Source organism: Anguilla anguilla, chromosome 5, assembly GCF_013347855.1.
Source record: "Anguilla anguilla isolate fAngAng1 chromosome 5, fAngAng1.pri, whole genome shotgun sequence".
Lineage (NCBI taxonomy): Eukaryota > Metazoa > Chordata > Actinopteri > Anguilliformes > Anguillidae > Anguilla > Anguilla anguilla.
The window spans coordinates 31,719,400-31,791,488 of NC_049205.1; the positions used below are offsets into that span (position 1 = coordinate 31,719,400).

At 43.1% G+C, this 72,089-nt stretch overlaps 2 protein-coding genes across 3 annotated transcripts; both read left to right on the forward strand.

Moving 5' to 3' along the window:
- Positions 1–25,606: 25,606 nt before the first annotated feature.
- On the forward strand, positions 25,607–29,104 carry LOC118228162. Its single transcript, XM_035419499.1, has 11 exons — positions 25,607–26,339; positions 26,432–26,594; positions 26,778–26,874; positions 26,983–27,113; positions 27,206–27,283; positions 27,762–27,869; positions 28,010–28,188; positions 28,252–28,355; positions 28,442–28,536; positions 28,844–28,963; positions 29,063–29,104. The coding sequence occupies exons 3-11, from the start codon at positions 26,868–26,870 to the stop codon at positions 29,102–29,104; spliced, it is 864 nt and encodes a 287-aa protein (XP_035275390.1). The 5' UTR covers positions 25,607–26,339; positions 26,432–26,594; positions 26,778–26,867.
- A 4-nt stretch (positions 29,105–29,108) lies between these two features.
- LOC118226713 lies at positions 29,109–31,213 on the forward strand. 2 transcript variants are annotated; one of them, XM_035416532.1, is made up of 10 exons: positions 29,109–29,308; positions 29,389–29,466; positions 29,572–29,663; positions 29,992–30,052; positions 30,144–30,194; positions 30,294–30,338; positions 30,430–30,494; positions 30,591–30,780; positions 30,851–31,040; positions 31,125–31,213. In XM_035416532.1, exons 1-9 carry the CDS (start codon positions 29,201–29,203, stop codon positions 30,965–30,967), a joined length of 807 nt encoding a protein of 268 aa, XP_035272423.1. In that variant the 5' UTR covers positions 29,109–29,200; the 3' UTR covers positions 30,968–31,040; positions 31,125–31,213. The 2 variants fall into 2 exon arrangements, with proteins under 2 accessions (XP_035272423.1, XP_035272424.1); XM_035416533.1 differs by lacking the exon at positions 30,294–30,338 and having other exon boundaries at positions 30,643–31,040.
- The last annotated feature ends 40,876 nt before the right edge of the window (positions 31,214–72,089 follow it).

Consider the following 72,089-nt stretch of genomic DNA (forward strand, 5'->3'; position numbering starts at 1 on the left):
TATATTTAGTAGCGTCAGCATTGGATATAAAATAACACAAAGATGCATGGGAACATTTCTCGTTCAGTGAACGCTGAAGGGCGCACAACTGATAAAAAAATGGTTTGTCAAATCTGAGGCAAATAAATAAATAAATAAAATACTGGTGGGAGTGGGCGCAAGGAATTGCATGTTATGCATTCAAATGACAAAGTGCTTCTTGTCACATTAATACCGCTAATTAAATCAACTGGCAGTAAACTGCATTGGAGTAAACCCGTCACTGCACAAAACACTGCACAAAAAATGTATTGCCAGTCATTGTGGTGTCACCCCCCTAGTGACGTTCTCTTCTTCAACATGTCAATGTGTTTAAAAAGTGTTACTTAAGTGCTTAGTTTGTATTCAAAATTGGAGTGTCTATCACAAAGCCCTGAACTAAATCCCATAGAAGATTTGTGGTCTAAACTGAAAAAGCGTGTCCAAGGAAGGAGGCCCACAAACCTGACTGAGTTACACCAGTTCTGTCATGTGTATTCTCTTCCTTTACAGCTGCTGATGTCTCAATACTACTGGCTCTCCGACCGATCACCTGTTCACTGCACCCGATTCATGACACTCAACTGTTTCTCTCCTCGCCCGCTCTGACACACAGGTCTACTCACACATGTCAGCCTGCGTTCTGACATCTCATCCTGGATGAACAACGGATATTTGAAGCTTAATCTAGCTAAGACTGAGCTCTGCATCGCCCTGAACAACACTATATTGGCTAGTCTAGTTGGGTGAAAAGATTAATTGAGAAGAAATAGTGTGTAAATCACTGATACTTCGGTGATATCAGTACACGCAGATATTGACACTTATGACTAGCTGAAAATGTTCCTCAATTTTTCAGTGGAAGAACCAGCACTGTGCATAATCCATAAACTGAAATGGAAGAATAGGTGAGCAGTGTAAGAAAGTTGATCTCTTTATAAGATATGGCTGCTGGGAAGCTGCTCTTAGAGCTCTGTTCTAATGCATGGATGAGCCATTCAGTCTGGTATCAAATCTCTACCAGGGCATTCTAAACTGTGACTTGCAGCCCTCCAATGTGATCCACAATTTGGCTATAGCCCAGGGATGGGAAGGTGCCCACAAATTCACCTGTTGAGCTGCACAGGAAATTTATTCCTCTGAGCCATGTTTGTGTGAGTCTGACTTTGTGAAATGTGGTGTGAAAAACACATTGTCAGTACTCTCCCAAATTGCTAATAGAGGTTGCAATGAATATTACAGTTTGAGCACGATTTGGCATTCCAAATTATGCATTATGGACAGGCTTGGAAATATATTGAAGCAAACCAGATATTTTATCTTAGGATTTTTCAGAAGTATTTCTCTTATCAGCCATAACTATCAGCCACCAATTTCCCTTTTACCATAGTTTCTTCATCATGGGGAGGAACTATTGTCAGATCACATTGTCATGCTGCTGATAATGAAAGGAAGCACAGATGTTTGACAGATTACGTTTCTACAGATAATAGATAGAAGAGGGAGGTGTACTGTTCACTGAGATCACTCATTAAAAGAAATGCCAGCACTAATGACTGAGTCATCAATAAACAAGAGGTCTAGAATTAACCTTTTTCTGTCATAAAATGGCTATTTTTTCTAGTCTATTTTTTTTTTTTAATAACCTTTAATCTTTAAAAACATATTTTAGTGAGGATTCACAATCAATGTTATTGATTTAGTTGCTGACAACAGGCAGGATCTGTTCTTTAATGGTATTATTTCTTATTTGTATGAATGTTAAAACAAACCAATATTCTGTTATCCGATCTGCATCTGATCACAGCATTGTTCATACTACAATGTCCTTGCATATATACTTTAATTAATTAATGTCATTGAACAAGATTTGTTCAGTATGTTCACATTTAATGTTTCAAAACAGATGTCTGTTCTCGGTGTAATACTCCTATTAACCATGCTGACTGCTGCAAAGAAAACCACAGAAATTATGGGTCACTCATTTTTAAAAATATAATTTGTCTTCTATTGTCTTATAAAAAAAATAAACTTCTCTAAATATCAAAAATACCGTCACACACAAAAACTGTCAGGGTCAATTGAAAAAATACACTAGGCCATAAATACTGTACAAAAAATAATAAGAAAGTGAATTATCCCCCTAACCGTGTGTGTGTGTGTGTGTGTGTGCATATGCAAGTGTCAGTTTCCATTTCATTTGTGTTTTCAAAAATTGGTTAGATTGGTTCTGTACTCTGAAGTATTTAATTGCCTTCTAACTGATTGGAATTTTAGGACTTCATAAGGATGAGACGCAGAAGGATGCAAACAGTGACTCCAGCTGTTATTGCAAATGTAAACTTAACCTGGAAAGGTTGAGACTGGTAATTACTATTTCTTGTTTTTCAAGAAAATGATTTTTCTTGCTTGGTAGATCCAACAATCCAGGTATTTCAATATTTCCCAAGTAAAATCTATTTTTTCCTTCATGGAAACTAAAAATGAAATTAAACACTGAATACAGCTATCTTTCTTATCTGTAAAAAAGCAGGGGTTTGTTTTTACATTTTTATTCAGTCTAATGTAAGCATGGTTTGTAATACTGTTTTTAAAAATAGAAATGACCAGTTTTAAATCCTAAAAGTTGTGTAGTAAGGCTTCATCTAAGGCATGGGTGTGTTGCCCAAGGGATAGCCTGCATGTGGGCTTAACCTCGACCTTGCAAAGTTGTCCTCCTCTGCAACATATGTGTTCTTCCATGGCATCAACCTTGACAATGCAAGGAGGTGAGATCTCAATTTGCATTTATGAATGATATTGTTGCATCAGAATATAATAGTCCCAAAAACTTTCTAGGGCATACATGTGTTTGATAGGATTTAATTTCTTCTTTATATTTGTTTTTCAATTTAACCTGGTAATATTGCTCCTTTAGTCACTGCTCCCACTTTCAATACCTCAGTTCAATACCTAAAAAGGTGTGAGGCTGGTATTCTTCCAATTTCACTAATACATCACCACAAAAATGGAAAAAACAACAGTATTCCTACAAACAGGAGTGGTTCCATAATACTGCAGGGTCCATTTTTCTAGCATGGGAAAGTTGTCAGTGTCAATCATTATGCGGTGGTACTGGGTGATCATGATGATAAAAAATGTTTTCTTCCATAGAGGGGATTCATAAAGATGACAATGCCCCTGTGCACAGACATGAGTAGTCACCCCATGGTTTGAGGAGCATGATACTAACCTAATCCATATGCCATGGCATTTCCATCACCAGTTCTGAGTCCACTCAAGCCTTTATGGGACATTCTGGAATGGTGCCAGAGCTTGGGTTTTCCTTTTCCATTAATGAAGCTTTAGTTGATAGACTTTTGCATGGTAAAATTGTGTCACATCCTTCCATCACTGGTTGTCTCTGTGGCATGGCACATATACATTGTACTGACCACAAATGGTAACCCATCACCCAACAATGTACTACACAGGTTTCTATTTTGTATTCAATACCTTATATTTAGTTTATTTATCAATGCATTTACCTATTTCAGGAGCAGTCGGATTCACTATTTAAGATTACTTAACTCAATTGGGAAAAGTTTTATTGCCATGGCATATGTGAGTGACAGAGTCAAACTTTAAATAAGATTGCTGCTGTATCCCACATAAACTGTTGTTCTTCTCCCTCCTCAACCCACCCAGTCCACCAACTCCCTCTTCTTTCACTTCTGAAGACTTTGAAACTTCGGCATGAAAGTAGCAGGCATCCCGATTTCATTCAGACAATGTCCAGCACAGTCTTCTAGTTCCTCCCCATTGACACCAATCCCAGCCTTCCCTCTCAGTGTGTTCTCTCCCTTTACAGATGCTGATGTCTCAGTACTTCTGTTGGCTTACTGACTGAACACCTATTCACTAGACTAGCCGTATTCCAGCTTTACTAATACAATGATTACACTTACAATATATATATATAACAAAAAATAGAATTACTCACTAATGTGTGTAGCATCTATAATTGATAACTGTAGGGCTGATTAGCTCTGCAGGCTTCACATTTCTTACTTGCAAAACCGATTAAAGTGATTGCAAAAGTATTAACAATTTTTTTCCAGATAGATAGAGAGTTTATTTGGTCCTCAATGAGGAAATTCTTTTCCACAGTAGGTGCTTAGATAACACAACAGGTAAGACAAACAGAAAAATACGGAATTATACAAAATACAGGATTTCAGGAACACTTACTTACAGGGGGTCACACAACAGAGAGACTGGGTTTCTTGTCACTTAAGCAGAGGTTGCTTATTCAGAGCTCGTATGGCTGTGGGAACAAAGCTCTTGCTATGATATGACTAGATATGACTTTATGATTGTATATCTAATGGAAGACTGACACAAAGACCTGCAAAGTTTCAACTTAACTGGTCAAGCAGTTGATGAGTTAGAGGCATTTTCATGTATTTTCCTCTAACAGCACAACTCTTGGCAAAAGGCCAACAAAATTACCTTGCTGCATCAAAGGAAACTATTGTCTGTGTATGCCAAGTTTTGTCTTGATCGGACAAAGCATTCACAAGCTATTTTAGTAAAAATGGCAATGCCCAGAACAATTGATTTGCTTGTGGCAGCCATACTGTTTTGTCAAAAAAATCAAATCTACATAGTAGCTATAGCACGCCTCCTGGCCGACTGATCTCAAGTTTTACATGGTAGTAACATCAACATATTCACCAAATTTCATGATAAGTCTTTGCTAAGCTTGTTATATGGCTGTTGATAACTGATTGGCTGATGGTGGCCATGTTCTTTAAGAAATCACCAGGTATGCTCTGTGTCAAACTGGATTGGATCAACTTTGTAGAAGAAGCAAAAAATATGCTTTTTGTAAAATTCTAAATGGTGGAAAATCAAAATGGTTGCCAATGGTGTTTCTTGAGGCAAAAGTTGTTTAGCTCAAGGAGTAGGATCTATTCATGTGAATTATGATTTTCTGTTTACCATAGCCAAAGATGCACTCTTTGTAAAAATGCATATTTGCTATAGTGCCCCTTAATTGCCGACTGATCCAGAATTTTACATGGTAGTACGAGAGGTAGAGAAGTCAACATACTCATCAAATATCATTTGACCAGCCATTTGACAGGCCATTGCTAAGCCTGTCAAATGGCTGCTGATATCTGATTGGCTGATGGCGATCATGTTTTTTAAAGATATTTTTTGAGCTCTGCACTCACTGTTGGAGACCTGCACGGGGATGTAGGACACCAAATTTCAACTTTATTGATCAAACAGTTGAAGAGTTATAGGCATTTAAATTTATTTGCTTGTTACAGTGCCATCTATGTGAGCAACATATAAAAGAAAAGAAATACAAAATTCACTGCAAGTTTTGATATTAGGGTATTTTGCCAACATGTAATGTATATTTGCTTACTTGACTAATTACAGTTAACAAGGAGACTAGCGAGCAAGTGGTGTTTTTCTATCATGTTAAGTTAGCTACAGTGTGAATACCTGACAAATAAGGTTAGCAGGTTAGCTATCAAAGGGGCTTGTAGCAGCCAATAATGTAATAACTACCGTTAATGTAATAACTGCCAATAACGTAATTAAGAACGGAAGAATTATGTAATAAAAGTCGATAACATAATAACTTACCAATAATGTAATAAAAATTCTGAACCAATAACGTAATAACTTTTTGCACATAATGTAATAATGTAATAACCAGTCAATAATCTAATAACTTATTAGCTGGGTTAAAAAAATCATTAAAAATGTAATAATAGGAGCCGATAATGTAATAATATACTTGTATCACTATGTATAAGTTTTATTTATTATCAAGTGTCAGACTTCCATAACACTTAGGCCTACCCTTACTGTTGCTTCTTTCAAATAGCTGCTCAAAAACCAGGCCAATCCTGACCCCTGAATCTTAGTCCTAACTCTGAGAAAACACACACACACACACCTACTCTCTCTCTCTCAGAATTAATTGTTTGTGTAATTTGATGGTTAGACTTATCTCCAGCCCTACCTTATACTCTTTTGCCATTTGAGTACCAAATTAAGTGGGAGCACACATGTTTGCAAACACAGACAATTACTCTTATGTTGTATAATATGAAATCTATACCTCTTTGAAGATGCTGTGTTCTCAAATAAAAAAGACCAACACTTCTTTCCATGAAAAATATAATCTTTAATCAAGTGTAATTAAATAACTTCTTCAACCAAACTGGCACTATTATGCCTTGTGCTCAACTTTCAACCTCTTAATGCAAAATTCTAAACTGTAAAATATAATATATAACATGACCTACAAAGATAACTTTGGTAACACATCTTTCAGTTTTATCATAATAATAAAGGATGGTTTACCGTCCCTTTTTTAAATAAATTAAATTTTGAAATAAACATTCTCTTGATACATATTACATTTACAGTATCTATACCATTGGTCCCAGCATCATGTTTTGTCTCGGAAAACAATATGTTTCATTTTATCAACAGAACTATTTTGTTAAATATTTTTTGCCCAAACTAATATAAAAGTATCGATAAGAGTATTGATTAGTATTGGTATTGATAAGCAGTATCAATATTGGTATTGGTATTGATAAAATCCTAACCATGCCCATCCCTAGTTGTAGAAACTAACTAACTCACTAACAGGTGCAGTTTTCTCATGACATGGCTTGCCATTGTGTCCCTTTCTCTCTTGTTTTAAGCACTTCTTTCATGGTGACTTGACTTGTGACTTGCTTGACCTGAGCAATGACTTGACTTGTCCTGCTTGACGTTTACTAGTGACTCGACTTGACTTGCTTGAGTCTAAACACAGTGACATGGGACTTGCTTGAGACTTGAAGGTTAAGACTTGAGACTTGCTTGTGACTTGCACAAGTGTGACTTACTCCCACCTCTGCCTCACTGTCAGGTGAAAAGAAGCAGTTGGCGACTCTACATGTATCAGAGGCGTGTGGTAGTCTACACCCTCCCCAGACCAACAGAGGATAGCGCATCGACCAGGACCGTGATACACACAGAGAATTGGTATAATGACTAAAATTGGAGAAAATGGCAAAAATAAAAAAGAATGAAATATAGATATCATTTGCTTCGGTTTTAGACTCTTTGTTGAGCTTCTCAAGACTGTATTCAAATAGCCAGGGATGTCAATAGGGCAAGGATTCTGATTTGGTAATACATTTTCATGTAACCTTTCAGGAGTCAAGTTTGGTATATATACATAGAGAGAGAGAGTGCTGAATAGCTATAATAGTGTGGTTGAAACAGTTTGCTTGAAAAAGTTATTTAAATACATTTAATTAAAATGACATTTTTCATGAAAAGAAATGGTGGTCTTTGTATTCGTGGACAACGCATCTTCAAAGAGGTATAGATTTCATATTATATGACATAAGAGTAATTGTCTGTGTTTGCAAACATATGTGCTTGCACTTCATTTGGTACTCAAATGGTTGGAGGGCTGGAGATAAGTCTATCCAAGCACCACAAACAAATAAATAGTCATAATTCCTAGAGAGAGAGTAGGTGTGTGTGTGTGTGCGCGTGTGGTCAGGTTTTTGAGCAGCTATTTGAAAGAGGAAACAAGGGTACGTGTCATGGAAGTATGACACTTTATAGCCAATAAATAAAACTTAAAGGGATATAAGTAGCTATATTATTACATTATCGGCTCCTGTTATTATATTTTTTTATGATTTTTTAAAAACCCCGCTAATAATGTAATAACCAGCCAATAATGGAATACCTTTTTGCATATACTGTAATAAGTTATTACATTATTGGTCAGTTATTACATTATCGACTTTTATTACATTAAGAACGGAAAAATTATTACGTTATTGGCAGTTATTACATTAACGGTAGTTATTACATTATTGGCTGCTACAGGGCTGTTATATGCATTTTATATTATCATCAAGGAATTTCACAGGTAATGTAAGATATAGTGATAGCAAGAGGTTGCTCACTATCTAGCTGTCCTGATTAGCTAAAATTGGCAGTAGCAAGGCCTGGTTAGCTAATTTATGCTTTGCTGAGAGTCACAGTTATTTGAAGAAAAAATATACTCTGTCAAAAGACTGAGTATAAAGTAGCCTGGCCATAACTCATCCATATTGATGAGTTATGTATTAATGAGTTAGCAACTATTCCTCAGGAGAATGTCAGTGTAGGACGTGATCAGACTGTGTCCATGGGCGCCGGAATAGGGGGGACATTGGGATTTTTTGTCCCCCCACTTTCAGGAATGCCATGCTAAAAACTTTCCATTGGAAAATGTTTTTTGGCGGGAACGTCTAAAGGCCTATTCGCACGGGACTAGTATTACCTGGGGACCTCTAGTAACTTGTGATAATTTGCGGAGGTCGTCTGCGATCTTAATCCCGTGCGAATCTGCCATGTCCGTAATTTGTAAAGTAAAAATTCCACCGCAAATTACCTACCATATTTCGCCAAACACAGAGGTCATGTGATAGTATTAGTCCTGTGCGAATCGTGAGCTGAGATGTTGAATTATGTAGCTGAGATGTTGCTCCTATATGTTTCCACTTCACAATAATATCACTTACAGTTGACTGGGGCAGCTCTAGAAGGGCAGATTTGATAAACGTGTTGGAAAAGTGGCATCCTGTGACAGTACCACGTTAAAAGTCACTGGGCTCTTCAGTATGACCCATTCTACTGCCAATGTTTGTCAATGGACATTGCATGGCTGAATGCTTGATTTTATGCACCTGTTAGCAATGGGTGTGGCTGAAATAGCGAAAACCACTAATTAGAAGGGGTGACCATATACATTTGGAAATGTAGTGTACTTCCAAGAATTGTATGACTGTAAAGTCTATCAACTACAGATTGTGTAGGTTACACTGAGAGCACATTTTTTGTCTTCCATTCTTCAGATAATGTCTCACATACATAACCATTCAATCAAGGGAAAACTTAACACTGCCATATTTAGATTTCCTTGTCACACATAATTATGATTCACTTGGATTTGCGTCACTACAAGATCATCCCTGCATCCCATCTATTGGTAATTCCCACCTTCCCACTTGCAGTCACTAAAAAAAACAATGATGCATAGCAGGATTTGGAGGATATGACAGACCAAACAGATTTCCCTGCCTTTAAAAAAATAAATAAATCATACATTTTTCATTTAAAAACAAAACATTTTCTCTTAAATCCCTTTCTTCTGTTGCCCGTCACTGTTATCTCATATCTCTAGGTTCATCTCTTATGTTGTCCTGTCTGATCTGACAGTTTTAGTGTTTAGGGCTTTTTTAAAAGCAACTCTCTGTATTAAATAAGAGAACACATAAAATGACTCTGTTTAAAAATATTGACTCCATTTATTGAAAATTTTCTCTCTCAGTAGTATGCAAAGGGTACTTTATATGTACATCTTGCAGTTTTGCATTTTACAATGCAACAATCTTCTGTAAATTGTAGCTGTTATTTTTTTAAATCCTACAATAACGTCTGTTTCCAAATAGAATATAACATAAGTAAACAAGCATATTTAACTGGCTTTAAGTTGCTTCCACCTCCTCTCTGACTAAATAAAGTCAACAACATCCACCTCCTGGGACAGAAGTAGCAGTGATGCATAGTCAGTCAGCAGGGGTCAGTGGTGGAACGCATGATCCCAGGGATGTTCGGATCTCCCCAGACCTGTAGCTGCATGAGGGCCGCATAGCATGTTGGCGTGGGCTAAGTGTCAGAGGAGCCACAGGCAATGTAGGGAGACATATTGTTTCCTTCCCGGATCAAGAAGCTGCATTGCAGGGTCAGACAAGCAACCAGCAAGAAAAATCTATTGATGGGCCTTGAAAAGGTGAAAAGGTGACATGTTTAATTATGTAAATACTGTCATTTTAATATGGATCTCCAAGCTGGCAACACAGAGCAGACTTCACAGGGGGCAGGGAATGAGTCAGTTATGTCACAGCCACAAGCACAAGTTCTCACAGGCTTTGTAAATACAGACATGTGCCCACTGTTGACATTTCCCTTTTGGGTATGTTTGCTTACATGAACTTGCAGCTCAAAGTCTCCATATCCAAAAATGATCAGTACTATATCCATACATTACATGAGAAGATAAATAAGGTGCAGGGGTTGTTGCCACTATCTATGATTCAGTAACTAACCAATGCACATTTGGCCTACCAATGACACAGAAAGTGAAAATGCAGGAACCTACACTCACAACTCCTAAGCACACTTACACCCTCCAAGAAAAAGAAGATGAATGTCACATTTCCCCCTAACGTGAGGCTTTGTGATTTAAGGTAATTTAATAAAGGTTTAGTGTGAGGCTAGAATGGCTGGTGACTCATAGGTCAGAAGTGGGTGGGAGGTGAGAACATCGGAAAGCCTAAAGCGTTTAGAGCTGTAATGAGGCCTGTGTTGCTTTCCAGTGCCCAACATTACAAGTTATTACTTCCTCTGATATTACAGCTCAAAGCCTTTTTTTGTTAGTTTGCAACACATTGGCTCGCTTCAGGCAGCAATACATAAACAAACAAGATATGAAGTTTGAATTTTCTCCTCTTTAATTTGGGATTTGATTCTATTTGGGCCGGTGCCAAGCTTGTTTCCTTGACCAGTTATACGACCCATTGGAGAGCTTGTTGGAATGAGGCAGAATGTCTCTACACCAGGGTTGGTTAATTAATTATTAAAGGAAATAGTTTGGGTGATATGAGTGCTTGTGTACTTTCCAGCCTTGCACTCAAACACAACTAATTCAGCTACTCAAGGTCTTGAAGAACATTAATTTATTAGTTGAATCAAGTGTCATAGTGCTGGGCTGGGACAAAAGCTTGCACCTTCACTGGGCCTTCTCAGGCTGTGTTCAAAAGCCCTTATGCCATAGGTGAGGGAGTGTCATGCCCAAGGTCCTATGGGTCATTTCAAAAGAACAAGATGTCACAGGTTGCTCAAATCACTGTTTCACAAAAGGAAAACCAATAGTGAATTTGGGCAAAGGAAGTATCCCAGAAATTTCCCACAAACCACCATGATCCAGGAACTCACAACCTCTGCAAAAGCTGGTGACAATATTGCATATTACTGACACGATTGTTTTCTATGTAAACCACTGAAACATAAATAATCTCCAAATCGACACAGAAATAATAAGAGGATGGAAATGATGATGGTGCAGATTCTGGATCCATTTTGTTTTAATTAGGATTCTTATTTCATATTTTTTTGTTTTGTTTTATCCTCAACATTGCCCTCTAGTAAACTTTAGCTGGTGTGGGACAGGCGTACCAAACTAGGTAGGTTTGTTTGAATGCCTGTAATCTTGCCTCAGATAAAATATAATAAAGACTGGCCAACTGGTGGCTCTATAGTGCACCTGGTAATTTGTATCAAGTTGTTACATAGGTCCTTCTGCACACAAGGAACCAACTTGCATCAAGGACCCATCATTTATGAAGTTTTCAAAAAACACTTAAAATGCTTCTCATACAAAAATTGCATGATACAATTTCATATGGTGCACCTATGGGTCTATCTTTATAGTTTTACTTGTATTATGATCATGTCAAAGGATGGCCTTTGATGGAAGATGGGAAAATGGTTTAACTTGCTGAACTATTCATTCTTGCAATACAGATTCTGGTTTGTACTTACCTTGACTGCATATTGTCTGGAGAGTGGCTTGCTGCCTGTCAGGGGTGGGGGTGGAGAAGGATTAGCACAGAGAAACTCAACTGCTCACACACATACCATAGTTGCACCATTCACTGGTAAAACTGAGGGTAGCAGCATCTGACTGATTTTAAGGTGCATCCCAGAGTGTCTTTTTCCACCTTTTAGTCACACAATCCTTGTAATGATTGTTTGGTGACATCGCGACACATGAGCGGCCACCAAGAGACTGCTCACGCTTACATTTTGAATGTCCCATCTATTGAATAGGATGTTAGGTCTGAATTATTTACTAGGTTTTGCAACACTGCTCAGGGGATGTCTGGCAGGGGCATGTCATGAGGGTGTGTTCACTAGGTTATTGGTATGTTACAAGGTGGCCCCACTATCACCCTCTCACTCACCATGTCTATAATTGCCTTTAACTTCCAGGCAACATTTAGGAAAATCCAAATGCTCTGAAACTGACTGCTAGTCACATTTTATTTCAATATTGGTCACAGACCACTATTTCAACTAGTTTCTTACAAGTAATTGTTTAGTTTTTAGTTGTGAAACAGTGTTTGTGCCTGCAGATCAGACTTCATAAGACATTTTTTGAACGAACTTTGCCGCATGTCAGTTCAGCCCAAACTCAAAAATGGGTCTTAGTGTCATTTTCCAATTTTCAAATTAAGTGAAAAGTCAGTTTTGCTTGGCACACACCATTGTGAACCATATTTCTGTGCTTAACAGACCAAACATAGGCATTTTTCTTAAAATGGCACAAAGAAACAAGCGTAGTACGATTCATGAACATTTTTTATTTGTGAGGACGTTGGCTGCATGCCACATCATCACAGACCATTTTAAATTAATGATTTGTATTAAAGTAACATGGTTGAAGGGCAAATGAGATTTGTCTCTGTACAATGTAACAGCGTACTTAAATTATAACAGAAAACAAATTAAACGTGGCAGGTTCAATGTCATCTTTGTTGTGAAGTAATTCTAGTTGAATGACTCAGCCTGTAACGAGAAATAATTTCTGTCTCTGTTAACCAAAGTATCCGCTCTTGCATACCTAACATTTTGGAGGTGTCTTTGTGTTGTAACTAGGACAGCTGCCATGGTCATTGGCAAGCTTACACATTGCATGGCTTTTAAATGAACCATGCCTAATTACCGACAAGTTTCAGTTGCTCGTTAAAAAAAAATCCCTACTAATTGCTAGTGGTAATTTGTGATGATATTTATGAATCGAATGCTCCCTGTATTGAGACCTATTTGCATAAAAAATTAGTCATTTTGGCACTGAAATTTATGTAGACAATACAAATTAAATATTTATGACCCATACTGTGCACTGTGTGTTTTTTTTCCCATGGTAATGCAACTGCATGCACATTCCACCCTATGAGGGTGCTTCATGATTCGCATGTAATTTTTTTCTTGTATGTGTGAATATCCCAGTCCTTTTGTGGATTCCCCCTCAGATTTTTGTCATTATTCACTTTCTACTCGCTGCATCACGTAGTATATCTGGCAAATGTTTAGGTGCAGTGGTGGTCTACTAGAACCCTTTTATTACACAAGGTGCTTTATAGTGTATTGGAAAACTGGTCCTTTTCTGCTGCAGAGCTGAAGAAAAGTCCGAAAACACACTGTGTCATCTTTTGACGCTATCGCAGTGTGAAAATCCCCAGACAGATCACATCCACTCAGAAACAATTAACACAAATTGTGTGTTGTAAAATATGTGCAGCACAAAGCTGTAGCACTGGCGCTGGCAAGTGCAGACTGTAAATTGTATCCATCACTTAATGTTTCACGTGTAGTTACCTGAGTACCGAAGTACTGAACTGGACTCCAGTGAGAAGAACAACAACCGGAGAAGGCAAGCATTTAAGTGCTACATGTCACATCCATGTGCTCTATATGTGAGATTTCAGTTCAGCTCCCAACTTGAGTGATGCAGTGAGCATAGGAATTTACATTTTTATAGCAATTTTAGAACACATTTGGTTTGCCAAATGTAAATACAGGGTACAGATGAAAAATGCACTGCTCATGTATAAATTTTCATTGAAATCATTAAGCATCACAAGATTAAAAGGAATCCAATACAGCAATGTATTCTTACTGGATGATAATTAAAGTATAGGAGGAAAATAGACATAAATGATTTAGACTTTACCTTCATTTAAAACCAACTGATTTGGCATCGAAATATCTGCTTTGTAAAACTAAATCCATTGCTCTGAGTTGTAAAACTGAATTCATACATTTCAAGTTACACTGTTATAAACACTATTGCATCACATTTTTGTGCAGATGCACACAGTTGTATATTATATGCACATCAGTAAGCAATGTACCCATGGGTCTGTCCATCTATCCAATCATGTTTCTCTCAGAAAATGGACCCAACCATATAGTCATTGTTGGTAACCCGTTGTATAAGTGGAATAAACCCCTCCGGGCTGTCCCGTTATTGGAAAATAATGTACTTCGGGGATGGTTAAGCGACCCTCGGGCGCATCACCACCCCCGTCGTACATTATTTTCCAATAACGGGACAGCACGTCACGGTTTATTCCTTAAATGTTGGCTAAACTGCTTAGTAATATAAATAGCTTCTGTGCTAGCCGCAGCACGTATTTTCAATACTTTTAGTATGCATACAAATTCCTGTTGACTTTTTCATGCTTATACACAAGAATGTTGTAAGATAATGTTGGCTAAACTGGTTACTAATATAACTAGCTTCTGTGCTAGCTGGGTAGGAATACACTTATATAATTTATGTGAGGCAAGATAGCCTATAGTGTTTGTAGTACAGTAATTTGGCGTCATTTTGATATCAATAATTTTAATGGCAGGCCTATATTTATCCAGTTTGAATGAATGACATGTAGACAATGCTTTGTAAGTGTGAGTAACTTGGCATTTTTGTACATTGAAAATGTATTTTTAATGAGATTAAGCTACAACACAAAACGAGGAATTGTATAATAGGAAGAACGAGAGTGAGATGGTACAGTGAGAAGGCAACAAATGTTTTCATAATAAAGTTGCATTTTTTCAGGTGTATTAATTGAAAGGCTATAATCTGGAAATATCAGATATTGAAGCATCACATGCTAGAGCTTGTAATTTTCAGTTCAGGTTGCGCCCTTTGTAGCTGGCCCTTAAAAGTTTGTTTGGCCACATGAGCTGGATGGCAGTTGTAGCCAAGCTAGTATAAACTAAACTATGCGAGTGACAGATGGATGCTTCAGAACCAGTGTACCAGCCTTTCCTGCATATGCTGCACTCACTCACTGTAGTTATACATTTCTGGTTCAGGTATCATTGTGAAGTACGACCCCTTCTAGGATACAACACTAAGTAAGTGCAACTATGTGCTTATACACATATAACCTGCGTAGTACATTCTTACCCATTATTAGCCCACTAGATAAAGTACTGCAAGCTAAGTAGTTAGCTAAAGCTAGTGAACTATAGAAAGGCCTGTATGGTAGACCTAGAGCAAAAATGTGCAGCAATGCACCAGGGTTATAAGTAACATTTTCATCGGGATCCGCAATTACTTTATCAATAGCTAACTAGCTTGATAGCTAGGCGAGCAGCTAAATAATATGTGTATAGCTACAGCGAAGTGTGAATCAATAGCCTATCATTTCAATAGCAACTCACCTAGCTATCAAGGTAGTTATTAATAAAATGCATTTAGGTTCCAGGGATGGGCAGGAGGACTGCAGGTGTTCAAAAAATATAATACTGTGATACCCTGCCTAAGTTGAGTAGCCATAAAACGGGAATATCATATTATGATGGTATAATGCACGAGCCTGCAACCATGCACATCCACTGATCTGACCATAGAGATATAAGACCTTGAGAGAGCCTGCTCCTACATTGCCAGTGGATTCCTGTAGATTCAGTTGGCAAGAGGGCACGCCGACAAAAATGTCAAAGTCAACCCCTGAGGTTTACATTTTGGTGGAGAAAATAAATAGGAAATCGATGAAGCTGCCAGTTGTTATAAGCCAGCAATATGTTTGAAAAGCTGCTGTGTGGCTTATTACATAGCAAACATTTAAAAACCTGGATTTGCACTTTTAATTCTGTTGCACTCCTGTTCCCAGGCCCTACAGATACCAAACATCAAACCTATGGTTCTGCGTAGTTTGGTATAAAACGTTTTTTAAAAGACTCACAAGGAAGGAGGCTTTGAATAAACCGAACACTTGGCAGATCTTATTGCACAATCTCTTACAAAATACCCTTTACTGAGTATATTCCATTATAATTAAAAGCCAAATACAATTTCCATTGAAAACATAAATTCAGAGGAAAAGTATCAAATACAACTGCAAATTGTCCTTTTATTTCTCAAAGTACCAAAACAAATTAATTGAAGTATCTTAATTCTTTTGTTGAAAAATCAGTTTCGGAGTATCGTTTCTTTTCTTTCTTTTTTTTCAACTGATCACTGATCTACCTGAGTAGGAAAAACCAAAATTTAAGTGCAAAATTGTGCAGTCGTAATCTTGTAATCTGAAATCCTGTTGCGAATGGGTTCCATTGCTCCGTAGAAAGAAATCTGATGCAGTTGCCCACATTGGTTTCAAATGTTCCTTATCTGGAGTTGCTCACTGGGACAGGCTTGCTATCAAATTCAACCATGGGTTGAACCCAAACTGAATCCAGGATAAAAAATGTAAAATAATAATAATAATAATAATAATAATCATCAGAGCTCTCAGTAGAAAAGTGAAAAAAATTGGATCAATAGTCGGGTCACTAATAAAAGAGTATCTTCGTAGTAAGGAGTGTTATGACTTTCATTAAACCAAAATGTCATGTTTTTTATGATAATTTATTTTTAGGTTTCTCACCAAGTTTTCTTCTCCAGGTATTTTTTGTTGTTGCTGTGCTTAATCAGTGGGCACATGAGCCCTCTACTGGGCATTAACCAGTATGCTGTTCTCAATCTGATTAATCTTTTAGTAACTTGACATTTCATGTGGATTTCAACTGGATCACGGTAAATGCAGAACAGTGACATGACCTACTAAGCATGGCAGGGGCACGCATTGAGAATTGACAGCCAGAGCTTCCGAAGCTGTCTGACAACTGTAGCACCTAGCTAGCTAGCTAGCTACAGGATTTTACATAAGAAAACAAGTGACTATTGAGAAGGACATTAATAATACAGATTATAATGTTTCTGCAAGTTAAAATAATAAATAAGGCAGACAATATTTTTATAGAAATATTCAGGCACATTTGACTGTAACATTACACTAGCTAGGCTAACTACTTACGTAATAGCTACCTGGCAACCTAGATATCAAGACATTGAATTATAGTCTGAATCCAGATAGATAGACATCGACTCCAGGTCGGATTTGCGTTGATTCTGGCCTGAAGTCAGCACTTACCGGGTCAGACTCTGCACAGATCCGGCCTACAGTTATTTGCTATCTAGGAAGTTGTGGTGGCTAGCGACTTATGGCAAAGCTAGCTTACAGTCGAGCGCCACCGAATGCTCAGCAAACTAGTATCTAGTGTGGTTCTACTACCTAGTTAACTGAAATAAAATGGAATGCATGCTAAAGGATTGCAAAAAAATGAACATTCTTATGCTTTGAAAAGTGAGTTAGTACACTTAACAATGGAACATGAGAGCAGTGTCACTAGAGAATCCATCAGAACAACCTGCTTGACCCTCACCAGTCTTTCGATCTGGCCACTCAACAGAGACTGCCCTCCTGGCTGTGACAGAGGCACTTGCCACTGCAAGAGCCTCATGCCTCTCCTCTGTCCTGATCCTCCTAGACCTATCTGCAGCATTGCACACAGTCAGCCACAAACTACTCCATTCCACTTTGGCTGAGATGGGCATTTCTGGGACTGCTCTCTCTTGGTTTGCTTCTTGCAGATAGGTCCTACCAGGTGACCTGGACAGGGTCTGCCTCTGCTCCTCATCCCCTTGTTACGGGAGTCCCACTGGGATCTCTGCTGGGGCCTCTCTTTTTGTTTAGTTATTAATTCACATGGCTTCTCTTATCACTGTTCTCAGCCCAGGCTTGTTGAGGTTGAGCTTCAGGTGATGGCTGGCCATCCAAGTTGAGATGCCAGGCAGGCAGAAAGATAGTCTATCATTAACCTGTAAGGCAGAGGGTGGGAAAGTGAAGAAGAGTTGCGTGTCACCTGCATAACAGTGATAAGAGATTTGTTGCTGTGGCTGCATTGTGTTTCTAAGCTGAACAGGTACAGCCGCAATCACCTGTTTTACTCAAAAAAAGTAAGTGCCTTTATTTAGATCCAACACGCAAGCATTTGCTTGATTGTTTTTTCATAACTAGTATCATTAGCACGTTAACTAGATAACGCTAGCTAGGAAAATCGTTGATTAAGAACATACAGTTTGGTAGCTAGCCAGCTAACAGGGCTAATGCCACTAGCCATCCCACTCACATTTCCTGGCCATCAGGGCTAGACTATTTCCCTTATTACTAGGGATTGTCAGGGTCTGGGGTGGGACTCAGAAGTGGACCAGAGTTAGTAGAAGATGCGATTTATTTAGCGAAGCACAGAATCAGAAGCAGTCTCGTAATCAAATACAGGCTGGGGTCAAAATCCGGGAAATCAGGTAGACAGGGCAGAGGCACAAAAACGGGAACCGGGGGGCAGGTCGATTAAACAGGCAAGGGTCAAAAATACCAAGGCAAGAAATATCACGGGCAGGCTAAACTCGAGGTCGGAAACAAACAAGCAAAAGTCAAAAACCAGGAAGGACAAAAAACACTAAACAAGGCTGGAAAGGCTACTCGAAAAATCAGAGGCACGATCTGGCAAAGAAAAAAGGTGCACACAGAAACTAAATAGCAACGCCAATGAGTGAAGATGGGATGCAGGTGAGGAAGGTAAGTGGAGGCTTGATTGCAGATGCGGAAACCGGTGGAACTGGGGCGGTGCGTGGGCGTGGACAGGAACCAGGAACCTAAGGGGGAAAAACAATAACAAACGCACACCTAAGCACACGAACACAGAAAACACAACCGCAAGCGAAAACAAGTAAACTGAAAATAAAAATAAATACACACTAGAAAATAAAAAAAAATAAACAAAACTAAAACGGAACACAAGGAGAATCAGGCAGGATTCCTGACAGTACCCCCCCCCGACAGACACCTCCTGGTGTCTCCACAAGGGGATGCCGGCGTTGGAAGTCCTGGATGAGGGACGGGTCCAGAATGTCTCGAGTGGGGACCCAGCTCCTCTCCTCCGGACCATACCCCTCCCAGTCTACAAGGTACTGGAAACCACGCCCTCGGCGACGCACCTCGAGCAGACGTCTGACAGTGTAGGTGGGCGTGCCATCGATGAGCCGTGGGGGGGGTGGGGCTGGGGCGGGGGGCACGCGAGGATCCTGGTGAACAGGCTTGATCCGGGAGACGTGGAAGGAGGGATGAACACGGCGCAGAGAACCTGGTAGCTTGAGGCGGACCACCGACGGGTTGATGACCCGGGAGATCAGGTAAGGCCCGATAAACCGAGGTGCTAGCTTCCGGGAGCTCTCCCTCAGTGGAATGTCCCTGGTAGACAGCCATACCTTCTGTCCGCGCCGGTAACGGGGAGCCGTGGTCCTGCGCCGGTCTGCTGCTCTCCTCATCCGATCCCCAGACCGGAGCAAGGCCGCCCGAGCCTGCCTCCAGGTACGCCGACACCGTTGTGTAAAAGCCTGGACAGATGGGACGCTGGCCTCCTCCTCCTGAGAGGGGAACAGAGGGGGTTGGTAACCCAGACAACATTGAAATGGGGATAAACCCGAGGCGGCCACCGGAAGGGAGTTGTGGGCATATTCTGCCCAAGCCAGCCTCTCACTCCAGGAGGACGGGTTGTGGGAGGCGATGCAGCGCAACATGCGCTCCAGGTCTTGATTGGCCCGCTCTGTTTGGCCATTGGTTTGGGGATGGTAACCCGAAGAAAGGCTGGCGGATGCCTCGATGAGGCGGCAAAACTCCCTCCAGAAGCAGGAAATGAACTGGGGGCCTCTGTCCGAGACGATGTCAGTGGGTAGGCCGTGAATCTTAAAAACATAATTAGTCATTAGTTCAGCAGTCTCTTTAGCAGACGGGAGCTTGACCAAAGGGATAAAATGAACGGCCTTAGAAAAACGGTCTACCACTGTGAGGATGGTGGTGTTACCCTGGGAAGGGGGAAGCCCCGTCACAAAATCCAGGGCTAGGTGAGACCATGGGCGTCTCGGCACTGGCAGGGGGCAAAGCAGTCCAGCGGGGGGGGTGTTGGCGGACTTATTGCGAGCACAGACCTGACAGGCTGCGACGAAGCGCTTAATCTCCTCCTCCATGGCTGGCCACCAGAAACGCTGCAGGATGAAGGCCCGGGTTCTCCTGACCCCGGGGTGACAGGTCAGCTGGGAGGAGTGGCCCCACTGGAGAACCTGGGAACGAACAGACTTAGGGACAAACAGCAAGTTAGGAGGTACGTTACTCGGGGGAGACTCCCTCTGCAGGGCGCGGCGCACCGCGCTCTCCACCTCCCACCCCACTGCCGCCACTAGGCAGTTAGCAGGCAAGATGGTCTCCTGCTCGGGGCCCTCCTCAGTGAGGCTGAACTGGCGGGAGAGAGCGTCAGGCTTGGTGTTCTTGGAGCCCGGCCTGTACGAGAGGGTGAAGTTAAAACGGCCAAAGAATAAGGCCCAGCGAGCCTGGCGAGAGTTGAGACGCTTGGCCCCCCCTGATATACTCCAGGTTCTTGTGATCGGTCCACACTAGAAAGGGAATCTGGGTGCCCTCCAGCCAGTGGCGCCACTCCTCCAAGGCCAACTTCACGGCCAACAGTTCACGGTCTCCAATACTGTACTTCTGTTCTGTAGGGTTGAGACGGTGGGAAAAAAAAGCACAGGGGTGAAGCTTGTTATCACGACTAGCACGTTGAGACAAAACCGCCCCCACTCCCACGTCGGAGGCGTCCACTTCGACAATGAACTGGCGGGTAGGGTCAGCAGAAATCAGGATGGGAGCCTTCGTAAATCGTCTCTTGAGCTCGTTGAAGGCCTGATCTGCGGTGTCTGACCAAAGGAACTTAACTGCCGGAGATGTAAGGGCAGTGAGGGGGGCAGCAACCCTGCTGTAGTCACGCACGAATCTGCGATAAAAATTAGCGAATCCCAGAAACCTCTGAAGATCCTTACGCGTCTTAGGATTGGGCCACTCTGCCACGGCCCGGACCTTGACCTCGTCCATCTGGACGCCTCGGGAGGACACGATGAACCCCAGGAAGGACACTGACTCCTGGTGGAAGACACACTTCTCTGCCTTTACGTATAATTGGTTCTCCAGTAGCCGTTGTAGCACCCGCCGGACATGCTGCACGTGCTCCTGGCTGGACTTGGAAAAAATCAAAATGTCATCTATGTACACAAACACAAAACGATTGACCATGTCCCGCAGTAGGTCATTGACCAGGGCTTGAAAAACGGCAGGAGCGTTGGTGAGGCCAAATGGCATGACAAGATATTCGGGGGTGAGTCGAACAGGTATAGGACGATTTCCTCACCATGGTTGCCAGAAATGAGAAGACTCACCGAGGCTGTGACGTGGGTAACGGTGGCTAACCTCTCCCCGTTGAGGGCATTGGCCCTCAATGGGGTACGCAGGGCGACGACGGGCAGCCGCCACTGGGCGGCCAGGGAGGCGTCAATGAAGCTCTCGTCTGCGCCAGAGTCAATCAGAATGGTAATGGGCCGCCGCTGCCCCTCCCAGGAGAGGGTAGCAGGCAACAGGGTGCGTTGGGATGGGGAGCTTGGAACGGAGGTGACGCTCACCAGTACTCCCCGTTCTACTGGTGAGCGTTGCCTTTTAATCCGCAGGTGGAGAGGAAGTGCCCAGCCTGGCCACAGTAGAGACACAGCTTGTTGTTCAACCTCCTCTGCCTCTCTGCCGGGGTTAGATGGGCGCGATCCACCTGCATAGGCTCCGACTCCCGCCGAGGAGGAGACCTGGAAACTGAGGCAACGCGTGGGTGAATTTCTGAAGATGACCACAAGGGGGCACTCACGGTTCTCTCCCGGCGGCGTTGGGTTAGTCGGTTGTCCACTCGGATCGCCAAATCAACTAAATCATCAAAACCGGAGGGGAGCTCGCGAGTAACAATCTCGTCCTTTATGTGCTCGGCAAGCCTGTGTAGGAAGGCATCAAACCGAGCGACCCCGTCCCACTCGCTCGTGGTGGCGAGGGTGCGGAACTCAATGGCATAGTCCGAGACCGACCGTCCTCCCTGGCGTATCCGGAGCATCAGACCGCCAGCCTCTCTTCCATGCACGGAGCGGTCGAACACCTTGCGCATCTCCTCCGCGAAGGTACTGAAATTGTTACAGAAGTTAGCCCCACTCTCCCAAACAGCAGTTCCCCACTCCCTAGCTCGTCCGGATAGCAGGGTGATAACGTAAGCCACCCCCTGCTCCCTCAGCTTTCCCTGGCTGGGGGAGCAGGGGGAACCCGGTCAAACGGATTCACTGGGGGGGACGAGACGCTGGTTAGCGTCTGCTGGAGTCGCTGTAGCTGAGCAGTAACCTCCGTCATGGTATGAGCGAAGGAGTCCAGTGCCTGCTTAACCGCCTCCAGCTGGTGCTGATGTTCGCCTAACATGGCTCCCTGTCTTCCCAGCGCCGTCTGGAGTTGACCCAGGTCCGCTGAGTCCATGGTGGCCAGATCGTACTGTCAGGGTCTGGGGTGGGACTCAGAAGCAGACCAGAGTTAGTAGAAGATGCGATTTATTTAGCGAAGCACAGAATCAGAAGCAGTCTCGTAATCAAATACAGGCTGGGGTCAAAATCCGGGAAATCAGGTAGACAGGGCAGAGGCACAAAAACGGGAACCGGGGGGCAGGTCGATTAAACAGGCAAGGGTCAAAAATACCAAGGCAAGAAATATCACGGGCAGGCTAAACTCGAGGTCAGAAACAAACAAGCAAAAGTCAAAAACCAGGAAGGACAAAAAACACTAAACAAGGCTGGAAAGGCTACTCGAAAAATCAGAGGCACGATCTGGCAAAGAAAAAAGGTGCACACAGAAACTAAATAGCAACGCCAATGAGTGAAGATGGGATGCAGGTGAGGAAGGTAAGTGGAGGCTTGATTGCAGATGCGGAAACCGGTGGAACTGGGGCGGGGCGTGGGCGTGGACAGGAACCAGGAACCTAAGGGGGAAAAACAATAACAAACGCACACCCAAGCACACGAACACAGAAAACACAACCGCAAGCGAAAACAAGTAAACTGAAAATAAAAATAAATACACACTAGAAAATAAAAACTAAAACGGAACACAAGGAGAATCAGGCAGGATTCCTGACAGGGATGAGCGAGTGCACCATAGACATATATACATATGTCTATGGAGTACACCATTATCTGTATCTGTATCTGTTCAACCAACAAAATTATCTGTATCCGTATCCATACTCGGAATGGGCAGGGCTTAAACCGGAAGTGGATTTGGCATAACCGGAAGTTATTATTTTAACCTCTTAGCACAAAGCCCCTAGTGGTCCGCGTACCGAGATTGCTGAACTAAGACATTCAGTGCTACTGCAACCAAAGTATGAGTAAAAAACAGAAACACTTTGTTTCAGTTTCATTAGTAGACGATACACGACGACTATGCCGAATACGGAGTTTTATGTATACAGAGTATACATTGTTAGAAAGCTTATACTCTTACCTGCTGAATAAATGAATTGTCAATCAAGCCAGACTGTACTAAAAAGGGCGACAATGCCGTAAACAACACGTGTGGTATTACGCACAGCTTTTTGGAAGGATAACCAGGCATCACACATGCGCATATATTTCACAAACAGATTGTCCAACACAATATATGACCACTCAGTCTCAAAAGGGACATCTCTACGCATAAAACCAATGGTAAGGTTGTACATTTTGTCTTTAAGCGCCGCCATTTTCTCGCGAGTGACAAGTCTGACAGCCACACGTCACACTAGTAGCCTACTCAGTTCTTGATTGACCAACGGCACGTGCCAATATTCTCCAACACGTGCAGTGAGAGGGGGCTATGCTGTGTGCCACAGAACGAGAACATAATGTATGATACAATGATGATCAAAACAAATGATTGAAACATTTTTTATTTTATTCTTTTTTGACTTTTTTTTTTCCACTTGCCCGATCGGGCAAGTGAGTTGCTAGATTTACTAGCCCAAAGTTGCGTTTTACTTGCCCCGGGCAATCGGGCAAGCCTTATTGTTGAACCTTGGAGAATATATGACAATAGATAATAGATCCCTACGGACAGAGTGGCTGTGACGATGGCAAGATTGTGTTGTGTGGCGCAGCAGCAGTGAACTTTGTATAGGCTCTGTGTAGAGGAGAAGCTCTGTGTGGCTGGCCTATTACGGAACGATGAGGACACTGGACCAGAGACTGTAAAAAAAATGTGGACAAAGCTACTGTGACATCACCCATTGACTCTCCGTGGGTCTTGAAAACACATTTTGAAGCTCAATGGCGGGCGCGGCCATGTTCGATTTGGAGCCAAAACCATAGAGTTCAGTGGTTCTGTGGTTCTTACACAGTGTGATTGACAGTCCAGTGCGGAAAAGCCCATCAACCTCAATGAACGATTGCAGAACAGAACTCGAGGTAAGCTGACTGTCTGCCGTTATGTTTTAAAATATATTATCAAATGTTTATATTATCATGAGTTTAATTTCCATCTGTGACTGTACTGTGTCTTGTCATCACATTATATGTATGACATTAATAATAAAATTATATTCAGTTATCTTCAATTTATGTTTCTCAGCAAAACATCACCGACTATGCTTAGCTAGCATATCAGCTTGCCAGTGAGCTAGGTAGGCTATCCGTGGTTAGCTCACGCATTAGCAATATGAACCACAGGGGAAGAACATCGACTACACTGATGGTCAATCAATCAGAAATGTGTACTGGTGATTTTTGACTAGGCTAATTTTCATAACTGTCTGTGGTAGACCTGCTGTTAACCGAGCAAGTTATCACCGTAGGTTTTCGCCACAGTCAGGTAATGAGCCAATAACTGTTACTCCACCGCCGTTTGTGATGTTCACTCGCTAGGTGACGCTAGCTAACCGATCGTTCGCAAGCTGTTCGCAAGTCACTTTTAAACGAATAAAAATGAACACTGTCAGCAGTGATTAACAAATCTACCAAGTATTTTAATAACCGATCTGCAAACGTGTGAATATGACAATGCACTTTGTAGGGCACGTTTTCCACCTGGTGCATGAAGACAGAAATAATGTACATTGAGTTTCTAATGATTTGTTTTTTCTTGTAGATCATCAAAACCAATGGAGAAAAGCCAACATACGCAAGGAGCCCCCAGGACCGATTCTGAGAACCACTGGCTTAAATGCTCTTAAATGCTAAAAAAAAAAAAAAAACATGTTCCTTTCTAAATGCCAGTCTTACAATGATGGCTAATTTCGTTAAATTCTATGTGTGCGATTTCACCGTGTGTTGTATGTTATCCAGCAAATTAAATCGTAAACCGTAAGACTCTTAATGTGCTTTGTGAAACCTGAAAATTCTGCAGTTTATCCCAAAATCGGGATTATAGCTTTGTCACATCCGTGAAGCATGGCCCAGGTAGACATTTACAGAATGTATACGACTGACAAGCCGTCAAACACGTTTGACAGATTTAATATTTGCTGGATAGGGTTAACTAGCTAGCTTGCTAGTCAAATGGCTTGGTAGTCGAAGTTGCAAACTGTTTTAGCATACTGGACTACCAAATATAGCAAATAAGCGTTAGCTGATTACGCTTTCTGCTAACTAATTATTTGGTCAAGTAGGCTAAAGGAAATAGTAAAAATGACTTGGCTATATAGGATTATACTATGAAATGGGATGCCTGCATTTTCTGACTTCGCACAGGTGGACCGTGGACGATGAGTTGGAGCTGTCAGGCCAAATTTCTTCATCCCTCCAAATTTCTTCCCCCATTCACTTCTGGGGTTACGTTTCCGGTTACGTTCCCGTAATGCGTAAATTAACGTCAATTATTGCGTGGTTGCCAAGCGTTCTCTGCTGGTTGCTAACAATGCAATTTAATACAAGATGCTCGCAACTGCCAAGAATTTACTTCAGACAGCTTGAGAGGCAGAGAAGATACATCAGCTTCAGGAGATCTTAAAAAAACTGTGCGGCTAAGCCTAATCGCTTCTTCACATTTGTTCATATTCTCTTTACTTATTCTGATTAGCGAATAGTGTTTGTAGTTACTTAAATCCAATATAGTCTAACTTATTATTTACATTAGATCTAATCTCTTGTTTTTACTGTTGTAGCTTGTAGCTAGCTAGCTACCTAGATAGATCGATTAATTTACTGATTGATAGATAATCAAACAGTGATAATCCGGACTGACTGATTGATTGATTGATTTTAACAACTGGCTGTTTCGCTGTGGAACATAGTATTACTGAATAAAAATGGTTGTGTCACTAAATGCCATTTTTCGCTCTCTCCCAGGGGACTTATGGTAAGGATGTGCCAAAGAATCTGAGGTGGGGTATACGGTTGGCCTCAGAAAAATTAGGTCTTCAAGGTAACACACTTGATCTCTTCACTCATCTTAAAATAATTGACAGTAATCTTGGCTCAAATGAACAAAATTGTGTTGTGTGTCCTGCGGTTTAGGTGATTCCCTTTACTATGGAGACAGGAGGGTAATTCTGACAGGAGAGGAGAAAGTGGCCGTGCTCACTGAGACCCACGCAGGCCATTTCGGACCGAAGAGGATGCGGGAGAAGATCACTCCTAGGTTTTATTGCGTGGCATCACGCAGGACACCCTGGATTGGGTTAGTGAACTATTGTGAAATACAGGGAGCATCATAAGTGCTGGGACAATTAAGCATTTGTTCTTATTTTGTCTCTGTAACAAACCATTTCGATTAACAAGCACGCAATATGAATATTAATCAGAATGTTTAGGGTATAATATTGTGAAAAAATCCAAATGCATTTTTTTGTCATGTTTTAAGGTGCGCACATGTCCAGAGTGCCAGCGCTTCGAGAAGGTGAAGACAGAAGCACCCGAACTGAGGCCCATCAAGCTAGTTTCCCCATGGCACATGATTGGTGAGTGAAATCATTGATGAATCTCACACACATAAACAGACAAATTCATATATAAACACACACACATACAGACTTTTTCTAAAGTGGATACTTGACTCCATACCTTAGGCGTGGACCTCTTTGGGCCAGTGGTGAAGTCTACCAAGGGGAACAGGTACTGCCTTACCCTACTGGACTACTTCACCAAGTGGGTGGAAACCAGGACCTTCATGAAGAAGATGGCAGCCAAGGTGAAGGAGGTGTGGTATACATTTTGTTATGGCACTGCCACTATGAGCAGTAATAAAAAATTCAAGTATGTTTTATGTTATGTTTATGTTATACCACACAGGCCTTGAGGGACATCTTCTTCACACATGGTTTGTCTGAAGTTATCCTCACCGACCAGGGCAGTGAGTTCAAGAAGGAGGTAACCTTATATTTGTAATACTACACATTTACATGGTTCAAGAAGGAGGTAACAAGAGAGGTGGGAGGACAGCCTCAGAGAGATTGTGTACGCACATAGCACCTGCGTACAGACCTCGACCAAGTACTCCCCCTTCCGCCTAATGTTTGGGCAGGAGGCACGTCTGTTTACGGAGGTATGTCATTTGTTTTTATCAAAGATTAGCTTTGCACCAAGACTAAAAGCAAGGGGAAGCATCTAACCTATCTCTGTATGGCCTATTCAGTAATTAGCACAATTATAGAAGCTGTCTTTGTACTGAACGCACAGAGGTGAAAATGGTATTGATCGTCTAGTCTAACTCTTGGTAAGTCAATCAAAAAGCATGTTTGTCAAAAATGTTGGCATGTTCCTTATATTTCACAGTGAGAAAGTGCTGTAGTTTAATAGTTAAAAAACGTGTTTTGTTTTGTCTGTTTGCCAAATGCTGTAATTTCAGCTAACATCTGACTGTCCAGAGGTAACAGCTTCTGTTGACCCAGACGAAGATTCGGTGGAGGCCTTTGTGCAGCTCAGGGGTGGCCAAGATGAGAAGGCTTTCGGAAAGGTACATAGGATGTTGATGTATGATGTTGTATCCTATTATACATAGATAACTCAGTGGTTACTTCTGGCTGCTTAGTGGTTACTTCTGGCTGCTTAGTGAATTTATCTTTATTATTTTCTGGTAAATCTCCAATCAATCAGGTGATCTGCAATGTGGAGAGGGCCCAGGAGAGACAGAAGCTGGCTTACCAGCGGAAGATGAAGAGGGGAATCAAGTGCTTCATCATCACCCCTGGTATGGAGGTCCTCAAGAAGGATGAGAGGAAGAAGGGTAGGCCGGGGCGTACCATGGACCCAAGTTGGAGCCAAGCCACATTTAGGTATGCATACATACATTCTATTTGATGCAATATTTAATTCTGACCATACATCTCATTTTCTAGGGTTACAGAAGTACTGCCGAACAACTTGGTGCAGCTGGAGACCCTGGATGGAAAGCCGCTGCGCATAAAGACACCTTATGCGTCAGTGAAACCTCTGCGCCAGAGTATGTCAACTAAATCCGGTTTAGGCAACTTTTATTTAGTGTTGATATCTTCTTTCGCTTCATAATATACCTGCTCTCTCATTTAGGGACACAACCTGGCTGGCCCACTGAGTCCACTCCAGAGTCTGCACCTTCAGGAGATGCTGAAATGTGCAGCTTTGAGTCAGAGGAGGCAATGGAGGTACTGTAAATGGATGTACTTGAAATAAATAGGTTGTTTATGTGCATACATGTTTCCTTTGTATGATCAACACAATTTCAGGTTCACTGTCTTGTGGACCATTCCTTCGCCAGCCCCACAGAAGCCTGGGAAAAGGATCTGCACCCTGACCAAGAACAACTGATAAGATCGTTTCAATCAAAAATGAAGTATATGTTTAGATATTTGAGTCATCAAGTGATAAACATAAGTCATTAATTTCTTGATTTAACAAATGACCCTAGACAGATTACAGCGTCAGAGTCATACAAAATTATGTTGTCTTAAGCTTGAGTATGTCCTGGATCCTGAGCGTCCTGCACTGGAACTGATTGCCAAAGAGGAAGGCATGTCTCTGGACAACCCAAGGGACCAGAAGTCTTCTCAAGTCAGAGACATGGACTCCACTGTGAATATTGTAAAAGTTGTTTGTTACGCACAAATTTAAAAAAACACATCAGACTTGTAACAATTTAAGTACCTGTATGGTTTCTGCTATTGTTTTCAGATTGGGAACGCTTGCCTGAGGCTTGCTCAGAGATATGTATGATTTCTTTCTCAATGCAGCACAGCAGAGACAGTTTGCTTTTTTAGTCATTTTGAGTTATTAGTCATTAGTTTATTTGTGTAAACCTTACATTTCCGAATGCCTTTGGATTCAACACCATTACAGGGCAAAGATGTCTTCATTGCTGACATGTATGCCATACCAACATGGAAGCACAAAGACAACAATCCTCTGTCAGGCCTTCCAGTGAGTACAACTAATCTTAAGTATTAGTAGTTACACTAATCCAACGTTTATTATATAAAATTCATGAATTGTCACTACAGAAGGATGCACACCTGAAGGATGCACTAGTCTTCCCAGCATGGACAAACTGCAATGGGCCAGAGCACTTCCTTCTATGTGTAAGTAATAAGCAGAGAAGTTACATTTGAAATCACTGCAGATAGCTATGAAATCTTGGTTAATAATTATATTATTTATGCTTCTTTCTGCATTACCCATTATAGGTGTTGAAGCCAGCCAAGAGAGAGATTCTCTTGCTGGACTCTCAGTTTGCCCTTTGGCCTTCAGGTTTTGGTGATGCGGAGTACAGCTTTAGGTCCCTACGTAATAAATAATTCAGGCCACGGTTCTATTCTGGCCACCTCTTATTCTGACCGTATTTCTGTTCTGGCCATGTTCCTGTTCTGGCCACATTCCTGTTCTGAACGTATTCTTGTTCTGGCCTTGTTCCTGTTCTGGCCACGTTCCTGTTCTGGCCATGTTCCCACTATATCTTTTGAGATTTGCTACTGATGTCGTTCATATGTTTTGCTAAGTTCCCATGGCCTGCTCATTTGATCAGTTACTGACCGTGTTCATAAGTTTGAGTTTATTGTAGGCATTGTGAGTTTTATTTTTGACAGGACTGATTTTATTTATTGCAGTAACATTGCTCAGTGCATTATTCCTGGATGCTGGAGTGAGGTGACTGGAAGGGACATGCAGGTATAATACAATTTCTTCTCCATGTAATAGCAGTGCCTTGTAATAACGTCTAAAAATATGACTTTACATGGCGTAAAATGTGTGTTATCAGGATATCCCACAACAGACATCCGGGAATGACTGTGGCATTTTCATGCTCATGGTAAGTTGAGTTTTAGGTAAATACTGGATATGTGCCCAGAACAAAATTGAAGGAAATATATAAAATCTGGAAAATATATATATATATATTTTTTTTCAATATGCCCTCTGCATGTGTACAGATGCTCCATTCCACTTCAGTATGGTCAGTATTTGAACGTCTACATAATCAAAATGACATAAATATATGTTACCATGTGAAACTAGTGTAATCCTTTTTGCTGTATCTGCTGTAGCTGGACATGCATTCAATCCGGCGGTGGTGGTGTGTCCTTCTTATGGAGCGCTTTTCGATAGACGGGTATGACAACTACAAGAAATACATGATTTATTGCTTTTCTTTAATATTTACAGAGACTGGAAAATGTTCTAACATTTTTCATCATTTTCATTAAAGCCACGGCCAGAGGTTTGCTTTCTGGACAGATGAGGCGAGTTGTCTGTTACAGGGCATTCTTCAGCCGGTGTACCGGGTGGGCAAGGGAACTACCATGGAGGTCCCAGCACATATCGCTGAGCGGACAGCCACCGAGCAGGCACTGGTTGACTTCATTGTCAAGGAGCGCGGGACCGAGGAACGACTACTGGTATGTAGGGAAACAATGGTTCTGTGAGGTATGGGCATGTCACTGTGTTCCTTTTTTTCTGAAAACACAGGAAATCATCAGTGACAAGGAACCCTCCAAGTGGCTGATGAGTTTCCAAGGGAAGTCGCCTAACAAAGTCCCAGTGTACCTTGACAATGACGCCCAGAAGAACAGGTTGTTCAAGTAATATGAACAGTATATCCTCTCCAGTTGTCATCAGGAATCATATACTGTTCATTCTAGAGGTGTTGTTCCCAGAGGTGAGACTCATATCACACACTGATGCAATCAGACTGGATGAAGTGCAAGACATATAAGGACCTTAATTACTTTTCCCATACAAGGCTATCATCGGTGCACTTTCTGCTCTTGGGAAGATGACCCTGCAGAAGGCGGCGGAGGAGTTCTCCACTGGCACACATCTCCAGGAGAGGCAAGGATAGATTTTAATTATTGGTTTGTTGTAATCAGACCCTGATGTTACCTTGATTTGACACCTCTTTTTAAATCCCTGTTTATTTTAGTGAAAGAGACAAGTTCAACAGGAAGGTGGACCATCATACAAAAGAAGTGGACTCTTCTAATTCTGCTGTTTAATTTTCTTTTTTCGCACTGTTTCTGTGTACTTTGTTAATGTTTATAACTGTTCTGTCAATCTTTTCCCTTCCTCTGTTTTGTCTGTCTTTTTCTAAATGACAAAATCACCCCCCCCCCCCCCCATTACACTGAATTTACAAATAAACATTATTAAAACTGTGCGTTATGTATTTTTATTCATTGTTGTTTTCTTAATTAGATTAAGATTAGATGAATACAGTTTGTCATTATAGAGGGATGTCTGATTTCAGTAGGCTACATACTAACGATGGTGTTTGCATTTTGGACGTAAATGGTAAAATGGTAAATGGACTTCATTTATATAGCGCTTTTATCCAAAGTGCTTTACAATTGATGCCTCTCATTCGCCAGAGCAGTTAGGGGTTAGGTGTCTTGCTCAAGGACACTTTGACACGCCCAGAGCGGGCTTTGAACCGGCAACCCTCTGACTGCCAGACAATCGGTCTTACCCCCTGAGCTATGTCGACGTACAATTAATCATTATTATGGCTGGGTATTTTTCATGGAAAATATTGGAATGGAGCAGTCAAACTGAAAAAAGTAAGGAACCATGGTGTTTTACTTAAAAACATATAACGTATCAAATGGACCAATATATCTCATGTGCGGTAGTGGGAAATGATCAAGCGCAACTGCTGCAACAGTTTCAAGTGCTTGAAGTTTTAAAAAATAAGTCAGCACGCTTGCGACAAGGAACAAATAACAAGGAAAAATACACTGATAGGTTGTTACCCTTACCGCTTCAGTCCATTATGGAAAGCATGATTTTTGCCTTTAATAGAACGTTGTTATGAACAGCATGATGAAATTTCATTACTAAAAAAATATATAAAACAGTAACCGTGCATCAGTTTGTTTTCGTACAACGTTGTAGCCTACATTACGTATGCGTCTGATGAAGTGCCTGTTATATTAACGCAGGGGTGCAGTGCTGACACATTTCATGGTTGTGCCCAGCTTCTGCTCTTAATTATTTAATCATTCAGTCTTTATCTGATATGCATAAGCACCAGCTACAGCTGAAGAAACAAGTGTATGCTAAAGATTTCAGCGTACTCAAGTACTAGAGTGCACCAGCATAGTTCAGACCTGTCAGAACACTAAAACTAATAACTGGTTGGAACAAAAACCACGACGCAGACGGTCCTCCAGGACCGGAATCATTCTTGGAAAACACATTACAGTGGCATATTTGATGTCACCTCTGTGATCAAACAAAACTAGTAGTACTGCATGTACTAGGCTGTAATGACGAATAATTTCTGTTTCGATGGCTTGTAGACTATGCTTAACATGTTAGGGGGTGACTTATTACACAAGTTTATACATGCTATGGCTTGTAAATAGACTGTGCTGCATGCGATCTAGCAAGAAACATACATAGATAGCCTGCGAAACACCCCGATATAGTTAACTAGCAAGCTAGCTGGAAGAGCTTCTCTTAGTCTTATATAGAAATAGCTTGCGCATTAAGGGAACATTAAGTAGTGCAAATGTCGCTTCTTCTTAATGGCTATTTTGCTTCCTGCTACTTGGGTTACAACTGAATATGTAACGGATCGCTAGAAATGCTAGTAGGGACCAGCCTTTTTCATATTAACCTGAAATACACAAGACGGGACACTTCTACAATATGATCTCAAGTAAAGTATCTACCACTTTCATTCTTAGAATTGATAGATTGCGATTATTGTACTATCACAAACTGTTAACCTGTGTAATCAGCGAGTTATTCGACTCAGGTTTTCAGTTGCTAATTAGGTACACTCGGAGCGACGCTTTATTAGTCCTGCTAACTCGCAGTTTAGGTAGTAAGTGTATAATTCGTCCAGGTGCGTAGAACTGCCGAAATCCGTCCTGCTAGAGTTGGATAAGTATCTGCGTTCATTTACTAATTACATACCGCGTTAGAGTTTAAACTTTTCCCTGTGTGGAAACTGTTCTTTGTTTTTAGGTTGTGTTAGGTTTCTATCTACCACTTTCATTCTTAGAATTGATAGATAGCGATTATTGCACTATCACAAACTGTTAACCTGTGTAATCAGCGAGTTATTCGACTCAGGTTTTCACTAGCGTCGCTCCCTCCTAGTTTATGAGCCAGCTCCCCATTCCAGTCTGTGTTCTCCCCCTCAGAAGGCGCTTCCAGCGACATGGCCCTCCTCGACAACGGAACCCCTCAAACCTCTGCTACCCCCCGCTGACCCCTTGTGAGAACTTCACGGTCACAGGGGGGCTATGGAACTGCCAGTCTGCTACGCGCAAGGCAGACTTCATCTCCGCCTATGCCTCCCTCCAATCCCTGCAGTTCCTTGCCCTCACAGAAACCTGGATCACACCAGACAACTCTGCCACTCCTGCTGCCCTCTCATCCTCCTACTCCTTCTCCCACACCCCCCGGCGATCTGGCCGTGGTGGTGGTACTGGTCTACTGATCTCCCCCACCTGGAAATTCTCTGTTCTCCCCCTCCCTGACCTGACTATATCCACTTTTGAATTCCATCCTGTCTCTATCACCTACCCTGCTAACCTTTATATTATTGTTATTTATCGTCCCCCGGGGCCCCTGGGAAGCTTCCTGGATGAGCTAGACACCCTGCTCAGCTCCTTCCCTGAGGACGGCACCCCGCTGATCCTCCTTGGAGATTTTAACATCCACCTAGAAGCCTCCCAGTCTGCTGCCTTCCTACCCCTACTCCACTCCTTTGACCTCTCCCTACAACACTCTCCTCCAACCCACAAGGCAGGCAACCTCCTAGACCTGATCTTCCTGAGGACCTGCTCCAGCTCCAATCTTACGGTTACCCCCCTGCATACGTCTGACCATCATTTCATCTCCTTCTCCCTCCCCCTCTCTCCACATCCTCCCTCTCCCCCTCCCATCCCCACTGTCACTGTCCGCCGTAACCTCCGCTCTCTATCACCCTCTTCTCTTGCTCCCAGAGTGACTGCTTCCCTCCCCCCTCTTCAATCATTTTCCAAGCTCCCCACTTCATTTCTCTCCTCAGCACTCGACTCCCTATGCCCCTTCGTCCCTAGGCCAGCACGTTCATCCCCTCCCAGTCCATGGATGTCTGACATCCTACGCACCTCCAGGGCCACCCTCCGCGCTGCTGAGAGGAAGTGGGCCAAATCCAGGGACCCATCTGACCTCTCAGCCTATCAGTCTCTCCTGACAGAGTTCTCTTCTGCTGTCACTGCCGCTAAGGCAAAATTCTACCAAACCAAAATTCATAACTCCATTTCTAACCCTCGTCAACTTTTCTCTATTTTCTCTTCTCTCCTCAGCGTGCCACCTCCTCCACCCCAGTCTTCCTTCACTGCAGATGACTTTGCAGCATTCTTTGACGAAAAGATTGCAGACATCCGCAGTTCCTTTGCCCCCTCCCCCCCCTCTGCGTCCTCCGCCCCCTGTTTCTCCACATTTTCTCTCCTCTCAGACACTGAAGTCTCCCAGCTTCTGCTCACTCACCGCCCTACCACCTGCGCCCTCGACCCTATCCCCTCATCTCTCCTTCAAGCAATCACACCAGACATCCTCCCTTTTGTCACCTCCCTCGTGAACTCCTCCCTATCTTCTGGATGTTTCCCCTCATCCTTCAAGAGGGTCCACATCACCCCGCTCCTGAAGAAACCCACACTAGATCCTTCAGTCATTCAGAACTACCGCCCGGTATCTCTCCTCCCTTTCCTATCCAAAACACTTGAACGTGCTGCATCTAACCAGCTCTCTGCTTTCTTCTCTGAGAACAACCTGCTTGATCCCCACCAGTCTGGCTTCAGGCCTGGCCACTCGACCGAGACTGCACTCCTCTCGGTCAGTGAGTCACTCCATGCCGCACGAGCAGCCTCCCTCTCCTCTGTCCTGATTCTTCTAGACCTCTCCGCTGCATTTGACACTGTGGACCACTCTATACTCCTGTCCTCCCTGGCAGCAACAGGGATCCGCGGCACAGTCCTTGACTGGATTGAGTCTTACCTCTCTGACCGTTCCTTCCAGGTTGCCTGGGCGAGTAAGGTATCACCACCCCGTCCCCTCACCACCGGAGTTCCCCAGGGCTCAGTCCTCGGTCCCCTTCTCTTCTCCTTGTACACCAGATCCCTTGGCCCTGTAATATCTGCCCATGGCTTGTCCTATCACTCCTATGCCGACGACACGCAACTCTTTCTCTCCTTCTCCCCATCGGACACACAGGTCCCTGCCCGCATCTCCGCTTGCCTGAGGGACATTCAGAGCTGGATGGACAATCACCACCTGAAGCTCAACCCGGGAAAGACGGAGCTAATCTTTATTCCTGCTCTATCCTCTCCCCTCCTCGACTTTTCCATTTCCCTAGGGGACACCGTAGTGACATCATCACCCTGCGCCAAGAATCTCGGAGTGGTGATGGACAACAGGCTGTCCCTCTCCAACAACATTGCAGCAGTAACCCAGGCATGCAGATTTTTCCTGTACTACATCCGCAGAATCCGCCCCTTTCTCACCACCTACTCAACCCAGCTCCTGGTCCAAGCAATGGTTCTATCCCGCCTGGACTACTGCAACTCTCTTCTGGCTGGACTACCGGCATCTGCCACCAGACCCCTGCAACTCATTCAGAATGCTGCGGCTCGTCTGGTCTTCAACCTCCCCAGACACTCCCACGTAACTCCCCTGCTCACTACCCTCCACTGGCTGCCTGTTATAGCTCGCATCAAATTTAAAACATTGGTCCTAGCATACCAGGCAGTCAAGGGATCAGCCCCAGCATACCTCCACAAGATATTCAAACCCTACATGCCAGCCAGATCCCTCCGTTCTGCTACCTCAGGACGCCTAGCACCTCCCCCTCTTCGCACCTGCACTTCCAGAACACGTCTCCTGTCTGTTCTGGCCCCACGATGGTGGAATGACCTCCCTGTGGAGGTCAGAACAGCTGAGACACTGACCCATTTCAAACGACGACTGAAGACTCACCTCTTCAGGCTGCACCTCTCCCCCTCCCTCCCTTCCCCCCTGTAAATGACTAAACTTAGGGTTGTAACTAGGCAGCTGTTTCGTAGGTGACTAGGTGCATTAACTGTCTTAACGACTACTTGTATTTTTTCCATAGATTGCGTTGTTGCCGTTCTCGCTGTTAGTGTTAATCAGTTTAACCATCAGGGTCCAAGTTGAACTATGCGGTTGTTCCCTGCACTTGGACCGGTACTTCTCTCTAGGGGTTTCGTCATACTTGTTCCTGGTTATGGTTATACACTTTGTTGTACGTCGCTCTGGATAAGAGTGTCTGCCAAATGCCTGTAATGTAATGTAATAAAGACAAGTTCCATTAAGCTCTATGCAGTGGCAGATACACGTCCCCGTAGCAACTAAAGCTAACACTGGGCGACCTCTGACATATTTCCCGGCACAGAAAAAAATCGCGAAAGTACTGAAAAAATTACCTCCGGAGGATAACAAGGACGTTTTTTTCTACATAACTAGGTACAGGTTGTTAGTTATATTTCGCCTATTTTATATAGACTACAGTTGAAAATCTGATGTTTTTCTGTCTACCTAACGAACCCGGTCGATAGATGCTCACACTAAAGTAGTAGTAGGCTACTGAAATATTATGATCTAGACTAACCAGTAGGCTAATATCAGCAACTTTTTGCGAGCTAGCCACTTCAATTGAATTCTTCTTTTTGCTGTCAGAAGAGCAGTGGAAGGCAACGATAGCTTGGAAAATATTAATTGCAGTTTGGATAGCTTTCAGTGTACTGTCAACCCCATAATAAAGTTGCCATTTCATTGTAAACAGTCGTGTCTGTTTTTTCATTATTTTCGCGCTGTATACTTTCGCGCTGGGTACTCAGTTAGGCAACATTTATGGAGCCGGTCACGTTTGTGGTGGCTACTCCATAGGCAAGGGGTGTATTTCAAATTAAATGAAAAGATGGGCAGTGGCGAGGATAAAACGGCAGTTTATAATTCAAAACGGGACCCGACGATTAGCACCGATGTATTCAATATAGCTTGTTACACTCGTTAAAAGTACATATCTTTAAACTAAAAAAAACAACTGATACTTTACATATTGCGTTATTCATTAACACTGTACCACTTTATTTATATACCAACTCCTGTGTACCATTTTCCAATGCATGATTTCAGTTTCCAATCCGAGAGAGTAGCCTACACTAGACTGTCATCCGCCATTACCGTTGTTTTTGACCGTTTTCGCGAAAGGAATTATGGTATTTTTGCCAGTCGGAGCATGCACAGATGCACACTTCGAATTTTGATCAAATGGAGTGCGCATCCGGGTACTTTATCCGTGCTCCGCACTACCGAACTTCGGTTTGGACTCGCACTCCAAGATGGAGGCATGCTCGCTATGCGCACTCGGAGCATGGAACTATGCGGTTTGGGACACAGTCTTAGCGTCAACTTCACTACCTGGCATGCGTGGTTTCCAAGCGTTCTATGCTGGTTGCTAACGACAGTGCGCGATCGCTAGCTAGCTGCTAGCTAGGAAAAGAAGCTTTTATAAAAGAGAAGCTCTTCCAGCTAGCTAGCTAGTGATCTGTCAGGGTTTCTCCCAGAAAAGTTGTTAGGCCCGGTGGCAAGTATCTTTTGACGGGGGCTGGCGGCTCGGCGCGGGCCGGCAGCCAAGTGTCTTTTTTGACGGGGGCCCGGTGTGGGCCAGCAACAGACTGATGGCAGCATTAAGGTAGGGCCCTATAGTTTCTGTGATAACAGAATCACGGATGGAATCGCGAAATTGAGATATATGCTAATGTCGATTGAGATGTGCACAATTTTGCAACGCAAATAGAATGTTTTTCTCGTCTAAACTAATTGAGGAGAACTGTCTATCATATTTAGTAATATGTAATTTCTAATCAAGTACAAGGGGGGGGGGGGGGGGGGGCATTAAGCTGGGTGTGGGTGGTTTCCCCCATGAAATTTTGAGTGTCAAACACTTAATTTCCTGCATTCTGGTGAATTTTTATGCACTAATTTGTGCCTTTTCTGCATCAATTTATGGTGGAAATGTAAAGGAAAACACAAAATTCAGGGGGACAAATGCACATGTTCTAAATATTGAGGGGGAGCTAACATTAAAAAGAGATATCGATAGCTAAAACAAACTTGTGATTTTACAAGACGTGTCCATAACGTACACAAAACATTGGCTAAAATACCAACACTGCAACATGGGGAATCACGTTAATTCCCTGCTTAGCAACCGAGTGCAGCTATCGCTAGGTAGTTTTGTTCTGTGAACATCACATTCAGACAGTGTACCAACAGCTATTAACTAGCTAGCTACGTATCATACTAGCAGATATCATAGTTCATTAATTGACAACTAGCTAGCTAACATTGACGTTAGCTGGCGTATTGATAGGTAACGTTACAAATATAAGATTACCGTTACTGTTCTTTCCAACCGCTGTGAGTAACTGACTTTAGCTGACGTTGTCATAAAAGTTTTCCCGACCGTGAAAACCATAGACATGTATGTATGTCTATGGTGAAAACTGCCTGGCTTGTTTACATTTTGGACAGATGCTAGTGGGTAAATCTATCGCTGTTTCCGTCGTAGAACTTTCGACAAAAGCAAAATCGGAAGCAATATCCTAAAATGTCTTACTATTTTTATTTCTATAAGGGTTATGGGAAGTGAAGTCCATAGTATGATCGGCTTGAGCAATCTCCTGTTGACTACATATCCCATTTGTGCTTTCGTAAGCTCAAACTTTTCGTGGCCACGGGGGTAAACCATTGCTACTCTGTGAAGAGGGGAGTCAATAATTCACGTTATGTTTACACGCGTTACAGACCTTTCCGCATAATTTTGAAGTCATCTTTTATTGCTGTTGAAGCCTTTATTGTATGAAAGCTTTACATGGGAGAGGGATCAGTCATGGTTGGGGGCGGGGGAATTCGATTCTTTACAAATATTGGGGGGTGACGTCCCACCCGTCCCCCCCGGTTCCTACGCCAATGGATTTACCCACGAGCCACATCTGTCCAAAATGTAAACAAGTAAGGCAGTCTTCACGGTCGGGGAAAATTTTATGACAGTGTCACCCAGTGAGTGAACACCACAAACGGCGGTGGCTCATTACTAACTGATTGTGGCGAAAACCTGCGGTGAAAACTTGCCAGGGACAACAACCCCCCCACCCCCCCACCCCCCCCCCCAATTTCAAAAACTCATCGGATGTACACAAATCACACAAATGACCTATTTTGGATTCAAAACGGCGAATTTCGCCGAAAAGCGACTAGTTTGCACGTATGCGTGAAGAGTGCCTGACCCTCAACCGTAGCGTTTTTTCCCCAAAGATGGTATTTCTAGATATAGTCTAATTCTGCCGCTGTGTTAACACATTTCTATGTTTGCCGGTCAGGCACTCATCACCGTAAGAAGACATTTTAGGATTTTCCGATTTTTTAATCGGAACTACTAGTTTAACGTTGCCTACACACTGCTTAAGTTAATATAAAAAGAATGTATGCCTACTTACCAACGAGATGACGTGATAACGCACGCGGAAGTTTGTAACAAGGTTAGTTAGCCTACTAAATAAGAAATGGTGGCTTGCTATGTAACGTTAGCTTGTGATAGTTGGAAGCGTCAAGTGTTGAACTTCACTCTACGCACAATGAGGGTAAAGAACACTGATCTCAGACCTGCTGTTTTCCTATAGTGCGTTCACGTTTTAATCAACAGATGTCGCTGGTGAGCTTTCCAACCGAGCACTGTAACTGTAGTTTAAAAAACATCTTTAAAATACTTTAAAAATTCCCTGATGCTTAGACCTAGTGGGGGGTCAACTTAGGTTCGGCGGGCCGCCGGACTTGCAATACACTGGCGGAAACCGTGTCCGTCTCGCAGGCTATCTATTTATTTCTCTTGCTAGCTAGCTAGCGATCTACGAATCTTGCTAGAGAGAGAGATTTTTTAAAATATGAATTATTGTACTCACTGTTTCACCTAATCTACACACGCCATTACACAAGCTAAGATACAGAAAAACCACACACATACACACACAAATTTGTATTCTGTTCATATGTTTATTGTTTGTTGTATTCATGTTTTTGCAATATATATATACGTCATGCCAATAAAGCTTATTTGAATTTGAATCTTCGGACAGAGATCTGACCAATCGGCACAATGTAACAGCACAGCGTAACCCCGGAAGTGAATAGGGGGGATGAAATTTGTAAGGGGGATGAAATTTGTTGTGACAGCGCCATTTCCCACCCCAGTGACCATAGACTGTAGCCCCTACTGTAGCTTAGTCCTCTGCAGTAATCAGGAAGTGACGCAAACTGTACCTCATTGGTCCACAACAAATATTATAAGTGACTAAATGACACAATAAATCATGAAATCGGCCCATGGACAGTCATAAGATGAATAACATACACATATTGTGACTATTTGTTCTTGTGAGAAAAAATTATTGACTTTGTATTTTGACCACATTTGTGCCGTAGACTTGAATGGAAACCGGATATGGAAACACCTATACTGGAGCCAACCACAGTGGCGCTAGTGAGCAACGTCTATCAACAAGACCAGGAAGTGGCTGCTTGCACTGGACACAGCTACCCAATGAGGATTTTCCTTCATCACGAGTACGGATATTGACACATTTTACTCGGATGGTACTCGTGCTCGTAAAAAGTACATTATCCATACCGGATACTCGTTTCATCCGAGTATTTGGCTCAACCCTACTTATTACTCTCTTCGAATGCTGACCGAAGCTAGAAAGCTAGTTTTAACTAGCTACATGCCAGTGCAGTTATTTTCATCCAGCGTTCAAACATTTCCTTAACTGTTTCCTCTTCATTTATTATTCAGCTCGCATTAGCTAGTTAAGAACATCTCCGATGAAGAACCTATATTGCTTACTACCTAGCTAGCAAGCCAGCGGAGCAAATGCCACTGTACCCACCCCACTCGCAGTTCCAGCAAAGAGATTCGAATACCAAGAGGCGACACTCCAATGGTTGTGCAATGTAACATCTACGCCCAGCTGCTGAGCCGGGCCGCTGCCATTTTGGGGTGAAAGTTAATTGTTTACGTTGCTGTGCTATGACCGCAACCTGTACTGCGCTGTTGGATTCTAGCGGTTAGTGTCATACGCTCACCTTTTCATGTTGACACTTGAGTTTATTAAATAATAAATTATCAGTAATATCAGTAATTCCCACTATTACGATCTCACTTTGACATTGCAATTTTTGAACCACGGACTGGACAGGAGAAATATATCTAGAAAATCACCTAAATAGTAAGATGACCAGATTTCTTAAGCGCCATGTCCACGGCCCCATAGAATAAAATCATGGCCTTTTTTGCCGCTGTTGTAACGTTAACGTTACATCTTGCTGAATATAAAAATGCATCGACAATTTGTAATTTATTCACCGAAATCTATATACAGTTAATGGCAAGAACAGAGTTTAATCTCAGCTGAAACGTATAACTGGTCAGAATATTTACTTTACCCGTTGTCATTTTGAGAGTAAAAACTAATATATTTAGGCTATCATCACTGTACGAGTCTATGTAATACATTTTCAGTGGCTATTAAAGGTGGCAACATGAGTCTAAATACAAATAAATATAATTTTGTTATCATTCATATCATTTTCATAAAATGTTATATTTTTGCTGTCATACCCTATTAGTCAAAGTTCTTGAGAGGAATGACAGTATTTGTATTAACTTTTATTTCATCAGGGAGAACATGAGCAGGGTCTCTTTAAGACCGTGGCAATGTTTACATCATGTCTTAATCGGGTTGTCTTAACGTTAACGTTAGTTGTATTTTTTCTGCAATACTATTATAATTTAGTCCTATAGCTAACCGTTTGTGAATGGACAGACACACGCCAGCAATAAATTAACGTTCGTTAATCGTTAGCTAATGTTAGCATGTAATTTACAAGAACAGCTAACGTATACCATATAAAATCAAGGGAAATTTGGCAGGTCTAGTTTAACTGAATAATTATCTGTAGTCTTATAGGGAGCCGGTGAAAGGCAATCACCGTCTTATTCTGATTTTTTTCTACAAAAACCTATACTAATTTATTACTAAAGCCTATCGTTTGTGAAAAGACAGACAAGGAATCGTTATTAACATTGTAGAGTGTAAGTAACGGTATTTCTGCCACTGCCATGTCGATAACTAGCTAGCACTTTGACAGGTCCCGTCAAACTTCAGTTTCTACACTGTTGTGAATAAATTAAAAAAACCTGTCAGGATCTTTGGGGAACCGGTGAAAGGCAAGCTCTGGACTTGTACTTGGATAGTTCTGACAATTTATTGCTGAACACTGTTTTAGGTTTTTCCATTTCTTTTCTCCGCGGCTGATCTAGTCTTCATGTTGTTGACTGGATCAGTCAGCTTGAGAATTCGGCAGATTCATTCCATAATGGCAGCACCGCTACGCGAGCGCGCTCTTCAGGCGGTTACAGAAAAATGACCTGAGTGTCGCCTCTTGGTATTCGAATCTCTTTGGTTCCAGTCAACAGGACTATCTCCGCACTAATCAAAGCTAGTTTCAACTAGCTACATAGCTCATCATAGTTGTTTTGATCCAGCACTCAAACGTTTCCTTAACTTTTTAATCATTATTCAACTTACGTTAGCGAGTTAACACCTCCAATTGAGAACCCATTGCTTGCTAGCAAGCTAGCGGAGGTAATTCCTCTAGCCACCCCATTCGCAGGGTCCGGTAAGCACTTGTGCCCGGTTGCATAAAACACCTTAAGTGAAATTTCCCCTTAAGTTTTCCCTTAAATGTCCCTTAAACTTAGTGTTATTTCCTTAAGATTTCCCTTAAGTATTGCGTTTTCCCTTAAGCAATGCCTTAAAATCCGTTAAATGTTATACACCTTAACGCGGATTTCCCTTAGTTTAATTTAAGGTTAGCAACACATTGCTTTAAGTGGAAAAAAAGTGAATAAATGGTAGCGTTTTTTGAGCCATTGGAGGAGGAAAATGTGTCTCAACAAATTTTTAGAGACAGGGACGACCCACTTCACTTGAACATATGAATGATGGCGCCGCTTAAACAGAACCGTGCAATTTCCATCTCGCACCGAACAAGAAGTCATCAGGAGGGAATTTTTTAGGCAGCATGGCTTTCCACGGATCTGTGGCATTATTGAGGGCATGCACATCAGGATTCAGGCACCCCGATTCGCTAGCTAGTTTATTATTATTATTATTATTATTATTATTAGGTAACTAGTTAGACTATGTTAGTTATTTTACTATTTAACTCGTTAAAATTGCCGTTAGAGATACAGTAGCTCGTGAATCCGTTTAACGTAACCTCCTCAACAAGGGACATCCGAGCCATCTCCATGGTAATGTGGGGATTCCCCTGTTTTTACCGTAAGGAGGTACGCCAATATACAGTAAAATACTTAAGAATTACCCTTACCAAAGGAAAACATTTGAGGGGTTTTATGCAACGCACTTACAAGATCCTCTTAGGTAAGGGGAAATAATCTCTTAAGTAAAACATTTAGGGGAAAAACCTAAGGTGTTTTATGCAACCGGGCATTGGTCTTCACGACTACCTCTTGGTATGACAAAGCTCTACAGATAGTTTTGCATAGTGACTAAAATTCAAAGTGTGGTTATTTTGGTCCAGCACACAAGCTTTTGCTTTTTTATCACTTTATTATTGTTTTCATCCATGTATTGCAAAACGGAACATAATGAGCCCAAAAAATCGTGAAAACTGTTTTCTTGTCGTGTACAGAAAACATCAGCATCATACAGTCAGCAGATATATTACCTTGTCCCTCCAATTTGAATATTGTGTTATACCACTGAAATGAGCACAGTTACTAACTATGAGCCCAGATTCCACCCATTCACCCAGCCGCTGCTCAGAACAAGACCAACTAATCGATCGCAAAAGGTTGTGTTGTTATGAAATGAAAAAGGGCTTGCGGAAATAAAAGCGCCATTCAGAAATACGTCTTTCGGAAAACTGTCATTATGAAATGAAAAAAGCCATTCGGCATACGGCATGTTATCATTAAATAAAATATAATCACGTTATTATGAAAAGGACAATCATGAGGTGTCAATTATTTAAATATTTTGAAATAAAATGATGTGTTTATTCAGTTATTGACCAATTTCATTATTTATTTCTATATTTATTTAATTATTTATTTAATTTTGGCACATTTAGTCCTCCATATTCCTCTTGCGCCCAGTTGATCTCGATCCAAAATAGAGGTCAACTGGGCGAGCTCAGTATTTTTATACATGCCACAGAGCATGATAAGATGTTAATTGCTTAATTCGGATCTTGCAGTACACCTGTATGAAAGCATCTGCATTTGTTATGTTTCTCCTCTAATTTATTCAGGTTTTTCCTTTTTCACCCGTCTGTATATACAGTGCATTGAAAAAGTATTCGCCCCTCCTGATTCAAGCAGTTGCTCTAGTATTAAAACATAATGTTCCTTCTTTTAGTATACAATGTAGCTTGTTACCTATTGCTTATTTCATACAGCTTTGTTTGCTCATGTTTATCAAGAGTGTGAATGATGTTGTAAGGCACTGTATCTGAAACATTCACTATATTCAGATGATGCTCACTATATTAAGATTATGTTGAGCATACATTCAGAGCATGTTGACTTTACGCAAACTATATTCACTATACTTACACTCTGCCTCTGGAGTCTTCCTGTTTGTTTTCTTATAACAAATAAAAGATTGTAAATATTTCACAAATGTGACAAATACTAATGACATAATTTTGCTTATATCATTTTTAATGCCTCTTAATCTCTATTCCAATATCTATCACATTTATCTGTTAAAAAAAAGGTTATCCACATAAAGAAAAGAAAGGCAATATTTGGCTCCTTTAAATTACTCATGAAGTCCGTTGTCAAAGGAATCTGCCAGTCTAACAGGCAATTGGGGAATGGGTTTTTAGGTTAGAAAATATTAGAAAATGCAGAAGATATTTATTAAGAATGACACAATTAAAAAAAATATATATTGTGAAAACATTAAACACCATTACTTTGCAAATTAAACACATCCCTTTTACTAAAAATATTTCTTTAATTTCTTTAAGTTGCAGTTTTTATCCTATAGTACTTATTTCAAGTTTCCTCAAAGTTAATAAAAAGCATTTATGTTTCTGATTTAAAAGGGACTAATGAAAACGAGACAAGACTACAACTTGAGTGCAACCCTGATACTTGCAACAATTTTCATTACAATTAACAAAACAATATCTTATTATCACATATAGAAATGCAGGAACTGCTGTGATTTTTTCACACACCATGTCTAATTTGAGATCAAACTTCTCAGCCTGTCTATTTTTGTCTTTAACAGATTTATTGACGTCAAGGTCTTATATTACATCTGAATTATTTGGCAGCTGGCTTACCAGAAAGTGGCATTAAAATCCCCAGGGAATCATTTTCTGTATCCTTATTTTTTACATTCAATAAGATTTCACTTTTTTTTATTTTAATGCAAGCAAACTAGGTGGCTGTGGGCTACAGTGGGAAATAGATTGCCCACCACCCCCCAAAGATATGATCATTCCAAAACCCATGGATATAGGATGTTCTGAATTGGACACATTTGTTAATTTTGAATATTTTGGAATTATTTTTCATTTAGCTATTTTAATGTCAGATTCACAGTATTGCTACCACCAGGGCTTACCTTCTTTCATAAAGATTCAATAGTATAATAGATTTTGTTAGCAATGAGTGATAATTCAGAACCTGAAACTGAAGGAGAATAACAGTTCCTATTGCATGTAGACCATCACTGAGTGGCTCTATATGGGGCCTGGCTTTGGCAGACAATAAAAATCATTGCTGGGTAATGGTATGCTGAATATAATTACTGATTCACAAGAATAAGACAAATGTGTTCTTGGGAGAGGTCAGGGCACACAGGATCTGTGAATGGATGGAAATAGTGACATTGAATGGCAAACCCATTGTGATTAAGTTAGATACAGGAGCTACAGTTACAGTGATCCCCGGCAGTGCTCTACCAATCTCAAAGAGGATTCACAGCTATCCTGCAAGATGTTATATGGGTCTAGGAACAATGCACTGGATGTAGAGGGCTGCTTTAGTGGGGAGTTACATATCAGAGACAAGCACTCAGAACAGGAAGTCTGTGTGGTAGTTGGATTGCCAAAAGCTCGATTAGACCTTCCAGCTATTGAAGCACTGCAGCTAATCCAAAGAATTCAGACAGTTGAGCAAAGCAGGAAGATTTCAAAGCAGACCCAGTGTATAGAAGGGTAATTGAGTGTTGCGAGTCAGAATGGCAGATAAACATCACTTACCTGCAGAGATTGCTCCTTTCTGGTCAGCGAGGGGGAACCTATCCAGGGTGAGGAACCTGCAGCTGAGAGGGCAAAGGATAATTATGCCTGCCTCTATGAGAGAAGAAGTGCTCTGCACTCTCTACAAATGCTACCTGGGTATTGTAAAGTGTCGTGCCTGGGCCAGCCAGTCACTGTGGTTTCCTGGCATGTCTGTGCACATCCAAAAGAAGGTGGAGACCTGTGAAATTTTCACTAAATGCAATATAGCACCCAGAGAAACTCTCATGACCACACCAGTCCCATGGTGATTATGGCAAAGAATAGGGGTAGATCTGTTCTTTTGGAAGAATACCTACCAACCTGGTCATTGACTATTTTTCAAGGTACTATGAGGTCGCTCCGCTCAATGTGATCTCATACAGTGCCATCATTGCAGCTTTGAAGAATGTATTTGGATGTCATTCAGTATCACACTGTTGTTTCTGATAATGACCCCCAGTGTGCCTCTGGAGATTTTGCTGACTTTGCAAAGGAATGTGGATTTAGTCATATCACAAGTAGCCCCAAACATCCACAGGCTAATGGAGAGGTAGAGTGAACTGTAACTATGGTGAAAAACCTGTGGGAAGATGGAGCCGACAAACCAAAGCATACTGTTCAACCTCTCTGGAGCATTACTTTTCTCCAGCTCAACTCTTGAAGGGAAGACAAATGAGAACAACCCTACCTCAAGTGCCAGCTAAGCTGCATCCTTACTGACTAGATCTTAATGAGTTCTAGAGGGTGGACACTGCCAGGAAAGTCAAGAAAGGTTTACTCTATAACAAAAGGCACTGAGCATGCTCACTTCCAACCCTCCAGCCAAGTCAGGGGTTACGACTCACTGGAGAAAACACATATGAAATGGTGATCAAGCAAGCAGGCAGTCCAGTCCAGTCCAGTCCTTTGCCTCCACTACCAATGTCTTATGTGGTGGAGAGAAAGGACTGGACTGTTGAGGAGAAACCACATTCAGATGCAAACATTTCCACAGCCCAGTATGATCGACTAAGATGCTACCATCACTCCAAAAGTGGCTTCTCAGTAGGAGAACCAGCCAGTAAATACAAGCCGTCAAGCAACATACATGATGAGTTCAAGCAAACTTTCACAACCACCAGATAGACTGTGCAGAACCAGTAGGGGAAAAAAACTAAGTAGTGTTTCGACTATTTATAGGGAACAGAAAAATTGTGTTAATGTAAGAATGTTAAGAGACAATTAGTTTATTTTGTTCTGAGTTTGACAGGTTTACAAGCTTCAATTTCAGTTACAATTTAAAAACCCTAAGGGATCTGTTTTATGGAATCAATGTCACATGGGGCAAGATAGCAGTCAATGGCTACTAAAAATAGGTATTTTCATGATCAGAGGCTAGGAGCACACAACTCAAAGCATGTGGCACAGGTGGAAAATGGGCTGGATTAGGTTGAATATACTATTAGTAGGTGGTTGCAGCTGGATTCAATAACAGCCATTAAAATGAACTATTTTCATTCCTTTAAACTTTTTGCACATAATATATTTCCAACGGCCCTAGTTTTTTTCTGCGTGCGCACCAGCAGTTCCTGAAGTACATTGTGACGTCACCCTCAGGGGTCATGCGAGGGGAACGTCTGATAGCTACCTGTCCTTCATTTCATTTGTATCAATAAAAAATCTATGACCGCTAATGGTTCGTGCGCTAGTTTTAAAAAATTGCAATATTATTTGCATGTTTTCAAATACTTGTTACAAATTAATTATTCCGATTCTAACAATTATTCCGATTGTAACGGACACCCATGATGTTTGTAAACTATATTTTTAAGGTTGTACTGTTCATGATATGCTATAAATAAAGCTACTGTAATAACATAGGGCGAAGCCATGTAACTTCATCTCTGGTCCAACCAAAGATGATAGTGAAGCTAAGATTACTTGCTTGTTTTGGTAATCATCCCAGAAGACTTGATAGCAAATGGATAGCTGTAATTTTGGGAGGAAGTGGAGTATCTCAATCACGTTTCATCTTGTTTGAATATGGAAGAGCAAGATGACAGTGCCATAAAACAGGATTACTGTTGGATTATTTTCAAACTTCTGATGAGTGTTTAAGTTATTTTGAACTCTGATAAGTTTACCCGTGATACAATACACAGAAAATTGTAATCACTGTTTGAGCATTTATATTCAGCTTTCTGTCAGCCCGTAGTTTGCTCATTTTGACAGATTGGTTAGCAATATAACGTTAGCTAACTGTAGCCTAGTATATCTTTTTTGACTCAAAACTGTTGCTCCTTCTGAGCAACTATGAACGTTTGCACAAAGAAATACTAAATGCTCAAAATGACAACATGAAAACTGGCGTTGTAGAGTTTATGTGGTGCAGTGTTGTGAGGAAAATGAGTGTGTACAGTCCAAGAAAGAACAAACTTCAAATGCTTATTGTTGCATCATTCGTAAATAGACATCCTAATCATGTGTTCTAATCACACCGGTGTGACCGTATGCTTCAGAGACCACTCTAGCGCTGTAACACTGGTGTGAACTCAACGTAAGTTTGGCTATCCGTTTTGCGGTAGTGACGGAATTTTTGCCGATAAGCTTCAGGCACCAATTCATATACTCTTAAAACAGCTACTCGCACCTTGTCATAATCACAGGAGTGTTCTAGTGACAAAGAGGAGTAAGCCTCTTGTGCCTTACCTATGAACACACACTGTAAAAGCATGGTCCACACATCTTTTGGCCATTTAAGAGTGGTGGCCACACGTTCAAAAAGAACAGGACGGAGTGTAGCACAGTGGGTAAGGAACTAGACTTGTAACCGAAAGGTCGCAGGTTCGATTCCCGGGTAAGGACACTGCCGTTGTACCCTTGAGCAAGGTACTTAACCGAAATTGCTTCAGTATATATCCAGCTGTATAAATGGATACAATGTAAAATGCTATGTAAAAAAGTTGTGTAAGTCGCTCTGGATAAGAGCGTCTGCTAAATGCCTGTAATGTAATGTAATGTAATGTAACAAAGAATGAATCTACCTCCTGCTCTCTGAAAGGAGGTACCGTAAACTGCGGGCCACATCAAAATTAGAGGAAAACTCCCCCAACCCACAAACCTGGAGTTCCAGCTCTTTGAGCCGGTAAGCTTGATCTAGTTCTAATTTTCTTATTTCCAGCTCATGTACTCTCTCCTTCTCTCATTGATCTCTGGATAGAAGCAATTCTCTTTCCTGAATCTCTAGACGTTTTATTTCTAGTTGATAATCCCGCAAACGTTCTTCAGAATCGGTATCAGGTACGGACACCAGCACTTCCTCAACAATAATTTTAAGGTCGTGCAGAACCTCTATGATTTTAATCTGGAGTTCGCGTTTGGTGGGATTTCCCCCAACTTTTATCTGGTAATGAGTAGCTACCTTCCGTAACTCCTCTTTCGTGATGTTAAACAAAACAGATGGTTTGGGGTTTGCCACAAATTCATTTAAATCAAACATAGTGGAGGACAGACTAATGCAGGAACCCTGCACTGAAATTACCGGAGAAAACTACAATAAACACAAAAGGTTGAGCTTAACGCTGCAACTCTAAACCCTGCACAAAAATAAAGCGTTACAAGTATAGTGTAGTACAAAAGCAACGCTGTCCTCACATAAAAGGTGTGTGCTTAAAAAAATTCAAAAGTACTCACCAATACTATTATTTAAGTCCTTAAGGACAGCAAAGGATCAAAATTTCGGAAGTCATGCAAAAAAGGTTGAATCCCGGACGAGCCCCCATTTATGTTACGACCCAAAAGGGCAGCAACACAAGAATACCACATTAAAAAAAAGAAAAGAAAAGAATTTCGCAGTAGAGCAGAGTGTAGTTCACTACCCAAACAGGGCTAGAATTTTTTTACAGTTCATTTCCCAAACTGGGCTAGAATATATTTACAGACACACACAACAAACAAAAAAAGATAATAATTAAAGAATTAATCATAGGCATGGAAGACAGCTGGTAGGCAAAATCATAAAATTAACATAAAGATAGGGTCAGGCCCCCCAGGAATTGGAGGTAGGACCTGGGGGTCCTCTCACCTGACCGTTTCCAATCTAGAAAAATGAATAACTAAAATAACAAAACTAAAAAATCTACCATGCTTCCAGTCTGCACCAAAATCAAAACTTAAGTGATAGCAATGCAGCTTTTCCAGCCCGGCGTGGCAAGTGATCAAGAGAGAGCCAGCTGCTCAAGAGCTGGAGTCTTCTTATAGGCAGAGACAGGTGTACCCAATCTCCAATTAGGCTCCAAATGGGCAACCTGAAACTCAACCACCACAAGGGGGAGACAAAATGAAACAAAGCAAAACAAGACATACATACATAACACCTTACAAAAAATTTTATTTGCCTTTTCACATTTCAATATAACATTTTCACATGAGTTAAAATATTCACATGTGAAAAGAGAATTGGTCACATGAAGTCATGAAATGTACATCTTATATATATTTACATTGGCTTGACTTTTTTCACGTGATTTACGATTTACACATGAAAAAACAAGATATTCACATAAATTCAGATGCATTTACATGTATAATTGGAATCTTCTCATGGAACTCCATATTTTCAATTGTGACTGACTTTTATAGGAGTAACATGGTGGTTTTTACACTTTCTCGGTTTTATGTGCTATTTGCACAAGAGGCATTGAAGAAAAACGATGAGTAAAGTATTAAATATGTCCGTTCTTTATTTTTGGAGAAATATGCGTTTTAAATTTATCGTCCTATTTTCAAGCGGTTGAGAATGTTATTGACTTAGTGTGTCACAAGTACAGTAACCACTCCCCTTTCCACGCCCCTGACTGGACACACCGTCTTGATACAAGTGTGCTGTGAAGTTTAGGTAGCAGCCCTCCATAAACAACAAGGCTGAATCCTTCTGACGTAATTTACATAGAAACTACACTCAGATCGCCTAGTTTCACTCACTGTGGCCAAGCGGAATCGATAACGTTTCATAAAATTTATAACTTTAAAAGGTTTAATTCAATCTTCTACTGGGACTTTTGCCATTTATTGAGGGTTTGAAAGAAAATTTTGGTGCCGCTGACTATAATCTAATGTTTTTCAGATTTACCGTTCGATTGAGCAAGTATCATTCAAAGTACATTTTTATGGGTTAGTGCTCTCCAATTGTGCTAGCTATTTCACATTAACCTTGTACGGTGATCAGGAAAGGCTGACAGCACAGCACCACTTAATTAATGTCACTTCTATCACCACGGTAATGAACTAAAAAAGGCGACAAACTACCTTTTCTGTGAGAAATGAATTATTGAGCTCACGCGCATACACTGCTGGTGACATTCTAAAGCTCCATTTTTCCCTCCGTTTTTTTTCAGTCCAGAAATCTAACAATTGCATATTTCTGTTACTAATGTGAATCATATACTGCTATAACTTTTTTCCCTGTATGGCTAAATTCAACTATTCTAGCAGTACGCATGTCTTGATTAGTTATGTCACTGGAAAGCTGCCCTACTGTTAATGAAACAACCTACTGTTAGCTAATGAACCGATTTGCAGTCTATGGTGCCACCTCTCCCGGAGTGTTTAATTGTCTCTGAAGAGACACCAGAACACAATGCTATTTATAGGGTGTCAGGGCCCACCGTGGCCACAGAATACCAGAAGGATCATGGGTTCCTTTATTCATTTTATGGTTCAATTCTAGACTGCAACATTCAATTGAAATCAACAATTAGAGGTCTAAGGGCTCTATTTTCCAGGCGGTGCATGGTGTGTTGTGAGCCATTGCATGGGCGAAGTGGTATTTTCGTCATGAATTTTGACATGCATGAGCCATTGGGTAATTTCATGACACCGAAGTGGGAGGAGAGCTGCTCCCTTGGGAGTGTCAGTCATGACTGAGCAGCACAGTGCAGTTTTGGTGCAGTTCATTGTAATTTTCGTGTCCACCTGCATTTTGCACCCTTGCCACTGTCCTGCTCAGACCAGGTCTACAACGTAAATTTCAGCCCAGCGTATGGTGGATTTCTCATTTCCGAGCTTTCCCATGCAATGTGCGCATAATCATAGTCTATTCCAAAGAGAATAAATGGTTGTCATGCATCATATTCAGTTTTACTTTGATATAAACCCCACAAGCAGGAAAAATGCAGACTTTGAATTTATTATTCATTGCCTTTTTTCTTTTTATTAATTTTAATTCCTGTGTTCAATTGTTTATAACTGTTCTTATACTACACATTGGTCCCTGGGGTACTGTATTTTGTTCTTGTTCTTACACCCATCTGTAATGAGAAGAATAACAATATATGCAACTCACATACAATTTTTTAATTTTAATTATTTGACTATAGTTAAAATAATAGCTACATGGAAGCTACATTCATTAACTGCATTGGTTATTTCTGAATGTGGTTACACTGGAAATAAAATGCATGTGTGGGTGATGCTGCCTGTGTAGTGTGTAGGCTATAACTACATTCAAAATTGTAACTCCACTGCACCTCCGTAGGCCTTGTGCTATCTGGAAATATCACAGGTTTGATGCCATTTGAGCCAAAATAATAACAAAGGAGAAAGTCGCCTGTAATTTATGCAAGCTACAGCTAACCCTTAAAATAATGACACTTTTTCGTGTCTGAAAGAGATTGATCAGTATATAGGCCTACGGTCTTTGGAACAAGCAAAACCAAATCAAACAGAAAATATAGCCGCAAGTGGCGATTCCGGGGTTCAAGCCAACACGGACCGTTAGAAGGTGAAAGCTGCAAAGTGCAATAAGAAGTAGTCAGAATCAGAGTAATTGTAATGGTCAAGTCCATTTATACATACAAGGAATTTGACTTGACACAATATGTTCATTCTCAATGAATGAATGAAAAGGTTTAATTGCACAACAAACTAGCAGTAGCATAGGACCATCATCATCGTGTCATACAAGAACTATGAGAAATAGTCATCATATCATACAAGAACTAAATAAAAAATAAATGATGGCTTGATTGTGTCTGCATGAAAACTATTTAATGATAGGTATTGGGTTTGGGAAAATGGAGCCTTCAACACACTTATAATTAATGGCTATATTTCTGTTTGTGATTGTTATTTATTTTACTGGTACACTCAAGGTGCCACATAATACCAGGATATACCCATATATACTCATTTGAGCTAAATCCAGTTCCAGTTTACATTCTTGAATGGTAATTTTTAGATGTGAAGCACCTTTATGACCGGCAATGTCACTAACTCCAGTAATGATCCACAGAAAAGTTGGTAGCAATCGGACCTACGGTTTAGGAGGAGATGTCAAAAATGTGTTTTTCAAAAAATTCAATATGGCGGAAAATCTAGTAGACGGACTTTAGTGGTTCTTGAGGCAAATTTGTGGAGTGAGGATAGATGGATGTCTGTAGCAAGTTTCGTGTAAATAAGACTCACGGCGTAGGAGTTATGACTTTTCAAATATCAAAATTTTGACCTGTAATTATAGTGCCCCCATTAGGCCGATTGGGGTCATATTTCTTGGGCAGCACTTGCACACAACTTCCAATCAAAGGGCAGAATGTCATGCCTCTACCTTTTACCATCTCACGGGAATTTGCGCAAACATTTCTGAAGAAGATTAATAATAAACCAGCACAAAAGCCCTTCGGGCTTGTACCCCTAATAAGAGTTCTGTTCATAATGCACCCACTAACACATCCTCTTTTTTTAAATCCAACATATGGTCACCATACTTATGTATTATTTTAAATTTCATTCAAGAAATAGTTGATTTATTGAGTCATTTAACTTCTGTGAATTACAATATTGACATTGTTATAATCTTCCGTGTTTGTATTTGTTTAATGAAACTTCAATAGGGGAGAACCGGCACATTTACCATTAAGTTTGAGGTGATAATGAATGGTGTGTGCTCTTTTTAAACAAATGTAAATGCAGTCCGATGTTACAGTTGTGAAGTATGTCTGGGACAGTTGTAACAGGTGTGGTAAAATTGTAACAATGAACAATAACTGCATAAATCATTAATATCTGCCATATTTCCTGGACAAAACACTGTTGGTCCAAAAGAGCATACCATGCATGAATGTTTAAACCAACAACCAATTGGGTAACATTTTTTTTTTAGTTTATTGGCAAAAATGTATTCGAAATTGGGAGTTGTCATTTTGTCATGTTTTTGCCTATGTAGTAATGTCAATAGAGAAGAGTAAAAAAGTTTTTTTCAGGTTTTACATCATTTGTTGGCCAGTTACTAATCATTTGTGAGGTTGAAACCAGGTTTTACCTCTTCAATTTCCTTCTATATGTATATGTTCAAAACGCATTCTGTATGTAGGCAGATGTTAAAACTTTGCCGCATGGTGATAGGCTTGCTGTTTTGTTGCTTAGCTATGTCTGTACGCAGTACAAGTCAAAATAATGCTAACTTAGATCCAGAAGATATGATAAAATGGTAAGTATTTTGGTTTAATGAGCAAAAACATTAAAGAGAAAAAAAAACAATCCTGATTCATGAATTTTCTTATGTGAGTTTTTTAATAACTCGCACACAGTTTCAGAGAGCTTAAACTTTGAAGTCAGTTATAGGACAGCGCAGCACATAAATTAATGCATTTTTGTATCCATGCTTATATTGTTGTGTGAGAAAATGTGTTTGTTACAATTGTGACGCATTTGTGCCAGCTCTCCTACTGTTGTCATTTTAAAACGGAGCCATACTAATTATAAATTTAGGCAACGTTTAATTGAGATTTTGACAGTAGAAATTTGTTCAAATTTCTCTTCTTTATGCGGTTTATCCAACCCATTTTTTGCAAAAAGTTACGGCCTTACTCCACACCTCCTACATCGCAACTCCCGCACATTTCTCTTGCTGGGAGATTCTTGGATGAGTATGTCCTCATCTTCCATTGCAGTGGTAGACCACAAAGCACAGGGTTCTTCAAGGGAATGAAAAGGGGTTATTTGATGAAGATTGAATCCACCTGCAACTTACCCACCGCTATTATATTCTGTCTAATCCAGCCCATTTTCCACCTGCACCACATGCTTTGAACCATGTACTCCTTGCCTTTCATCACAAAAATACCAACAAACACCAGTGTGTCCATGTGCTGTGCCACTGACTGTGCCTATGCACCATGCAACGTTGATTCCACAAAACAGAACCCCTATCGTCTATGTAGAAATGTCTGTTGAGGCCTGACAGTTTAGTATTTACATTTTTGGAGGCAGTCCCAGCTTCAAGTGGAGGTTAGCGTGGTATGACTGGCCTTGTCACATGGATATTTTGCCCAAAGTTGAAAGTAGAAATTACACTACTGGCTGGACTTTGCTGTTATCGTCGACGGCTATCACCTCTGTTGTTAAATGCACAAGTAAATTTCCATCTTGCAGAGGTGATCAATAGCTGAGCTGAATTACTTCCTAAAATATTCATGTTTGGTCTCATTATAAAGAGGCTAAAATCATGAATCTTTTGATAATACTATCATAGTTAGCCTTGTGTTCAACATATGTTAATCTCTCCTCCCCCTATTTAAACACCTGATATAGAGTTTGCTTTGACCTGTTAGTTGATTCCACCTGGTTACTGTTTGACTGGCCTATCAACAAATCCAGTGATTTTAATCATTTATAAGAATAATTATTATATTACTAAATATATTTTAAATGTAGGCTAGGTGTGTTGTTTTAACATGCAATGCTGCTTGTGTTCTGTACTGAGAATAAGGAGCATTTTAACAAACTGGCATTGACTATTATAACAGCTGAATTCAGAAAATAAACATATTGCATTATATTTCCTTACTTCCCCAACACAGATGTATTCATGAAATACTGTTTGTCTTGCCTACAATGAACATGTCAGGCGAGGGGGCGGGAATGGACCCAAGTGCAGAGTAAAATGCCCAAAGTCAAAAATGGGGAAAACCAAAAGACTTTAATAACAGAACAGGGAACACAGGGAGCCGAACGCCTCGCAGGGCGACTAAGAAAAACACAAAGAAAACCTAACAAAACACGGGAAAACAAAAATACAAAACTTCCAAAAAACGTGGGGAACAGGGCAGGCAGGCAGGCAGGCAGGTAGCAAAAACACACAGGTAACCGGCAGGTGGGTCGGAGTGTGGCACAGTGGGTAAGGAACTGCGCTTGTAACCGAAAGGTCGCAGGTTCGATTCCCGGGTAAGGACACTGCCGTTGTACCCTTGAGCAAGGTACTTAACCTGCATTGCTTCAGTATATAGCCAGCTGTATAAATGGATACAATGTAAAGTGCTATGTAAAAAGTTGTGTAAGTCGCTCTGGATAAGAGCGTCTGCTAAATGCCCGTAATGTAATGTAATGAACAGGAACAAAGAGTACAGAAACAAAAGGATCCAGCGCCTGAGTGAGGGAGAGGGAGACTTAAATAGGAGCGACGCAGACGAGACACAGGAGGGCATAATGAGCAATCAAGCCACAGAGAGGGAGGGGAACACGAGACAAAACGCAACTAATAATTGGATAACGAGAAACAATAAAACAATCAACTGAACACAAAACAGAGGTACCGCCATCTGGCGGCCCAACAGAGAAACAACAAGGGGGAAGACAACAGAACCCTGACAGTACCCCCCCCCCCCAAGGGCCGGCTCCTGACGTCCCAGGAGGCCGACCCTGGGAGGGGGTGAACTGGAGGGCGGGGACAGGGAAACAGAACACAGGAAACTCGGGACAAAACTCAGGAACAGGAGACACAGGGCTGGGCAGGACCCGGGCGACGAAGACACAGGGCTGGGCAGGACCCGGGCGACACGGGGAGACTCAGGGCTGGGCAGGACCCGGGCGACACGGGGAGACTCAGGGCTGGGCAGCACTCGGGCGACACGGGGAGACTCAGGGCTGGGCAGCACTCGGGCGACACGGGGAGACTCAGGGCTGGGCAGCACTCGGGCGACACTGGGAGACTCAGGGCCCGGCAGCACTCGGGCGACACGGGGGAAACTCAGGGCCCGGCAGCACTCGGGCGACACGGGGGAAACTCAGGGCCCGCACATCGGGCGAACACGGGGGAAACTCGGGGCCCGCACATCGGGCGAACACGGGGGAAACTCGGGGCCCGCACTCGGGCGACACGGGGGAAACTCGGGTCCCGCACATCGGGCGAACACGGGGGGAAATTCGGGGCCCGCACATCGGGCGAACACGGGGGGAAATTCGGGGCCCGCACTCGGGCGACACGGGGAACTTCGGGGCCCGCACTCGGGCGACACGGGGAAATTCAGGGCCCGCACTCGGGCGACACGGGGAAATTCAGGGCCCGCACTCGGGCGACACGGGGAAATTCAGGGCCCGCACTCGGGCGACACGGGGGAATTCAGGGCCCGCACTCGGGCGACTCGGGGGAATTCAGAGCCCTCACTCGGGCGACTCGGGGGAATTCAGGGCCCGCACTCGGGCGACTCGGGGGAATTCAGGGCCCGCACTCGGGCGACTCGGGGGAATTCAGGGCCCGCACTCGGGCGACTCGGGGGAATTCAGGGCCCGCACTCGGGCGACTCGGGGGAATTCAGGGCCCGCACTCGGGGACTCAGGAAACCAGGGGGACCCCGGCAGGGGCAAGGCAGACATACAGGACTGGACTGGGGCGAGGTAGACACAGGACTGGACTGGGGCGAGGTAGACACAGGACTGCAACGAGACGGGGCACGACAACACTGGACTGGGTAGGGCAAGACTGAGAGGGAAAGACTGACAGACACTGGCACAATAGGGAGACCTACAAAGACAGACACAGGGACAAGCAGGCGGGGAGGCACACGGCGACACCGACGGACACACAAAGGGACAGGCAGACAGGGAAGGCGAGGGGGGAGCCCAAAAACTGACATAGGGACTGACACACAGGCAAACAAGACAAAACACACGCGGAATGGCACACAGACAGACAGGCAGACAGGCGGGCAAACACGTTAGCCGATGGGCTGACGGCCTGGGGGGCAGACAAACAGGCCAACAAACTGGCTGACACACATACGGGTAGACTAACAGACAGACAGGCGGGCAGACAATTAGACAGGGGGGCCGGGGAACACACGGACACACGGTTGGGAGGACGAACACCAAAGGGAGAATGGACACCAGGGGGAGCGACGAGACCGGGGGAGGGACGACCACCGGGGGGAGCGACGAGACCGGGGGAGGGACGACCACCGGGGGGAGCGACGAGACCGGGGGAGGGACGACCACTGGGGGTAGCGACGAGACCGGGGGAGGGACGACCACTGGGGGTAGCGACGAGACCGGGGGAGGGACGACCACTGGGGGGAGCGACGAGACCGGGGGAGGGACGACCACTGGGGGAAGGACGGACTCCGGGGAAGAGACGACCACCAGGGGAAAGAACCGACACCGGGGGAGAGACGACCACCGGGGGGAGCGACGACACCGGGGAAGAGGCGACCACCGGGGGAAGCGACGACACCAGGGGAAGGACGAACCACTAGGGAAAGGGTGACCACCGGGGGGAGCGACGAGACCGAGGGAGGGACGACCACTGGGGGAAGGACGGACTCCGGGGAAGAGACGACCACCGGGGGAAGGACCGACACCGGGGGAGAGACGACCACCGGGGGGAGCGACGACACCGGGGAAGAGGCGACCACCGGGGGAAGCGACGACACCAGGGGAAGGACGAACCACTAGGGAAAGGGTGACCACCGGGGGGAGCGACGACACCAGGGGAGAGACGACCACTGGGGGGAGCGAAGACACCAGGGGAAGGACGAACACTGGAGGACGAGGGAACACTAGAGGACGAGGGAACACTAGAGAACGGGGGCGCCGGAGCTACAGGGGGCGCAGGAGCTACAGGGGGCGCAGGAGCTACAGGGGGCGCAGGAGAACCGGGCTGGGCAGGAGAACCGGGCAGGGCAGGAGAACCGGGCAGGGCAGGAGACAGGGTCACAGACCCCAGCTGCAGGGAACCCGGCTGGGCAGAAGAACTCTCCTGGGCGCGGGACGAAGCGTGAGGCTTCTCCAGGGAGCGGGACGAAGCAGGAAACTGCTCCCGGGGAGGGTCGGTGGGCCGCTCCGGCGGGACGGCGGGCTCCTCCGGCGGGACTGCGGTCTCCGGTTCGCAGGTCAGTGAGTACCTTTCCGCCAGAGGGGGCATATCTTCCACCCCCCGGAGGTACTCGTCCCAGTGCAGGGCCGTAGCGAACAGAGTCTCGAAGTCTCCGCACTTCTCCACGCCTGAGTACATGAGCCCGCCGTGGAGAGGGTCCCTCATGTTGTCTTTAAACAACTGGCACACGATAGACTGGGGCAGGTTGGCCTTAGCGGCCACGGCGTGGAACTCCCCCACGTAGTCCAAGAATGGGCGCGACCCCTGGCACGTCTCAAACAGTTTGTCTGCCCACTGACTACTGGACAGGGCAGCCTGCCCAACGGCAGGACCAGGGCCGGAAGCCTCCCCAGCCACCACCGGCTTACTCCACACCGGTGGCATGGCCAGCAAACAACAGAAACCCCGAGGAGAGAAAAAAAATGGGGAAAATCAAAAGACTTTAATAACAGAACAGGGAACACAGGGAGCCGAACGCCTCGCAGGGCGACTAAGAAAAACACAAAGAAAACCTAACAAAACACGGGAAAACAAAAATACGAAACTTCCAAAAAACGTGGGGAACAGGGCAGGCAGGCAGGCAGGTAGCAAAAACACACAGGTAACCGGCAAGAACAGGAACAAAGGGTACAGAAACAAAAGGATCCAGCACCTGAGTGAGGGAGAGGGAGACTTAAATAGGAGCGACGCAGACGAGACACAGGAGGGCATAATGAGCAATCAAGCCACAGAGAGGGAGGGGAACACGAGACAAAACGCAACTAATAATTGGATAACGAGAAACAATAAAACAATCAACTGAACACAAAACAGAGGTACCGCCATCTGGCGGCCCAACAGAGAAACAACAAGGGGGAAGACAACAGAACCCTGACAGAACAGATGTTGCGATTAGTAAACAAAGTTTTGAACAGACTGGGAGAAGTTGATATTGACCAATGTGGAGAGTTAATCCTTGCAGGACTGGAGCTTTTCTGATGCTGTAATCTGTTGGGAAATTAAGAAGGAAAAAATGAATATGAAATAGAAGGTAGGGAAGAAACAAAAATGACCCAGGTTTTGTGGACGTGTGAAGTTATTATATGTTACATGAAGTCAGTGGGTACACAATTCACTGTTTAATTATTTCTGTGGGAAACCATCAAAAGTGCATAGCTCTCAGTGCTCTGTAGGTATGGGGATGCCCTGTGAGCCCATAGCTTGGTGGCTAGCATACTTGTCTAATAGAGTCCAACCTGTTTGTAAGAATAGCATTCATATTCTCTCCTAACAAGCAAAGCATTCATAAATTACTTGGATGTTTTATTAAGATAATATCAGTGAATAAAGTGATGCTTGTTTGTAATATCACTTTAAATGAAATGCAGTAATTATAGTACAGTCCAGCAGAACAATCCTTTAAACAATTAAAGTAAACTAATTTATAAGAATGTGCCTCACACATGAACCACAATCAGATGCTCCATCTGCTAAATCTATCCAGTGTCACTGGATTTGTAATTTATTCTAAATGTATAACTGTCATGGTCCTGTGTTCCTGTTTTCCCTGTTGGGCCGCCAGATGGCGGCACTTCTGTTTTGTGTCCTGCTCTCCCTGTGTTAATTGTATGATTGTTTCCAATTGTCTCGTGATTCTATCATTGTTCCCACCTGTGTCTTGTTATCCCCTCCTTTTTTGGTTTGATTGTTTTTTGCGTTCACCTGTGTCTTGTTACCCCTTGTCTATTTAAGTTCTCTGTTCCCTTGACTCGGGTGCTGGTTCCTTGTGTTTGTTTCCGATGTATGTTTCAGACCCTTTGTACCTGCCTGCATTTTTTACCTGTTTGTGTTTTGTTCCTGACTTGTGTTTGTTTCCGATGTATGTTTCAGACCCTTTGTACCTGCCTGCGTTTTTTACCTGTTTGTGTTTTGTTCCTGACTTGTGTTTGTTCCTGACTTGTGTTTGTTTGACCTACCTGTTTGTTTGAATTACCCTTGTGCTCTGCCTGCCTGCGTTCTGCCCTGACCGTGTTCTGTCCTGCCTGTATTTGTTAGTTCCTCTTGTTTTCTGTTTTCTTTAGATATTTTTTGAGTTTGTGTTTTTGCCCATCGTGGCCTTTTTTGTTCCCTGTTTGTTTGCCTTTTGTCAGTAAAGTCTTGTTCCCCTCCCATTTTGGATTTGTGTTTTCTTTTCCCTCTGCGTTTGGGTCCCCCCTACCCGAACCCTGACAGAAGGAACCAGCCAGTGCGGGACCCAGCAGAGGTTTTATTTTTTTATTTTATTTTTTTTTTAAAAATGCCATCGGGGTGGTGGGAGCTTGAGCCTCCCAGTGCCCGGGGTGGGCGGTCGCGGAGGCGCCGTAGTCGGGCTGCCTCCCGGTCGGCCGGACCTCCAGCTGATCAGCCGGTGGATCCTGACCCTTTTGAGGGGTCTCGGCTGGTCATTTTTCCGGGGTCCGTCCCGCGGGGGTCCCGACGGTCCCGTCTGGCTGCCCAGCCGAGTTCCCTATGGCTGGGGTCTGTGTTCCTGTCCCCTGCCCAGCCCAGATGGCAGGGGCCTCGGCCTGCTCCGCCCCAGGTCCCGGAGGGGCCTTCACCACCTGCTCGCCCCAAGTCCCGGAGGGGCCTTCACGGCCTTCACCGCCCCAAGTCCCGGAGGGGCCTTCACGGCCTTCACCGCCCCGAGTCCCGGAGGGGCCTTCACCACCTGCTCGCCCCAAGTCCCGGAGGGGCCTTCACGGCCTTCACCGCCCCAAGTCCCGGAGGGGCCTTCACGGCCTTCACCGCCCCAAGTCCCGGAGGGGCCTTCACGGCCTTCACCGCCCCGAGTCCCGGAGGGGCCTTCACAGCCTGCTTCGCCCCAAGTCCCGGAGGGGCCTTCATGGCCTTCACCGTCCCAAGTCCCGGAGGGGCCTTCACAGCCTGCTCGCCCCAGGTCCAGGAGGGGCCTTCACGGCCTTCACCGCCCCAAGTCCCGGAGGGGCCTTCACGGCCTTCACCGCCCCAAGTCCCGGAGGGGCCTTCACGGCCTGCTCGCCCCACGTCCCGGAGGGGCCTTCACGGCCTGCTCGCCCCAAGTCCCGGAGGGGCCCCCAGAGCCGCCTCGATCCCCGGAGAGCCCCCCAGAGCCGCCTCGAGCCCCGGAGAGGCCCCCAGAGCCGCCTCGAGCCCCGGAGAGGCCCCCAGAGCCGCCTCGAGCCCCGGAGAGGCCTCCAGAGCCGCCCCGAGCCCCGGAGGGCCCGCCTGCTCTGACCCTCGTTCCGCGGGGGCCGCCTGCTCTAACCCTCGTTCCGCAGGGGCCACTGCCGCCTGCTAAACTCAAATTTCGGGCTTTGCTTGCGCCTCAAGCCCCGGGGGGGCCTCCGGAGCCGCCTCGAGCCCCAGGGGGGCCTCTGCAGCCGCCTCGAGTCCTGGGGGGGCCTCCGGAGCCGTCCAGAGCCCCGGAGAGGCCTCCAGAGCCGTCCAGAGCCCCGGAGAGGACACCTGCTCCGTCTGTTGTCCCGCAGGGGGCGCCGCGACCTGCTCTGGCTGCTGTTTCGCAGGCAAAGTCACCTGCCTTTCCCCCTGGCGTTCGTGCTCCCCCGGGCGTTCGTGCTCCCCCGGGCATTCGTGCTTCCCCTGGCGTTCGTGCCCCCCCTAGTGTTCGCCCTCCTCCCAGTGTCCGTCCTCCCCCTAGAGTCCGCACTCCACCTAATGTTCCCACGCCACCCAGTGTTCCCAACCGTGTGTCTGTGTGTTCCCCGGCCCCTGTGTCTATTTGTCTGCTCGCCTGTTTGTCTGCCTGTCTGCCCACCTGTTTGTCAGCCAGTGTGTTGGCCTGTCTGTCTGCTCCCCAGGCCGTCAGCTCGACGGCCAATGTGTTCTGCCGCCTGTCTGCCTGTCTGTCTGCGTGTCAATCCGCGTGTTTTTTGTCTTGTTTACCAGTGTGTCAGTCCTTGTGTCAGTCGTTTAGGTCTCCCCTTTCCTTCCCTGTCTGTCTGTCCCTGAGTGTGTCGATCGGTGTTGCTTTGTGCCTCCCCGCCTGCTTGTCACTCTGTCTGTCCCATTAAGTCTCCCTGTCTTGTTCATAGGTCCGCGTCTGTCCGTTCTGAGTTTTTGTCCAGTCTGAGTCTGGTTTCTGTCCAGTGTTCTGTCTCCTCTCGTCATGTACCAGTCCGGTGTCGCATTGTTCCTGTCCAGTGTTTCTGTCTAGTCATGCCCCAGTCCCTGTCCAGTGTGTCTGCCTCGCCCCAGTCCTGTCCGGTGTGCTCCTGAGTTCCTGCTCCCGAGTCCTAGCCCCGTCCAGTTCCAGTCCAGTCCTGTATCCTGAGTCCTGTCCTGTATCTTGAGTCCAGTCCCGAGTTTCTCGGTTCCTGAGCCAGTCCAGCCCTGAGTCCTGTCCTGTCCAGCCCAGCCCTGAGTCTTGTCCTGCTTTGTCTACCCGAGTCTTGTCCTGTCCAGTTCAGCCCTGAGTCTTGTCCTGTCCTGTCCAGTCCCTAGTCCTGTTCCTGAGTCCTGTCCAGCCCTGAGTTCCTGTCCAGAGTCCTGTTCCTGTGTTCTGTCCCTGTTCCTGTCTGGTTCCAGTCCTGTTCCTGTTCTTGTCGAGTCCCGTCCCCAGCTCCCACCCTCTGTTCACTCCCTCCCCGGGTCGGCCTCCTGGGACGTCAGGAGCCGTCCCTTGGGGGGGGGGTACTGTCATGGTCCTGTGTTCCTGTCTGCGTTTTCCCTGTTGGGCCGCCAGATGGCGGCACTTCTGTTTTGTGTCCTGCTCTCCCTGTGTTAATTGTATGATTGTTCCCAATTGTCTCGTGATTCTATCATTGTTCCCACCTGTGTCTTGTTATCCCCTCCTTTTTTGGTTTGATTGTTTTTTGAGTTCACCTGTGTCTTGTTACCCCTTGTCTATTTAAGTTCTGTTCCCTTGACTCGGGTGCTGGTTCCTTGTGTTTGTTTCCGATGTATGTTTCAGACCCTTTGTACCTGCCTGCGTTTTTTACCTGTTTGTGTTTTGTTCCTGACTTGTGTTTGTTCCTGACTTGTGTTTGTTTGACCTACCTGTTTGTTTGAATTAACCTTGTGCTCTGCCTGCCTGCGTTCTGCCCTGACCGTGTTCTGCCCTGCCTGTATTTGTGAGTTCCTCTTGTTTTCTGTTTTGTTTAGATATTTTTTGAGTTTGTGTTTTTGCCCATCGTGGCCTTTTTTGTTTCCTGTTTGTTTGCCTTTTGTCAGTAAAGTCTTTTGTTGCCCTCCCATTTTGGATTTGTGTTTTCTTTTGCCTCTGCGTTTGGGTCCCCCCTACCCGAACCCTGACAATAACCTTAAATGTGCTGTTGCTAAATGGACATCTGAAACATGAATGAAAGTTTCCCTCATGTCATTTTGTAATTTTTGCAGTGATTGCAGTGTTACTTGGGGATAAACCTGTCCAGCTCAAAATACTACTGATGTGTTCAACTATCCTTGCCAGTTCACATTTTATTTTGTCCCTGATTTCGAGGAAATGTAAGAGTGTAGACTGGGGGATACTTAGAGACTCAGTGCTTTACTTTTCATTCTCAGACTGTCATACTATTCAAATCTAAATATTTAATGTAAAGTAGTGGTATATTGGATAGGCTACAGAAGAAGATACACAAGTATGTCTTATTACTGTAACTAATTTATTATGCTGCAATAAAAAGGAAAAATAGAGTCTTACTCATCATTATCATATTGTGCATTCTCTTAATATTTATTGCATCATTTTACCAAGCCAAAGTTATTTTTAGAAATCTATTATTGAGAGTACAAAACAACATTTGAATATTAAAGATACCTCCCCATGGATTTTCTTTTCTTTGTCCTGGTTATGCTTGTATTCTCTAAACTTATATGCAGGTAAAATATGCATAATACAAAGCAAAACCCTTACTGAAAATGTAATGCCAATAGCAGTGAACTGCTACTCATGGAAATATTAATGCGAGCAGTAGTGAAATTACACGTTGATAGCACACTCATATACTGTATGTGCATATACTTATAAGCTGTCATTTAGAGAGATAAATTGGTTTGGAAATGAAAAACAATACCTCTGCAATGCATAAAAAGCTTAAATTTAAACAGAACAGTGTGACCAAACCCCTTGCTTTTTCACTTGGGATATTTTTTCAGAAGACTAGCATATTCCTAATGATCTGCATTCACCATGCATTCATTTGCAAGGCAATAAAAATGGCAATGCTGTTCTGCGCATTCTGCACAAGCTTTGCTAGTTCCAGGATGACGCCTTCCCAGGTCCCACTGGGATCAGATGCTTTATTTATCTTTTTTTTTTTCTGAATGAAGAGCTAAAAATACATGGACCATTTTATGAATGAAATACTAAAAATATAGCTCACATTAATCTCTCCCCTGCTTTCTCTCTCTTTCCTCTCAAAGCCAGCTGAAGTGTTCACAGAATGACACTATATGCAGCTCACCCCAGCCATATTAATTTCCTGGGCTGAGACTTGAAATGTCAGTATACATTAACACCTGATCTATAAAGACAACTCAAAGACCTTGCTGGGAGTATTAGTCATTGAGCCTTGGGAATGCAATTGTGAATTTCCATTGTCAGCTCGTGTTGTTCCAGCACATGTCTGGATTCTCAATGAAACACACAGCATTCAATGCATTGCCCTTATCCTGATTGGAGGAATTTGCCAGGGTCTTTTGTACCCCAACATTCACTTTTTCCTCCCCCTGCCTAACATATGCCTTTGCTGTTCAAATGCTTGAAGAGACACTAGGTTATGAAATGTAGCATTACTCATATCTGGTTGGAAAACTGGGCTTGTAACATGATTTATTCCGAGGCAGGGCACTGCCATTGTACCCTTTCGCAAGGTGCTTAACCTGAATTGCTCTGCATATATCTGCTAAATGCCCATAATGTAAAAATGTACATATCCACAGGAAGTTGAAAATCCTAAGAATTGTGGAAATATAATGCAACTTCTATAGGTAAGAACAACAGCTGTGTACAAATATTATTTAGCCTTAAAAGTACTAATTCTTTCACATTTAATTTATTATTATAAAACTTCATTTTCTGGCAATCATAGCAAAAGCAAGCTACTTTTATGGGAATTGTTGGTGTCATTGCACAATCGATCTGACTTGCCCAATTGAAAACATGCTATATAAAAAAAGCCACTTAACTACCTGGACAACATTCTATTATCTCGTAATTGTCTGGAAGCAGACAGATTAAATGCAATTCAATGCGAAACAATAACCCATCCATTATCTATGTTTGTAACATATTTAGAAGTGCAACAGGCAGGATGGTTTATCTAGTGAGATGAGCATCTCTGGAGTTTTTAGAGCAAAGCAATGGCACACATATGGACTACCCTGATAGACAGACACATCTGGTTGACATCGACCTGGTATGAAAACATCATGCCAAAGGTCGGGAAGGAACATTTTCATTTAGGCTACGTTCACTTTGCATGTATTTTAAAGCCTTTAATATGGAAAGATCAGAGCAAGACGCTTCATTAGGAGAGAAGAGGACTTCAAGAAGTGCTCGCTGATTTCGGTGAAATATTACTGTAGTGTTTTAAAATAATCCCACTTTCTGTCATCCAATGTAGGGTTATGGAAAAAAGTGAAAATTTGTATTGAAATTTCTCCCTGTTGACACTCGTTTATGACAGAAATGGTAGTGAAGTAGCTCTGACCCAATTTGGGTGAAATTCCTGAAGCATTTTCAAATAATCCCACTCAAAACTGCCAATGTAATCTAAAACAGGTTTATGGAAAAAATAATTTGGATTGGAATTTTCCCCCAAAATTAAAAGGTTTCAATCTACATTTAACCCTTTCTTGTGAAATTTTGCTGTAGCAATTCAAATAATCCTACTCCAAACTGTATACGTATTCCAATACAAGCCAACTGAAAAAAAGTTTAAAATTTAGAAATCTTCCCTTGAAATTTTGAGACATTTGAGACCTATTTATGACAGTTTATTTGGATTGGGTGAACTATGAATTGTTTTCAAATAATACCACTCCAAACTTTCTATGTAATCCAATATAGGCCAATTAAAAAAAAAAAATTTAAAAAAAAGGTTACTCTACAGCAGGCCTGGCCAACCCGCGGCTCCCGAGCCTCATGCGGCTCTTTGGCTGGTTTCATGCGGCTCTTAAGGGGCTTTCACATGACAAGCGTCAAAAACGCTCGGCGCTGGCGCTGTCATTCATTCCCTATGTGGCAAGCTGACCAGGAAGCCGGTTTGAGTGACGTCAAACGCGCATGTTGCGTTAGATGAAAATAGATCATTTGAGTAGTAAACAATTTGTGTCAAGTTCGCTCTCAAAATGGCAGGGAAAAAAAGCACAGCAAAACGAAAATATGAAGATGAACACAGGACGTTTTTAACAGAGTGGGAGAGTTTATATTTTTTTGTTGAACGTAATGGCAAACCATTCTGCCTTATATGTCAGGCGTCATTAGCGCATTTCAAAGCTTCAAATCTTCAGCGCCACTTCAGCTCACTCCATGCTAACATCGACCAGGAATTTCCAAAAGGGACTGAACTTCGCAAGCGCAAGTTGGTCACTTTGAAAAGTCAGGCAGAAAAGCAGATACAGTTTTTCCAAAAATTTACGGAGCACTCAGAGACCGTAACGCTTGCATCATATAAACTGGCTTGGAACATTGCACAGGCTAAAAAGCCATACAATGAAGGTGAGTTTGTTAAAAAATGCCTCAGTGACGCTGTTGAAATCTTGTCTCCTGAAAACGACAAACTAAAACGAATGGTATCAGACGTCCAACTGTCCCGCCACACTGTTGAACGCAGAATATCGAACATTAACACGGCTATTGAATCACAGTTGCACTCTGACCTTCAAGCATGTGAGTATTTTAGTGTCGCATTGGATGAGAGTTGTGACATACAAGACAAGCCTCAGTTGGCAATATTTGCACGGTCTGTGTCAAACGATTGTGTGATCAAAGAAGAACTCCTTGATATTGTGCCATTAAAAGACAGAACCCGTGGCATAGATGTGAAAGAAACAATGATGGCTGCATTTGCGAAAGCAAATCTGCCCATACCGAAACTAACTGCAATAGCCACGGATGGAGCGCCAGCCATGATCGGATCTGTGAACGGGCTTATGGGGCTGTGCAAAGCTGACCAAACATTTCCCGAGTTTTGGAATTTCCACTGCATCATCCACAGGGAGCAACTCGTGTCTAAATCATTGAATTTAGACAACGTCATGAAGCCTGTGATGGAAATCGTCAACTACATCCGCACACATGCGCTTAACCACAGGCAATTCAGGAATCTCATCGCTGAGCTGGACCAAGGGCTTCCAGGTGACCTGCCGCTGCACTGCACTGTGAGGTGGCTGTCAAAAGGCAAGGTACTCTCTCGCTTCTTTGAGCTTTTGGATGCCGTGAAACTGTTCATGGAAGAGAAGGACAAGGACTATCCCGGCTCTCGGACCTCGAGTGGATTATGGATCTGGCCTTTTTGGTCGACATGCTGTGTCACTTGGACAGACTGAACCTGACCCTGCAGGGTAAGTTAAAAATGCTACCTGACTTGGTGCAAAGTGTGTTTGCGTTTGTCAACAAACTGAAGCTGTTCAAGGCGCATATTCAAAAGGGAGATTTAACGCATTTTCCCACTCTGCTAAAAGCCAGCGGGCAATTCACCAGCGCCGCCCTGAATAAGCAAAGAGCCAGATATGCAACACTGGTTGAAAACCTGCACGAAAGCTTTGTGACCCGGTTCCGTGATCTACAACTGAAAAGGCCACAGATTACGTTCCTCGTCGACCCATTTAATGCGGAGACAGACTGTTTGAAAGCCCCGCTAGTCACAGATGAGGCTGCGGCTGAGTTGGAGAAGATCGATCTTTTTGAGGAGGACCAACTGAAAGCTGCTTTAAGGGAAGGAACCATTGAGTTCTGGAAAAGTGTGCCAATGGAAAAATACCCCAATGTCAAACGGGCTGCGCTTAAGATACTGTCAATGTTTGGGTCAACATACATCTGCGAGTCTGTGTTTTCTACCCTGAAACATGTAAAATCAAAGCATTGATCTGTTCTGACTGACACCCATGTGAAAGAATTGCTTCGAGTGGCAACAACGGAATATAAGCCAGATTTGAAGAGGATTGTTCAAGACAAGGAATGCCAGAAGTCCCACTAAGCAACATGCATAGTAAGAGAAAAACGCTATTGCAAATTATTATATTTTTGTTTGTGGACTTGGTTGAACTGAGATTTTGTGTGTGTGAGACAGTGCACACAATGTTCATTGTTGAAAATGACTGGCCTGTGGTCTTAGTACTGTAGGAGTCAATTTCTGTCATTATCATGTTGGTGTGTGACATTTACAATAAATCTGGTTGAGCAGAGGTCTGTGTGTGTGTGTGAGGAAGGGATGGGGTGATGTTCATGTGTGCCCATGTGTATGATGTGGCTCTTTGCAGTAACACAGTAAAAAATGTGGCTCTTAGTCTCTGACTGGTTGGCCACCCCTGCTCTACAGGGTTGGAGTCCTGATCTATGTGGTCACTTCTGGCACTACGATCTTTACTTCACTCTAGTGTTTCTTTTGCACCTCTGCACCTTGAACTAATGCACTTGTTCTACGTCGCTCTGGATAAGAGCGTCTGCTAAATGCCTGTAATGTAATGTAATGTAAAAAGTGAAATGTTTGGATTGAAATTTCTCAAAAAACTGAAACGTCTCAAAATTTTCACACGGCAGGATATGGGACAGCTTAGTTGGTTAGGTGTCCGCATTTTATTGCCATGAGGCTAATCCATGCACGACATTGGTACATTAACTGAATGACCCTGCCAGCAGCTAATGGACTGGAATTGTTTGAATATCATGCAGTAATATTTCACACAACTGAGATCAAAGGTGCTCCAGGACCTGGTCTGTCATAGACAAGGATCAAACGTTGGGGGCATTTCCATTTAGGGGAGAAATAGCAATCCAAAACGTCCCTTTTTCAATAGACCTATATTACTATTTTGATTTCCATAGAACATTTGAAGCGGGGTTATTCAAAAAATGTAACGGTAAAATTTCAATGTCCCTTTTTCAATATGCTTATATTAACACACTTCACACAGATGCAAAATCTTCCAATCCTCACCCATTTATAGGGTGTTCTATTTAAGGCTTTGTAACTCCAGATGTGAGCCTCACAGAAATTTGGAAAATGGTTTAATTGATTAAATGAAGCTAGACACTTGTACCGTTTACAATTCAAATTTTAGATTATATCATATTCATAATTCAGGCAAAAAATAAAGTGTTGACTGAAGGAAAATGGATATCCGCACACTGGATTACAGCTCCCAATACTTTATTGACTAAAAAGCAAAAGCAACATTTCAACCCAACAAGGTCTTCATCAGGCAAATGCTACAATAAAGTGCTACAATTACCGTGGCGCAAAATGCAGTTTGAAATGAAATATTGAGAGACCACACTCATACACCACACATATATACACACATTACATTTCCCAAAGTATGTGGACACCTCCTAATTAGTTGTATCAGCCAAACCCATTGCTATCAGGTGCATAAAATCAAGCTTACAAACATGCAATCTCTATTGACAAACATTGGCAGTAGAATGGGTCGTACTGAAGAGCTCAGTGACTTTCAACGTAGTACTGTCATAGGATGCCACCTTTCCAACAAGTCAGTTTTTCAAATGCTAGAGCTGCTGCAGTCAACTGTAAGTCCTATTGCTGTGAAGTGGAAATGTATAGGAGCAACAACAGCTCAACCACAAAACGATAGGCCACACAAGCTGACATAATGGGACCGCCGAGTGCTGAAGTGTGTACCATGTAAACACTCACTACCAAACTACATTAGGAAACAATGTGAGCACAAGAACTGTACATCAAGAGCTTCATGAAATAGGTTTCCATGATCGAGCAGCAGTACAAAAGCCTAAAATCACCATGTACAATTCCAGCATCGCCTGGAGTGCTGTAAAGCACACCGCCATTGGAAAATGATAGTCTGGTGAATTGAGCGCTTAAAACTTTGTACCAACAGTTTGGGGAAGGCCCTTTCCTGTTACAGCATGACAATCCCCCCATGCACAAAGCAAGGTCCATAAAAAAATATTTTTCTGAGTTTGGTGAAGAAGAACTTGACTGGCCTGCACAGAGACCTCACCTCTACCCAATCATATACCTA

Bases quoted from the DNA above. Each gene is read 5' to 3' on its own strand.
- LOC118228162 (XM_035419499.1), top strand. The intron at 27,114-27,205 runs GTGTGGTATACA...TATACCACACAG, and splicing joins TGGCAGCCAAGGTGAAGGAG to GCCTTGAGGGACATCTTCTT. The intron at 27,870-28,009 runs GTACATAGGATG...CCAATCAATCAG, and splicing joins ATGAGAAGGCTTTCGGAAAG to GTGATCTGCAATGTGGAGAG.
- LOC118226713 (XM_035416532.1), top strand. From the start codon at position 29,201: ATGCCTTTGGATTCAACACCATTACAGGGCAAAGATGTCTTCATTGCT. The intron at 29,309-29,388 runs GTGAGTACAACT...TTGTCACTACAG, and splicing joins ATCCTCTGTCAGGCCTTCCA to AAGGATGCACACCTGAAGGA. The intron at 30,053-30,143 runs GTATAATACAAT...GTGTGTTATCAG, and splicing joins TGACTGGAAGGGACATGCAG to GATATCCCACAACAGACATC.